Genomic DNA, 68,681 nt, shown 5'->3' with positions numbered 1-68,681 from the left:
AAAGGCCTTGGAGGCACACAAGAACAACAATATTGCCAACGCAGCTATCCCTGAATGCGTTTCCTAAAATCAAATAAGGTAAACCTCAACCTGACTTGTAGAATTTGTAAGGTTTATATATTCATGTCCTTTGCATGCTGCCTTTCTCCCTGCAGGGACCCAAGGCGGCTCACAGACTAAAACGTTTAAAATCTCAGTCAAATTCAAAGCAATTAAAATCATCTACTACACACAACATAAAATCACATATAAATACACAAACGTTAAAAGCATCGCTAAAGCCCACCTTAAAAGGTTTGAACTGTCAGTTAACTTCTTCGGAAGACGATGAGGCTTCAAATTTACTCTTGACTCCATTCTTTTTTTCCTGTCCTTTTTTGTGTTAACTTGATGGGAGTGTTGCCATGCTGCAGAAAAAAAGCCGTTTGACATGAGAGACCAGGCTGAATACTTCACCAAACTACAAATCCCACTATTCCACAGTTAAAGTGGTGTCAAACAGCTTTATTTCTTCAGTATGGCTACATACAAGGGCTTATTCAAGAAAGCTTGAGTCAGTAGATGTTCACTGTTCACAACAGTAGCAGGGTTGTTGTTCTTGTTGTGTGCCCTCCAGGTTGCCATAATTGTCCACTAAAACCCGGGACAAAATGTAGGACAAAATCTAGACCAAACTGTAGGACAACTGCAGGACAGTTGTCCTACAGTTTGGTCTAGATTTTGTCCTACATTCTGTCCCGGGTTTTAGTGGACAATTATGGCAACCCTACCTCCAGTCATTTCTGACCATAAGGCGAACCTATCTTGGGATTTTCTTGCCAGGTTTCTCCAGGGGGGGCTTGCCATTGCCATGAGGCTGAGAGTATGTGACTTACCCAAGTGGGTTTACATCATGGCCGACTTTCATTGTAGGACATTTGGGACCAAATTCAGCCAGCACACTGCCAATTTCACATCTGCGTTTGTTTGTTGGGAGGTGTTCGCATGGACCACTACATCACGATGGCCCTGTTTTCATTCATTCCTCAGGGATTACATTAAACACTTTGAAATATGATGTGTTCCCAAGTAGGCAACTGTGACCCTTCGGGTGGTTTTGACACATAACAACTCCCATCAGCCCCAGCCAGCATAGCCAATAGCACTCATTGGAGTGGAGGTCCATCTGGGGGACTGCAGTTGCGCCGCATCCCCATGTAGTCATTCCACACCGTCAGGCACAAAAATATTATTTCTGAAATGATAAATATATCTATGCAAACTCATATATGCATATCAATCAATGATGAACACTGCAGAATTACCTTGAAAACAACCCCGCTTCCATCTCTTGCGGTGTTTCAGAAAGTCAGTATTGAAATGACCAAGAACTTCATTGCGATGTGCCATCAAGGCATTTCTGGCTTATGACAACCCTAAGGTGAACCAATCACAGGGTGAGGCCATATTCCTGTAACTAGAAAGGTTAACTAAAAGTTACAGTTGAGCTAAAATTGTGATGTAATGCAATGCAATGTAATTGCAATACATTGCTGTTAGGGAAAGGGATTACCAGTACTTACAAGTTACACTTTTAAGAAATTAGTTACCTCCACTGTTTGTGCTTTTTGCAAGGCGTTTAGGACTGCTAAACTAAGGTTGCCATCTATGCTTATATGAATTCAGTGGACTTGTGGTAGTTTGTGGACGTCCTGTTTTGCTATATTATCAACTGGGATTGCACATTGCACACAGATGCACTTGCCTTTCAACTGAGGTTGTTTAAATTTGCTACCTTACACACAATTATATTCGTTACTTTTGGAAACATAAAAATGGTTTCTCTCATTTTTGTTGCAACTAGATTTCTTGAATGAAGACTCATTCCTCTCCTCATTCCTGCCCTACTTTATACAAAGTTCTTAGATCACTTGCAGTGTATTATATAAACGTTGAATATTTATTACTTCCTGATCACCATTATATCAAAGCACACTCTTGGAAGTTGAAGTATGTCCGATGTTTTTAATTTCCTGTTTCATTGTTTTCTAAAGTGAAGTGAAGAAGAGAGAAGAGAGCCTTTCCTAATAAACCATAATCTAGGGAACCCTGAGGTTATTCTGAAGTTTGTCAATGGTTCCTCAGCTAAATAGTCAGCTTGATAATCTTCCCTTTGTTAATCTTCCCTTGCACTGTTTAGTGATGGGTGTTTGGTGGGTTTTCTAGGTTGCACCATGGGTATTACTACGGCATTTATGGGTTAAGTCCCATTGATTTCAATGGGAATTGAACACAATGCAATTTGGATCCCGTTCAGTGTAAGTAAGACTCTCCTGAATAAAACTGTTTCAAAGCTGGCCCAAAAGTGCAAAATGAGGAGGAAACAACTTTTAATACACCCTGCATAAAGGTAAAGGAAGTCACTTGACATGAATGTCTAGTCGTAACCAACTCTAGGGGCAGTGCTAATCTCCATTTCTAAGCCGAAGAGCCAGCATTGTTTGAGGACTGCTCTGCTGACCATGTGGCCAGTATGACTGCACCGAACGCTGCTACCTTCCTATTGAGAAGTGGTACCTATTTATCTACTTGCATTTGCATTCTTTTGAACTGCTAGGTTGGCAGAAGCTAGGACTACTGACAGGAGCTCACCCCATCCGATCTTCCAATCATCAGAACTGGCATCTTAACCACTAAGCCACTGCATCCCCTGCATCCCTCTTGTCATATTTGGGGTCTCCATATTTTAATATCTGGGGCCAGACATGTTCTTAAGAAGTCCTGATAACCTTTGGAACATCAAGTGAATTTCCCATGAGAAGGACATGAAGACCAAAGACATGAAATGACACAGGTAACACCAAGACAAAAGCTGAATGAGTGTGCTCTCTGTATATCTTCTTGCACCAAGAGTCAAAGGAGGTCTCATTACCAATGCTTCCTACCAACTCAATGCTGTGTGCTCAGCCAAGTTCCCTATCCATCTTCCGTGGGCTTGTCCTAAATCCATTTGCTATTTTTGTAATTCCAAAGTTAAAGACATCTACCGGTCCAGAATCCATTGTCAATTGTGTGAGAAAGCCATCGAGTCTTTGTTACATTGCAAGTTAATGACACCTACAGGTCCAGAATCTATTGCTGATTCTGTGAGAAAGTCATCAGGTCTTTGTAATTTAAAATATTTAAAATTATAAAATGGGGGCCTCTCCTTTCTCCTCCCACAAAGTCTCACTCCACTCATAGCATCTCTTCAGCACTTTAAAGGGACACAGGTGAATGCCATGGACCGGTTCTGTCCAAAGGCAAATGTTTGAGGAGCAGTGATGTCACCCCCTCTCAAGGTGTTACCTTGTGCGGCCTGTATCCCCTGCACATCTAATGACACCACTGGTAATACCAAGGGCATCAATATCTGTAAAGAGTGGAGTAATCTTCTGCCCACTTTTTTTCCTTAAAGGACTTGCTTCAGTTGCACAGAAAAAAACATGGTAGAACTAGGAGGAATGTTCGCCAGAGAAATACCATATATACTCGACTGTAAGTCACATAGGACCTTATCGCACACACAAATTTAAACGTTCTAGGGACTGGAGGAGGACACTCGTATGCGTGCGCGGCCGCCCAAAAACGGATTTTATCGCACACAATTCAGTCCTCCAAGAGGCCCCGTTCCGTCCCCCGTTGCGCACCCGTTCGCGTCCAGTCCTGATGGGCGTGATTTTTGCCTGACGGATTACCTTCCGTCGGCAAAAAATGGCACCCGTCAGGACTGGACGCGAACGGGTGCGCGCCGAGGGACGGAACGGGGCCTCTTGGAGGACGTCTTCGTGTGCGATAAAATCCGTTTTTGGGCGGCCGCGCGCGCACACGAGTGTCCTCCTCCAGTCCCCATAACGTTTAAATTTGTGTGTGCGATAAGGTCCATATAAAAGTTGAGGACAACTTTTGAGGCCCAAATTATGGATTTTGATATGACCCATGGATAAGTCGAGGGTAAAACTTAGGGGCACGTAATAAAGGATGTAAAGGACAAAGTAAAGGAAAACAAAACAAAGAACCTACAAGATTCTAGCAAGCATAATATTTCTACACATACTAAAGGCTGGATGGATGAGAGAGTAGAAAGTGGTCAGTGCTTCCAGGCCAGATTAAACTCTTGCCTTTCACTATATATATATACACACACACACACACACACATATGCGTTAAAATACAGTAGTTACATTGACCCATGGATAAGTTGACTCAGGTTTTTGGGGTCCATTTTTTAACCTAAAGTTCTACACTTATATATGTTCTAGTTCTAGACTGTATAAGAGTATGTACAGTACATAAAAATAGCCCCAAAAGTACTGAGTGTTGATGGACACAGAAGACCATGGGACATATACAAAATTCACACTATGTTTGGGAAAACAGTTACAGTTCCGCTTGTGGGTTACCACAGAAGATCCGTGATTTATTAGTGTCAGACTAGAAGCTATCTCTGTCGAAGCACTTTATGTCTAATTGTTCATTTAACAAGCAGCATTCAAATGGGAATTCTATTGAGATCGTGAAGCAGCAGCCCTCCTCACCTTTAAAAAGAGGAAAAAGAAAAAAAGAGAGAGCCTGTCTCCCAGCCAAGGGAAATTAGCCAATGCCAAGAGCATATTGAAAAGCTGTCTTCAGCCAGGGCTGGCCAGTTTTAACAACTCTATTCCCTGTTCTGATTTGCACACTGGGCTCTTTGACGCAACAGAAAACTGCTCCCCTCTCCCACTTCCTCTTAAACCTGCCTGGACAATTTGAAGCTTGTGGATCAGCTTCTGCCCCCTCCGCCCCCACATCAGAGGCAAGTTTATATGAGGATATTCTTGACCGGTTTATTCCGTGAAACCATCCCCGTCCCCCCCACCTTCCTTTCCTGTTTTCTGTCAGGAAACTGCAAGCGAACACAAGGTTTTCATTGCAGATTTGTGTGGCTGGACTCCTGACCATTCGACAGTCAAGTGCTGCTTAGAAAGTAACCTGGTTTGGCAGCCAGGGCAAGTTAGCAAAGATAAGGCAATAGAGGCACTGAGAAGTTGACCTGAGTTGTGTGGATTAAAAAACGACACGACACAAAACAACAGTGATCTCCAGAGTGTCATATATGAAACCATAAATTATCCTCATTTTGAAATAGTCTGGAACGAATCTACGACACGTGCCCCATGGAGAACAGCATTGCCGAACACTGGTGAGTGCATGCGTGATACTTTGCTTACAACTGTGTAACAAAAAGAATGATAGGACTGCTAATTTGTACTTTGGGATCCCTTATGTGTGTATATGTCTTTTTGTAGAGACTTACCTCATAAGAAATAGAGCAGAAATAGAATTGATGTGGCTTGCTTTCTGGGGTTTTGAAGTTGATCAAAACAGCAACATTAGTAATGGAACACTATATTACACCTTACTTTCGAGAAACTGAGAAAATTCCTTATTTGCTTCTACTGTATTAGATGCTGAAAAGAGAGGAGATATATATATATATTTGCAATTGGCCTGCATTTATCTTGTTAGTTATCCTTTCTATAGTACAGTGTGCTCGCATCATATGCGGGTGCCTTTTATGTGGCTTTCAGCTTATGCGTGATGGAAGTTGCAATGACACATGCACCCATGACACGTGAACTCACGGCATGCACAAGCCTCATTATTTTCAGTGGGGCTTGAGCATACGCTCTATTTGCCTTATGCGGAGGGGTCCAGAACGGATACCCGCATAAGGCAAGGGCGCACTGTATTAACTGCCAATGGCAAAACACCTACATTGCAATACAATGCTTGTTGCTGCTGTTACTTGCCCTCGAGTCAACCTTGACTCATGAGGATCCTGTGGATGAAACATCCCCAAAACTCCTACTGCTCTGCTTAAGTTTTATAGAAAGATGCCTCTCATTGAGTCTAACCATCTGGTGTGCAGCCTTCCTCTCTTTCTACTACCGTCCACCTTTCCCAGCATTATTGTCTTTTCTAATTAATCATTAGATGATATGACCAAAGTATGACAGCTTCAATCTGATCTTCTTGGCTTCTATGGGTATTTCAGCCTTGATCTGTTCAAGGACCCATTTGTATGCCTTTTTGGCTGTCCATGGTATCCTCAGCACACTTCTCCAGCGCCACATTTCAAATGAGTTGATTTTCTTTTTATCCACTTTCTTCACCGTACAGCTTTCACATCTGTACACGGTGATGGGGAATATAATGGCTTGGATGATTCCAACTTTAATGTTCAGTTGTATATCTTTACCCTTTATTCCTGACGCTTCACCATAGAGGATGCCAGCCACAGATGCTGGCGAAACGTCAGGAATGAACTCTTCTAGAACACGGCCTCATAGTCCCCAAAACCCACAAAAAAATTATGGATACCGGCCATGAAAGCCTTCAGTTTTACTGTAGATTGCACTCAGTTAACTCAGCTGTGGGGAGAAGGGAGGAAGGGGCAAGATCTTCCCTTGCCCATAGAGTTAGGCAAAAGCAAACTGCTGCAGTTTCTCCTAGCTTGCCCATTCTGCTTTATAAGTAACTTTTGCTATCTTGACCATCTCTTGGGAGTGCTTGGATTTTGAATCCGGGTCTCTAGAGTCGCAAAAGTTACTCATAAGGAAGAATGGACAAGCTAGGAGAGACTGCAGCAGTTGGCTTTTGCCTAACCCTCTGGGCAAGGGAAGATCTTGCCCCTTCCTCCCTTCTCCCCACAGCTGAGTTAACTGGCTCTCAAAATAAATCATACTGAAGGTTCTAGACTTATAAATAAGATGCCTATGCCAACATAGCAGCACGCTCAAACTGGAACAGTATAGCAGCTTTCACCAAGGGACTGTATAAATATACAACTTAAGTAGTGAGATAACCACCTGTCGCAGGAGTGGAAAGGAATACTCTCAAGAAAAACCCATTGGGTGATCTTGACCAAGTCACAGGATCTCAGCCTCAGCGGAAGGCAATGGCAAACCTCATCTGAACAAATCTTGCCAAAAAAAACCCAGGATAGGTTTGTCTTAGGGATACCAAAAGTCGGAAACAACTTGAAGGCACAGAAGAAGAAGAAGAAGATGTTGGACTGCATGGTCTTAGTAGTCTTTTACAACTCTATGATCCTATGAAAGTTATTACCTACCTGAGTTGCAAATAAGTCAGAAGTCAGAAATAACTTGAAGGCACACAACAATTTCCTTCTGTCTTATTCATGTTCTTTGTGGCAAAAAAAAGCGCCTTTTCATAGCATTAGGCTTGTAATTTTCACTTCAAGGTAGTTGAGGATGTCACAAAGATACAAAGGAGACTATAAATTCCTAGAACGGTCCATCCTATGATTCTATGGACTACGACTATGACTTTTGACTTGGTGGTTTACGTTTTTTGACTCTATGGGTCCCTTCTGGGAGAAAGGCGGCATTCAAATGAAATAAATACATATATGAATAAATATAACATCTCTAATGCCACATCAGCAGATTTGTTGCTTGCCAAAAGAGGACCTATTTCCTTTTAATAGTCTGTCCCTGTGTTTGTACAAAGCGGAAATATGACAAGGGTGCTATTGCCAGAACTCTCTAATTCAAAGAAAATGAAAGTCTCCAACACTGCCCCTAAATTTTTGCAAATCACAGGAATGCAGGGGAGAAAGCACAACAGCCATTGCAGAACTGAAAACATTGCTATGCTCTTGTCTGTGAGCCATTATATTTTGTGGGATTCATTTGGTCTGATTTCCGCGTTGACGCTCACTTCATTCCAGCACAATGACACTCACTTCCACAGCACTCTGTTAGTAGATTGCATCAGTGTTACTCTGCCACTTTCTGTTCTCAGTCATCTATCAGCTCTGGTCCAATCTAACTCAAATGTGTTCTTTGACTGACATTGTTATAGGCCATAAATTGCTATATCAATAATATGGATTTAAGAACGCTATTGTGTCTGTCCACTTGAGACAGAGCAACTGCTCTGTTTAGTCTAGAAAAGTTAGAAGAAGGGGGGAAATTTCATGGCACTGCAGTTTGGGAGAAATCCATTGTTTACGATGAAGAAGAAGTAGCAGACCTCTTACAACTGCTCTTGGACAACTGGCTGAATTCACCAGTTTGCTCTTGTTGTGTGCCTTCAAGTCATTTCTGACTTAAAGCAACCCTAAGGCAAAGCTAGGATGCGGTTTTCTTGGCAAGTTTCATCAGAAAGGTTTTTCATTGCCATCCTCTGAGGCTGAGAGAGTGTAACTTGTCCAAGGTCACCCAGTGGGTTTACAAGGTTGGGCCAGGATCTGAACCTTGGTCCCCCAGTGTCCTAGTCCAACACTCAAATCACTTTGCTATGCTTGATTCCTGGCTGGATTCCTGTTTTTACATGCATCTAAACACAGAAACTCACTGGGTGACCTTGGGCAGGTCACACTCTCTCAGCTTCAGATTAAGGCAAAACCAAACCTGCTCTGAAAAAAAAATCTACCAAGAAAACCCCGTGAAAGAGTCTCTTTAAGGTCACCATAATTTGGACATTTTTGTAAAGGGTGCTCAACAATGGCTCTTTTTCATCCTGGAGAGAAGTGACCAGTGGGGTCCCACAGGGCTCTGTCCTGGGCCCAGGGCTATTCAACATCTTCATCAATGACTTGGATGACAGAATTGGGGGCATACTTATCAAATTTGCAGATGAAACCAAATTAGGAGGAGTAGCTAACAGCTATTGTTACTGTATGATGTTGTATATTTTATTGTTTTTAGCTGCTTTTAATTGAATTTTTATGTAAACACATTGTGCTTTTTTAGTCTGTAACCCCGCTTCAGTCCACCAGGAGAGGCGGGGAAACATAAACAATTATTATTATTATTATTATTATTATTATTATTACCCCAGAGGACAGGATCAAAATTCAAAATGATCTGAATAGACTAGAAAGTTGGGCCAAAGCTAACAAATTGAACTTCAACACAGAGAAATGTAAGGTACTGCACTTAGAGCGAAAAAAAGATAAAAATGAAATGCATAGATATAGGATGGGCGACATCTGGCTGAATGAGACATTGAACCTTATCACACACATTATGTTCCCCATTATGGGAATAGGAAGGGGACTCCCAACACGACTGGGAAAAAGTGGATTTTATTGCACAGCAAATCATCCTCAAAATGGCCCCATTCTATTCCACAGCACCAAGCTGTCCCCATTCAGTGCTGAGGAGTGTTAAATGTTCAGGTTGGAAGTCTTCTGACTGAGCAAAATGGCACCCTCAGAGAGTGATGGAGTCTTCTTCTTCAAGGTCTTTAAACAGAGGCTGGATGGCCATCTGTCGAGGATGTTTTGATTGAGAGTTTCTGCATGGCAGGGGGTTGGACTGGTTGACCCTTGTGGTCCCTTCCAGCTCTATGATTCTATGGAAAGGACAACAGCAACAATAAGAAGCAGGAATAGGGGGACTGCCAAGTAATGTATTTCAGAGGAAGGCAATGGCAAACCCCTCTCCATTGATGCCCCCTTGTCGTGGGGGAGAAGCTTGCGTACCCTAATGAAGCTGTGAGCTATGCTGGCGGTGGTATAATAGCCACTGGCAGGGCCCCCCATGCCAGACAGGTCACAAGCGAAGGGTCTGACCAAGAGTGCCAAAGGGTAGTATGGGCTCTCTAGCCTATGGCAACCATCCTAGGAGAAGGAAAACTCTAACCCCAAACCCGGGCAGATGGTGCTCGTCTAACCCTGCAAGGTCAACCATCTCAGAGAAGGAAACTCTAATCAAACCTATGACCTGAGGACCTCGCTGCCACTGCCCATGCTTGTCAAGGCCTCAGCAGACGAACCTCTGGTTTAAAGGGTGAGGCCAGTTCTGTGCATGCTGCGCTCCACCAGAAAAATCAATTGCACAGGCTCCAAGGACACATCCAATCTCCGAAAAAGCCCTGTAGCGATAGGTGAGGGACGAAACGGCAGGTGTAAAGATGCACTGGAAGCCGCAGACCCAACCCTGTATGCAGGCGGTTCAGGACTTTGGTCGCTCGAGACTGACCGCGGATGATAGTCTTGTTCGGCAGCATCCTGAATGACCAAGCAGCCTTTTTTAAGGAGAGCACTGCTTGCTCCATATGGAGAGGGGCCTAGAAAAGGTGGCCTAAAGAAAGCTCATCCCCAACAACCCGTTTGGCTAGCCGCGGCCAACAGGCATCTTCTGATGCGGTCAAACAAAGACAAAGAGACAAAGGCACACACCAGCCTCCAAAGGTGCAAATAGACTAACGCTTGCATGCTGGAACATCAGAACCATGCAAGATTCTGCAGACAGTGGATGTCCTGAGCGTCGTTCTGCTCTAATAGCCCATGAATTGTCACGACTTAACATCGACATTGCTGCTCTTAGTGAAGTTTGTCTCCACGAGGAAGGCAGCCTTAAAGAACACGGTGCCGGCTACACACTCTATTGGTCTGGCAAACCCAAAACTGAAAAACATCTTTTTTAAAATCTTTATTAAAGTTTACCATACATATATATAAAAAACATATATGACTACATAAAACATTCATAACAATACCAATATAATACAATACATACATTCACCATTAACCCCCCTCTAAACAAACCCACCACTACAAATACAATAACAACATTAGTACAAGAACACAGTAGGAGGGGTTGAGACAAGATTTAGCCCAGCAATTTTCCTTAATACAAAAAGAAAAAGATCAAATTCACCGCACTTGCGTAATCTATGATTATATTTAAATTAAAACTTTTACACATATTTTATAGCCAAAGACATCTATAATCCTTCAATCCTCAATTTAACAAAGAAAAAAAAACTTTACCCCTTATGAATTTGTCTTGTGTTTATATCTCTCCGCATTTTGCTATATTTCTTCCAACAGTCTTTATAGCATAATATGAAATTATTCAATGAAATTATGGACCAAATTCTCTGATTTTATAAACATGATCAAAGGATGCCAAATTAATTTCTCCTTGTTCCAATTCAAGTTCATAACATAACAAGTAACTTTGTCCAATTCTATAAAATCTATAAGTTTCAAGATCCATTCATTCCAAGTAGGCTCTGCATCTCCTTTCCAATGGGATGCAAGTACAGTGGGTCCTTGGTATTGGAAATTGTAGTATGTTAAAACAACAACAACAAGGGTTCATATTTCCATATGTGGTGGGGATGTAGTAAAATTAAGAAATGTTGGGAAAAATTCATTGTATGATACAGAGGATACTTAACATAAAATTCCTCATGACCCCACAATTGTATTTATTAAATATGGCCAGATTTTTGGGAAAAGCAATAGAAAGGCTTTATTGGAAAATTATCTTGTATTTTATAATGGCAGCTAGAATAATTTTGGCAAGATGTTGGAAAAATGAAAAAATACCTGACACAGAAGAATGGATACAAAAAATAATGGACTTAAAAGAAATGGACAGACTTACTACAATATTAAATGACAAAAAAGAAGATGAAAACTGGAAGCGGTTAGAGGTTTTCCTAAAAGAATATTGGAAATTGAATGATTAGGTACAAAATTGAGATGAGTCATATGAACAGTTAAAATATAAACACAGATATTAAAAATTTGAGTTGAAATATACATTATATGTAAATATATAGCAAGGAAGAGAAATTATAATATTTGAGAAAATGGTAATCTGCGGGGAGCAACATGTAACAATATGTGATGTAATTGAAATTGTAACAATGAATTATTGTCACTGTTATTTTAATCAATAAAAAAATAAAACAACAACAACAACAACAAAAAACCCAAGCCCTGCAATAAGCCTTTCTGATGCAAAATGTTTTAGAAATGGGCTCTTAGCTGCCAAGTTCCCATACCAAATGTATTTACTTTCACCTTGGCAGGTCGCCACATCGCAGAGGCCTCAAGCGCATAGGAATATTTATAAGGACAAGGCATATATTTTGGAGATGGTTAATTGCACCTGAGAAAGCGCCTTAGAAGTTGTAATGGAAACAGAAAGTAAAGGAGTTTTTACTTAGGAAAAAAAATGATAAAAACAGAGTAGTAGATTTTTATTTTTTAAAGACCGTTGGAGTTTAAACAATGAAGCAGATTCTCGTTACAAAAATTCATTTAGCCCAAACCCCATGTAACAATAAATATATATATTTAAAGCAATGCATGTATTAAGCTTCATGATGCTGTAGGAGACCTTTTTTTGTAATTTCTAATAGTCTTTTCAGACATTTACATGCAGCAAGATAAATACAGATAGCGTTCATCCAGCAGCAAGGCTCAGTTTTTGAGTAAAGATAATGAGGTATAAATTTGTATTTTCTTCTATAAATGGAGGCCAAACGCATACAAATATAGTGATGCTGCAGTCTGTAATTCATATTTTGGTCTATCTATGAATACAAGTTCCTAGATACCATATCTTAGTTACAGTGAAATGTGGATCCCAAGGTAGGAGTAAGAGTAGGAGAGATCTCTCTCTGGCTTTGCTTCGCGAACGAAGATTCAGGAAGGACTCATCCCGCGCTTTGTACAAGCGCGTTGGTGACTAAAAAGGCCAATTCGGGATAAAAAGGTCCGGTTGCAGAAAGCACAGCAGAAAGTCTCCTTGGGTGATGTTTCCAGGTTGCGGTTCTTTCTGCGTTGCCGTTTCGAGTAGGAGAGATAAGACTGGAATAAATAAGCTACAGTATGGTATGGATGTATTTAGGACCAAACCTTCCATGTGACACATCACTGTTAGTACGGCAATTTACTTCCAGTATACAAGCATTCTTCCTCTCTAATAAATGAGATAGAAAGATGTCCAAGTTACAATGTTATTCTGTATTGTGCTACATTTCTTGATTTTTACTAGAAGCCAAAACAACTAAACTGTACTCTGGACATATTGAGAAACAACACAATTCACTAGAAAAGATGATACTAAGTAGAGCAGAAAGCCTGATTAGTGCAGTGGTTTGAGCATTGGACTATGATTCTGGAGACTGAGAGAAATGGTTGACGTTTCAACACACAAAAAGACCAGGGTTCAAATCCCTTCTCAGCCATGGAAACCCTCTGGGTGACCTTGGGCAAGTCACACATTCTCAGCCTTAGAGGAAGGTAAAGCTGAAACTCCTCTGAGCAAATCTTTCCAGGAAAACCCCGTGATAGTTTCACCTTGAGGTTGCCATAAATCAGAAATGATTTGAAGGCACATAACAACAGATTTTAAAGCAGTAGAAAAAGAGGAAAATTACATTGTAAATTGATTGATTGATTGATTGATTGATTGATTGATTGAATCAAGGAAGGCCCAGCCTTCAATCTGCAAGAGTTGAGATGTTGATGTCTGGGGCTCAGGAGGTCTCCCTTTCATAGGGATGTCATAAGTCAAAAAAGTTGACTTGATGGCAACTAAGAACAAACATTTCTTGGGCCAGTTGCTAGTAAAGTGGAGTGGACAGTTATGTTTTACTTTCTTTAATGTTCACAATTGTTCAAATACAGCCCTATTTAATCCAGTTTCTAAATAGGTTTGCAAATGGCCTTTTAATAAGACCCACAAAAATGGATACTCATGCAGTTCCCACCCACCCATCATATCATTTTTGAGCATTTCCCCAGTGCATGCCTTTGGGTCTACTCTTGTCCCCAATGTAAACTTTTTTTACATTACATGGCAACAGAGGACTAGCTTTCAAAATGTGGAGAAGCATGAAAAACCAAACAATGTTATGGCGCGCACATTACTTGAGGAAATATGAAGTGTTAATTAAAATGCAACCCAAATTTCTACCTCATCCCAAGGAAGTAGGCCTTTAAGGTTTGAATGGGGGAAATTATATACAACTTTGCTTCTTTCTTTGCTTCAGTGAATAGAATAAAGTGAAAACCACTGTTTTCATAAAGCTATCAGTATGGGTGTGTGTGTGTGTGTGTGTGTGTGTGTGTGTGTGTGTGCATGTGCGCACGCGCACGCACACACACTCAGAACACATTACACTTTTCCTTGGTTTTCTTTAAACACCTGCAATGAACAGTGGAGCAGAATGACACCATCCCATGCTTCCAGTTTTAGAACAATTTTGTCTTATCCAAGAGACAAGGAAGCCTTGATAAAGTTACAGCCCAATCTCCTTAATGGAAACCGAATTAAATTAGCAGCACAAAATACGAAAGAGTGCTGGAAAAAGTCTTCAGTTGTGATCTCATGTCTGGGAAAAGAAACCTGATACATTATGCTGAATGTAAATCTAGCATGCTGGGTTCATGCAGGCTGAAGGGAAAAAAAAGTCCATTTCATTCAGAAGGCACAATATGAAATGCTGTAAGAAGAAGGAGTGTAAGAGGGGAGAAGGGAGGGGAGACGTTGGTGGTGGGTGGCAATTCTGGATGTCACCTAAAAAACCAGAATGATGTAATGGCCAGTGGGAGGAGGCAAAAAGTCATTTGACACACATAGAGTTCCCCCTGTCTTTGGACCCTGGAAGAAAGGGCAAAGCTGCTGGAAATTTCCTTTTGCAGAAGAATTCTACAAAGAAAGAGTAAGGCAAACACAAGTTTCCAGTAAGTTTTGAACTTTTCTGCTTGATTATTAACATGCATTAGTTGGACAATGCTATTATTTGCACATTTATGTTTGCTCCCATTTATATTTGCATCTCCTCTTCCTTTTCTTGTCTATCTCCCTGTTGGTCTTCACATTGTAAAGTCCTCAGGGCAGAGATCTACATTTCTATGTCTCCCTCTATAGATGATGGAATAAAAATAAAATAATAATATAGAGCACTGTATTCTTTTATTTAACTAAGATGGGGGCAGATCTAAACTTTCATATAAACCATGTTATTGGATACTGCAAAACAAGCATCCCAGCTTTTTGTGGGTTTTTTGGGCTATGTGGCCATGTTCTAGAAGAGTTTATTCCTGACGTTTCGCCGGCATCTGTGGCTGGCATCTTCCCACTATTCACCTACATATTTTGAAGTAAGCCTATTGATTTCCACATACCTTCCTTTCAAATACATGATTATAGTATTGCGGCATAGGTTTGTAACTTTATATATATACAGTGGGACGGAGTGTTTGGAATCATTTTTCCATACTACTTTGCAATTGGGGGAAAATCTTAATGATTTGATAGCAGAAGATTGCATTTTAGACTTTTGTAAGTAAAAAATGACTGACGCACCATGTTGGGAGTTTTAGTCCAAAAAAAGAACATTTCTAAGCTCTAACCTTTAGTCCAGTGGGCTACTAAGAATACAAGTGTGCACTATCAGTATAAAGGCAAAATAAAACCATAGTCCTGAGTCTTCAAGACCTGGGTAGGGCTGCATTCGCATTGCAGAAATAATCCAGTTTGACACGACTTTATCTACTATGGCTCAGTGCTATGGGATTCTGGGAACTATAGTTTGTTGTGGCACCAGAGCTCTGCAAAGTACACTTCTCAGAATTCCATAGCACTGAGCCAGGGCAGTTAAAGTGGTGTCAAACTGGATTATTTCTGCAGTGCAGATGCAGACCAAGTCGGTTGATGATCTTGGAAGTCTCTTATACATGGGGTTGCCATAGGTTAAAGTTGACTTAGTGGCAAATGACAATAAAAATGTGTCACAGGCAAAGAGGACAACCAAGAGACTATCAAAGGACAATGCTAAAGGATGCCTTTATAAAAAGGAACATAGAGGAACATGTGAGTTTAACAAACCCATTTCTTCTTTTGTAAGGTACAACCTCAGCCATTCCTGGTCTAACCAGATTCATACAGATCTAAGCAACTTTACTGCCCAGTTCTTCAAACATTTGCACTGAGTGGATAGAATTTCAAGCATTTGCCTCTCCAGTGTCCTTTGCCTCAGATTCCCACCTTCAAAACAAACAGGAAAGACAGGATTCCCCTAGATAAGAATGAGGAGCCCACCCTATACTTTCCTCTACATAAATATTCTCTGAACAGTCTTTTGACAATAGCACTGGAACTAACAGGGACTGTGAAGGAGAAAGGTGCAATTCGAGAGCAAGTATGTGGCAGTAGGCTCCAGGACTGTCCACAGTCACTGAAATGTGTAGGATAAATAGTTCATACCAACTCGCAAAGACATGAAGCATTTTCAGACAGAAATCTCTTCAAGCTGGCACTAAAAGACATTGAGCAGCTGTTCCATCTTTTCCTCATTAATGAATTTTCTATGGTTAAAGAAGACAGAAGAAGCAGTGGAAATACAAAGGAAGTTTACTAGTAATGTACAAAGGCAATGTACAAAGAAAAACCAATTGAAACAATACAGAGATGGCAACACGTTAAAAACACATAAACTCCTCAAAGTACATTGAGCCCTTGTTCTCCGCTGGGGTTTGGTTTCAGGTATCCCCAGTGGATACTCAAGTCCAATTAAAAACAATGGACAGTAAAATAATGTCCCTTCTATAAAATGGCAAAATCAAGGGTTCTTTATCATTTTAAAAAAGTATTTACAAGCCATGAATGCTTGAATCCATGGATAAAGAATCCATGGATACAGAGGGCTTACTATAGTCTAAAAACAATCATAGAATCCGGTTTTAAAACAGTTAAAACAGAAATTTAAACCACCGAATGCCATGTGGAACAGCCCCCTGGAAGCCTAAAAAAGATGAGGCCAGGCAGCCTAACTTTCTTAGGCAGGGAGTTGCACGGTCAGGGTGCTACCACAGAGGAAGAAGCCATGTTACATGTACCCACAAATCCAACCTCACAAGATAATAGAGGACACTCATGTGTGAAATCCCCTAAAATTCCAAGAATGTGGCAAGGCAATAATTTGATTAAAATCTCACCCCAAACTCCTCATGCATGTCTGAAAGCAGAGTAGAAGGCATTAGCTCAACATCTGACAGATGACGGTCTGATTTCTGTTGGAACTAGAATAGACCTCACTGAATCAATTACTGGATCATCACTGAATGTAAAGTTATGTTCACCATCTTGACCACACTTCGATGGTCAAGGAGATGGGTATGTTTAGCCTGAAGAAGAGAAGGGATGTCATTTTGAGGATGGAGCAAGCTTGTTTTCTTCAGCTCCAGAGAACAGGACCTAGAACACTGGATTCAAACTACAGTTGGCCCTCCATATCCATGGACTTGCCATCCAAGGATTCAACTATCTGCAGATGGCAAGCCTGTGTTGTCCTTAATGATTGTATGTGCATGCAGCTCCAGCGCCATTAGGGACAGCCCTCACTGTTCCCAGTGGTGGCACGTGCATATGGAAGCCACCCATTAGGGACGAGTCCCATTGTCTCTAATGGTGGTGCGGCCACATGCACATGTCATCTCTGGAGACAGCGGAACTTGAACATCCGTGGAGTTTGACATCTCCAGGGGTAGGGGTCCAGAACAGATCCCCTGCAGATACCAAGGGCCAACTGTACAGGAAAAGAGATTCCACATCAACATTAGGAAGAACCTCAAAAGTGGAATACATTCCCTTGGAGAATTGTGGAATCTCCTTCTTTGGAGGTTTTTAAACAGAGGCTGGATGGCCACCTGTCGGGGGTGCTTTGATTCTGTCTTCCTGCATGGCAGGGGGTTGGACTGTATGGCCCTTGGAGTCTCTTCCAACTTTATGATTCTATGATGTTGCTGGACCATGCATGCCTTGGTTTCATCTGTACAGTGGTGGAGGGAATGAGAGCCTCTTCACATACATCTATAAAGAGCCAAGACAGGTAGAAAGTAGCTGAATGGGCCACATATGTGAAGTGGGCCAGTCATGTCTAGAATCCTTGTTGGTGAACTATGCCAGCATCAGTGTAGGACTTGGCATCAAGAGACAAAAGGCCATGAGTGTTGTAAGTGGGAAGGAAAGTAGACAATGGATAAATAAACCAGTCAGAACAGACAGATTGTCTGCTCTTCCTTCCCAAGGCTGTGTGACCCAGGAAAAAGGGCAAGCACTCATGCAGTGCATCAACAGCATGATGGCCAATGTACGCACACAAGTTTTTTCAGATCTTGGAACCCTAATCTTCAACAATATTTCCTCCTTCATGTAAGTAATGCATGAAAGAAGTTCTGTTCCATATCCTTCACTCCTCCACCCAACATAAGTCGTAATGGAATAAGGAGTTAAAGTAGCTACAGTCTTGAGTCTTGACCATAACTCCTATTGCAAATCCTCCTTTAAATTCTTTCATGTAACATAATAAAGCAAGACTACTCAATGTATTGTTGTGTGCCTTCAAGCAGTTTCTCACTTATGGCGACACTTAAGGCCTGGGTGGGAACTGCATGAGGATCCATTTTTGTGGGTCTTTTTAAAAGGCCATTTGCAAACTGATTTTGAAACTGGATGAAATGTGGTTGCACTTCAATAAATGTGAACATTGTAGAATAAATAAATAATAAATAATAAATAAAAAAATTTATTTGTATACCGCCCTTCCAACGATCAGGGCGGTGAACAACATGTTAATAACACAGTACAATTACATCATAAAACACAATAGAAATACAACACAGCATATTAAAATCAAATTAAAACCCTGTCAGCCAGCTACCACTGCCGTCGAAGGGGGAAGACTAGTTGGAGCTTGCTTCGGGGAATGCTGATCGAAATAAGAAGGTTTTTAACTCCCTTCTAAACTGAGTCAGGGAGGTAGCCGAGCGGAGCTCTATGGGCAGCGTATTCCAGAGGGCCGGGGCGACGATGGAATACGACCTCCTCATAGTGGAGAAGCATCACTGTCAACTTTACTAGCAATTGACCCAAGAAATGTTTCTGTTGTTTGGACCTATAGCAGTGGTTCCCAACCTTCCTAATGCCGTGACCCCTTAATACAGTTCCTCATGTTGTGGTGACCCAAACCCATGAAATTATTTTCATTGCTACTTCATAACTGTAATTAAATAGGTGTTTTCCAATGGTCTTAGGCGACCCCCATGAAAGGGTCATTCGATCCCCAAAAGGGTCCCGACCCACAGGTTGGGAACCACTGACCTATAGCAACTGTATGACTAGGAGGTCTCCACGGGTCCCAGTCATCAACACCTCAACTCAGGTCTTGCAAACTGAGGGCTGGGTCAGGACATCCTTGGATCAATCAATTCATCTTTAAAGTGGTTTTCTTATCTTCCTACTGGTTTCCACTGTTGTTGTGTGCCTTAAAGTGATTGCCAACTTATGGCAACCCCAAGGTGAATCTACCATGGGGTTTTCTTGCAAGATTTGCTCAGAGGCAGTTTGCCTTTGCCTTCCTCTGGGGAGGAGAGTGTGTGACTTGTGCAAGCTCACTCAGTGGATTTCCTTGGCTGAGTGGGGATTTAAACCCTGGTCTCCAGAGTCATACTCAAGCCACTACACTATGCTGGCTCAGTAGTCATCAGTAATGAAATGGATGCTGCTGATTTACATGGATGGATATGGACTGGACAGTCAACTTGCACTGCTAAACCTGTTTAAATATTTAGCATTCTCTGTGTTATAGATACAATGAGTCTGTCTTATCCCCCTCTCTAACCCCTGGTAACTTTCCATATATCACTGTGACCACTGAGAACCTGGTTTGTTTTAACAGATGTCATCAACTTCTGGTGAGAAAGTATACTTTTGTAATAGACAAATGTTTGTTTCTTTTTACTATTACTATCCACCACCTCAATGAAAGCTGGTGTCATGTCATGGCTAATATTAGATGTCTTAGCTGTGAAACCTTGGATTCCAAAATTAGTTCAGCCTCTCACAAGGTGGCCTCATGCAATTCACTGACCACAATACAATACTGTATGCAGTTCTAGTTTAGGACCTATCTTACCCGGTTGCTATGAGGATTACAACAAGGTAGTATAGCACCATATTAATGTGAAAAGAGATCTCATGAGGAACCCTTTTCTCTTTCCCACAACTCTCACAGATAACATCTAGTGGGAACACAGGAGAAGGCCTTTAGGGTGGCTACCCCCAGACTCTGGAGTGACCTTACTAAAGAGTTTAGACTGGCACACCCTCCCTGTTATCTTTCTATTGTTGCATGCCTTCAAGTCGTTTCCAACTCATGGTGACCCTAAGGCAGTGAACCTATCATGGTTTTTTTTTGTGGCACGTTTCTTCAGAGGGGTTTGCTATTGTCATCCTCTGAGGCTGAAAGAGTGTGACTTGTCCAAGTTCACCTAGTGGTTTGCATGGCCAAGCAGGGATTCAAACCCTCGTCCCCAGTCAGAGTTCAACACTTAAACCACTATGCCACACTGGCTCTGTAGATAGATACAAAACTTTTTTTTGTTTTAGCCTTTGATGGCTGATTGCTCAGAGGGGAAAAGCCTTTCAGAATTTGCATTGTTCCCCTCCTTTTTTAAAATTGTAACTGCTTTTAATTCTATTGATGGTTTAGTTATATTTTGAACTTCTGTATGAAGTGATTTTTCTAGATGTTTTACCATTTTCTGTTTTACCTTTTGTATGCTGCCTTGAATCCCATACTGGGAAAAAGTTGGGATGATGATGAGTTAAAAACACTGTAAATAAAGGTAAAATAATTCCACCACTGAGTTCAACGAACATGTCCATTTCACTGTTCAATCCATTCATTTAAATATGACTGTTCTTCCTTTTTCTCACAATGCTAGCTAGTTCTGCAGTTCAAAGGTATGTGATGCTGACTCTCCATCTTTCCTGGCAAAATGAGAGCTCCCACAGGGGTTTGGTTATTCTACAAAATAACTGAAGGGTATTAACAGTACAGTAATTCTGTCTACCATTATCTCTACTCTTTCTCTGGGGCCCTCTCATATGACACATTTATAGGACCATGATTCTAGTTTAACTGCAATGATAACATGTTATGGAATTTTTGGGCTTTGTGTCTGGTGACGCACCTAAACTCTTTGGCTCAAAATTCTAAATATCCACCCTAAAATACAAATCCCAGAATTCCATAGGATGATGGATGATGGCAGTTACAGTGAAATCACAGCATTATAGTTGTGTCTCATGAAAGAGCCCTCAGTTGGTGCTTTGTATTCCTCAATCTCTTTCCTCTCACATCTTCCAGTCTCCCTCAGAATTTCTCCCCACCACACAATCCTTCTCAGAATTTCCTCTTGTTAGGGGCAACATTATTTCTGCACCATGCAAGCCTTAGAGGGGTTACACTTTACACAGACACGTGAAGGGAACATATTTGCATCAAGTCACACAATTGTACTTCTGTTCAGACTAGTTTAGTACAGGTGTGCACATGGTCTCTGCTCTGGAGTTAAGAGGATTTTTACATGTGGGTACACTACAGGAAAGAAAGCAGGTATGGAGATTCTCACAGGCATTTAAACAGTGTGGACACATTACAGCATGCAAAGGGATCTTGTGTAAAAGCTTTGAGACTAAGGGGTTATTCAGATTTTTTTTAGCATGAATATTTGAATAATCTCACTCATGCATTCCAATTTTATTGTTCACACTATTCTTTTGTATTGGAACTGTACCTCTGCACATCTCTGTGAGTTCTGCTGCTCACACATGCCAGCATACAAACAGAGATGGAGTCGATGATGCGGGTATATTCCAAACACATTCAAGGCATGCAGAGCTTTATCCCGGTTTATCCTGGTTCTGTTCACACCAGTTAGTCACACAGCCCACAATGCAAATCATTTAGAAAAACTCAGGGGAAACCCCAAAATTGATTGTTTAAGTTTAAGTGTTTTTTAGCAGCTCTTTCCCCAAAAAACTTAATTGGATGCATTCAAAATGGATGTGAACATTCATTCAATCCACATTCTACTGGGATGATTTTTGTAAGCATGTGAACTGGTGCCCAGGAAGGATCTTTATAATCAGACTGTATGAATAGCCATAGAAATGCAAAACCTGTGCATATAGTCATGAGTTTTGCATTTCTAAGGCTATTCATACAGTCTGATTATAAAGGTCCTTGCTGGATATGGTCATGAGGAGAGCCAGGGTGGCGTAGTGGTTTGGACCAGGGTTTGAATCCCAGCTCGGCCATGAAACCCGCTGGGTGACCCTGGGCAAGTCACACACTCTCAGCCTCAGGGGAAGGTAATGGCATACCTTCTCTGAACACATCTTGCCGAGAAAAACCCATGATAGGGTCAAAAATGACTTGGAACACACACAAGAGCAACAACGGTCATGAGGTGACAAGTTCTTTTTTAACTGTGGTCCTTGAGGGACAAAGGCAGGAGGAAAGATGTTGCCTAAGGCCTTATGACTATATGGATGGTGGAGGGTTTTTTGGAATGCAGACTGGGAACCAGAAAGAGGATATGATAAACTGGGTAAGAGCTGGGATGTTAACCAATGTTATAATATGTGTACTGTGCCAGGAAGCCATTGTCTCTGTTCAATCCACTGTTGATGGATTGCAGTTTGTGGATATACTCTAATTCATCTGTTTCTCTTTCCAATCTTCCTTTGTATTCCTTTTGTTCAAGGACCACTGTTCATGTACACCAAAAGGTATGAATGCCTCTGTTGTAACTCATGCATCTAAAACAGGGCACACCATGATTATAAAAGGTGTCCTTTAATCTCTCTTCCCTCCTCCCATGATGCGATCTAAACCAGAGAATATCTGGAGCTGAGTCTGAATAAGGTCTTGTAAGAAATGATAGCTCCGTACCTGTTTGACAGTTGCTGTTTGAACCTCTCTGGCCAAAGCGTTTGAATGCTGTGACTGCTTTCAGTAACACATGGAAGTATTCATCAAAATCACTGAGATGTCATTTCTGTTAGCACAATCAATCCTTTCACAGGCGTTGGGCTTGTATCATAGCAGTCAAAGGCGTAACTGTGCAAAATGGAAGTGTATAGACATAGCTGTATTTCATGCTCCATGCTGACCTTGTTCTTAATGAATAGGTATCTGTCAGAAGCCATTTTGCACTGAGGAGAAGGCACAGGCATTTGGCAAATGTGTAAGAATGAAAAGGCACTAAACTGTTGGCATTCCTACCAGATGAACGAAGCGGTGGGCCTCAGGATGGTGCTAGAATGCCATGGTTTAAATTATGGTCAAAATGCCCAATGCATTTCAATCACAGACCTTTCTTAGTGGGTAACATATCACATATGCATAGAAACTGGACATTAAAATGAGCATCAATGATTAAAATCCATTGTAAACATTTGATCTTCCAATGAGAAGTATTTACTATGATGTGATGTTGCTATAACAACTGATTGATGGACTGTACTGATCAATACCCATGGAACATGTAGTGATGTATTGATCGATAACCATGGAATACACGATAACCATGGAACACACTACACACTAAATAACTATAACTATTATTCAGCTCTGGGAAACCTAGAAAGGTGAAGACACAAATCCAATTGCTAGTCCCAGCCAGAGTGAATCCATTGAATCAATTGGTTTTAGGGTTGCCAGACCTCAAGGCTTGGCCCTGATTCTTCAGTTTTCATTCATTATCTCAAGGCAGAAAGGGTGCAGATTCTCCAGTTTGGGGGGTTCAGCTCTGGGCAATAGGACAACATGCTTTTATCTTTTTTAATTGTATTCTATTTTTAAATAAACTATCTGTTTTAATATTGTAGTAGTTTAATTCCTTTTTAACTCATTTTTGTAAGTGTTTAATTGTACTGTGTTTTTTAGACCATAAACCATTTTGAATCCTAGTTTTGAGGGGAAAGAAGAGTACAAAGAAATATAATAATAATAATCTCCAATTCAAGTTAAGAGAGCAACAGCTTGATACAATTTGCAAGGCTTAATGATTTGTTTCTGCAACTTACAAAAACTCTTGGGGCAGAGTAGGGGGATGCCTATGTATTTAATTAGTTAACTTCTTCCTTCCCTCCCAATCATTGTGGTGCCAGGGCTCATATTTCAATGTCATTGGTGCTTAATGCATAATGCTTAATGACATCACCAGGGGCCATCCCTAGATCTCAGGTTTTGGTCCAGAAATCATAGCTGTCCACCGCTATGATCTTTGGAATAGCGGTATATAAATAAAACAAATTATTATTATTATTATTATTATTATTATTAATCCTGAACTGAGTAATCCTAATGGGGTTCATGCTGATTTACCATTCAGCAATGGATTCAATGGGTCTACTATAGTAAGGGCTAAAAGTTAGATTTAGCTCAAAAATTACTAATTGAGAACACTCCTAAGTCCATTTAGCCTTTTATTGACCACTGACTAAATGAGAGCATTGCTGTCTAGCCTTGTATTAACCAGTAAGGGCTATTGGGGATCTGAGCCAGAGACAGGTCTTTCCTACTATCCACTATCTGATCTTATCACTCTTCTATAATGCTTTTCTCTGTTCCATTTTCAAACACTGTTCAAAAAGCACTGTTCCAGAAAAGCAGTAATCAAGCAGACGCTGAGCTCTCTGGCTAAGAATTCTAAATGCATCATGAAACTACCAATTCCAGCTTTCCATAGGATGTTGACATGGCAGTTAAACTGGAATAATAGTGCTATAATTGTGTAGTGTAAAAAGGGCCCTGGTCTCAAGAGTACATGTGTCTGCTTCCAAAGGGTGCCCTTTAAGGCAGTTGGTAGGAGTGTGGGACAACCTCTAACTTGTATTTCATATGGAGAGCTAACAAAATGTGAGCCAAGGAGCAGCAAGTGAGAAGCATCTTTGGGAGCCCACAGAAATTGCATACGTTAGACCTCTTAAGTACAAAGGTTCCATTCAGTCACTCTACATTTTTCTGAATCTGCCAGTAAAAGCAATGGCTCGTGGCTTCTATGGCAATAGGCCCCTGAATTTGTCCCAGGTTTTAGTCCAAACTTTGAAAGAGCTATCTGATATATTGAAACTCATTTGGGATGAGCTCAGTGCCTTAGATGGATCCTTTAAAGTTCTGACTGAAACTGGAATGGATTCACCATCCGACTGACATGGAAGCTACTAGCCACCGCTGCCTGACGAAAGCTGTGCAACAGCATACATTGCTATGCAATACATCCACACACAACAGACAATTTAGCCTACAGATTTACATATGGAACATTCACATATTGTTGTGGTTCAGAAATGTGGGGTAATGGCTTTTAAAAAATGAATTTATTTGCATAGGATGTAAATGATATATTTCTTTGTTTTTCAGTGTCTCCTCCATCAGTGTCAGGCGGCAAAACTGAATGGGACCAATAGATTCTATTTGGTTAACAACAGTGGTTCGTCGGCTTGCTTTTGGCTCCTTCCAAGTGGGCATGTAATGCTGTCCAGTTTCCATTGACTACATGCAATGTAGCATTGACAAAATCAGATGAGCTGGGCATTGACAAAGATTGACAAATCCACAGGAATGTGGGTGCTACCAACTGCTTAATAGACCATGGTTCGGCGAGGGTTAGTGGCATGGCTCCCTCGGATGGTGGTTTTGCTGGTGGTTCTCTGCTGTGTGGTATCTGTGCTTTATATGTTGGCCTGCACACCGAAAGGTGACAGCCAGCAGCTTGCCTTCCCCAGGGTCAACATTCCTACAGGAAAGGAGGAGTATCAGGCAATCCTACAAGAAAGAGAAGAGCATCATTGGGACTATATCAACAGTCTGAAGAGGCAAATTGCTGAGCTGAAGGATGAGCTCCAGGAGAGGAGTAAGCAGCTGAAGAACATACAAGGGCACAGCACTGACTCTCTGGGAGTGGGAATAGACCAAGGGAATGCAGAGAAGCCCCAGAATACTCTCTTGCAATTCCTGCATTCCCAAATGGACAAAGCAGAGATACACACTGGTGTCAAGCTGCCGACTGAATATGCGGCACTGCCCTTTGAGAGCTTCACCTTGCAGAAAGTATATCAGCTGGAAATGGGCCTTACACGTCACCCTGAGGAGAAGCCAGTGCGGAAGGACAAGCGGGATGAGTTGGTGGAAGCTATTGAGCTGGGTCTGGAGACTTTAAACAGTCTAGCAAGCAGCAGTGATACAAACCGTAGGACATACTCCCCCTCTGATTTCATAGAAGGTATGTATTTTTTGGAGTCACTTTGGAGTGGGTTGTGCATTGGTGTGCCTTGGAATGGCTCATGCTTGAACCAAATGACTGAACTCTTTTCTATATCAGAGCACTAGTACTGTGTACCTACAGTCCACTCTTTGTATTCATGGGGGAAAGCTCTTGCTGTTAACTGCCCTTGAGTTGACTTTGACTCATGGCAACCCTGTGGATGAGACCTCGCCAAGATGCCCTGTCCTCAAGATCTCTTCTCAGGTCCTGCAGGCCCAGGGCCTTGGTCTCCCTGATCAAGTCTAGCCATCTAGCACTTTCTATTACCTTTCGCCTTTCCTAGCATCATTGCTTTTTCAAACAATTAATTTTTCCTCATGATGTGGCCAAAGTACGACAGCCTCAATTTAGTCATCCTTATTTCCAGGGAGAGTGTGGGCTTGATCTATTCTAGAACTCATTTGATTGTCTTATGGGTCATCCATGGTCATCCAAGGGGGGGGGAAAGGATTAAAAAAACCCACATCTCAAATGAGTTGATATTTTTTCTATCAGCCTTTTTCACTGTCCAGTTCTTGCATCTGTACATTGTGATGGGGAATGCAATGGCTTGGGCTATCCTTTCTTTAGTGTTCAGTTATATCTTTACACTTTATCATCCTGTCCATTTCCTTCATAGCTGCCCTTCCCAGTCCTAGTCTTCTTCTGATTTCTTGAGCGCAGTTTCCATTCTGGCCAATATTTGAACCCAGATATGGGATCTCTGTAACTATTTCAATTGTCTAGGGTGAATTCTTGTAGATCTTCGATGGTCATTATTTTAATTTTTTTAATGTTCAGCATTAATCCAACCTTGGCATCTTCCTCCTTGACCTTCTTTAGTTATTGTTCCAGGTCTTTGTTGGTTTCAACTATTAGTTTTGTGGCATCTGCATGTCTTAGGTTGTTAATATTCCCTTCTTCTATCTTCACCCCTCCTTACTTTTGAGTCCCCAACACCACTGGACTTGTTCCCCTTGTAGCTAAAAAGCCACCTGTACTCTATTTAGGCACTTCTTGCTAATTGTTGATTTTTCTCTGTTTTTCTAACAGGCATTCACCGAACAGAGAGAGATAAAGGCACTCTGTATGAATTGACATTCAAAGGAGACAAAGGATATGAATTCAAGCGAATTGTTCTCTTCAGACCATTTGGCCCCATCATGAAAGTTAAGAATGAAAACCTCAATATGGCCCACACCCTCATTAATATCATAGTTCCACTGGCAAAAAGAGCTAACAAGTTTCGGCAGTTTATGGAAAACTTTAGGTTGGTACAGCTGCACGCGTTTTATTCCCCTAAGCAGTGAGTAGTCTGGGGGCAAAGCAAACTGGATTTGTGAATTTTGAAAAAGAGATTGCTGTAGCTTTATTTTGTAATATTTGCTTTACTTACAAATATACAAACAGGACACAAACAGAGGCATGCAGGATTTGCTCCATCAAGGCAGTGGATCTTTTTTCCTTCTTTGTTTTATTTATTTATACTTCTGTTAGTGTTTTTTCCTTCCAGGTTTTAGAGGACCTATTCCATAACTAAGTAATAGAGGGTCAACAAGATCTTGGCAGTAATACATGCCAACCAACTGGGTTAACTATGATTCCTTATTTTGAGAGAGAATGAGGGTGTGAAAAAGTTAAATTTCAAGTGCAAAATGGGAATAATGTTACGTACTTTATTGGTGCAATGAATAAGGTCTACTATTTACTCCCAACAGTTGTTTTTAGCCAGAATCCTGGCAACATATACATATACTGGCACTGGTTTAGTTTCCCTTATCTGAAATGCTTGGGACCAGAAATGTTTTGGATTTTGGGGTGGGTTTTTTTTTAATACTTGTATTCCAATAATGATATATCTTGGAGATGAGATGCAAGTTTACACAAAATTCATTTATGTTTCTTATACAACTTGTAAAGGGATCTTGCAGCACCTTTAAGACTGTGTGAAAGAAGTTGTAGTATGAGCTATTGTGGTTGAGTCTACAAAAGATCATGTTAAAACTTCTTCTTTCACACAGTGTGAAAGGTGCAGCAAGATCCCTTTGCATACTGATATTCCAGATGGTTAAGATGCTCTATATACTACTTCTAATGTTTTTTAAAATAATAATAATAATAATAATAATTTAATATTTTTCTATATCAATTTTATGTTTAAGCAGATGTATATTTTATTCTTATGCCTTAATCGAATGTACCCCACTCCCTTGTGCTGGTGGATAATAAAGATTTATTCTATTCTGTTCTATTTATATTCCAGACTAACATGGGTATCTGTCTGAATTCAAATACACTTTGTACACATAGCATGGAGATAATTTGATTCAATATTTTAAAAATAATTTTGTGCATGAAACTAAGTTTGTGTACAGTGAACCAAAGAAAGCAAAAGTATCACTATCTCAGCCACTCGTGAAAAACCTTTTGATTTTTGGAGTATTTTGTATTTTGGGATTGTAGATAAGAGAGACTCAACCTGTATAACCCTTGATTATACTGGTGTACATTCCTACATCTACTAAGGAAGATCAAATAAGAAAGTGCAAAAGCAGGTTTAATGTTGAACATAAAGAACACAAAAATAATTACCACCAAGGAACTTCACAAGTTCAAACTAGACAATGAAGAAATAGAAATAGTAAAGGAATTCCCATACCTGGGTCAAACATTGATAGAAATGGGGACTGCAGTCAGAAAATCAGAAGAAGATTAAGAATGGGGAATGTTGCTATGAAAGAACTAGAAAAGATTCTAAAATGCAAAGATATATAACTGAGCACAAAAGTTAGAATCATACAAGCCATTATATTCCCTATTACCATGTATGGATGTGAGAGCTGGACAGTTAAGAAAGAAGATAGGAAGAAAATCCATGCATTTGAGAAGTGATGCTGGAGAAGAGTGCTGAGGATTCCATGGACAGCCAAAAGGACAAACAGATGGGTCATCAAGCCGGAAACCTCCCTCGAAGCCAAGATGACCAAAGTGAGGCTGTTGTACTTCGGACACATCACGGAAAGGAAAGACTCATTGGAAAAGACAAAAGTGCTGGGAAAGGTGGAGGAAAGTAGGATGAGATGAAGGCCACATACCAGATGGATGGACTCCATTAAGGAGGTTGCAGGAATGAAGCAGGGCAGTGGAGGACAGAGGGTCTTGGAGATGTCTCATCCATAGGGTCTCCATGAGTTGAGATTGACTCGAGGGCAGTTAACAACAACAAATATTCCTTAACAGATGTTGTATAGGAAGATGCAGTGGCACCATTTTTCAATTTTTCTCAATCCAAGGGCCTTTTTTTAACTAATAGAAATAATGAGCAGCAAACAATTTATCAAGCAACTTCTTTAACTGTGTGACAAGTAAAATCAATGGGTAGATTTCAAACACTACGAGTAATGGAAGGGAATAACTTCTGAAAATACTTCCAAAGTCAGAGTTCAGCCCAGGTGGAACAAGCTGGGAAAGATTCCTTTCTAGAGCCCTGGAAAACTACTTCCAATTAACACAGAAAATAATGAACCAAATGGATCTGTCCTCTGGCTCACTATGAGGCAATGGCCACCATAGACATACCTCCACCTCAGAAGAAGCCACCCCTGGACATGCTGAAACCAGATGCCATTGAGATGTAGCTCATGTCCAGACACATGGGTAGCACCAGAGAAGAGAGAAGGAGGCAAATGCCCTTCTTCTTCTTCTTCTGCCCTTTGCTGGAAGTTACTTGAAGGAAAACAACTTGCCCAATTAAATTAGACATTAAAAATTAACCTGTAAATTGATCCATTAGAAACAATTACTAATTGTGTGGAAATACGTTAGAAAAGCAACATGAATTTGAAACACACATTTTTTTTTCTGTGAGAACTCTCATTTGTGAGAGAAAGCTGGCACCTCTAGAAATGAATGTTGCTTTATCTATTCCATCCTGACTCATTTTTTCCCCTGGTGCTGTGACTTGTCCACAATACCAGTGGCTAACTGAGTTAAAGGGTGTTTTTTTTCTAGCAAAATCATTTATAGAGCTGGATTATTTCTGAACACCCAAGTTCTTCTGGATTCAGTGCAGTTTTCGAACAAGGAAAAATGCACAGATACAAGAGCAGCAGGTTATTGCCCCTTGCATTTGTGTACACTCTATTGCTGTTTGTGTTTGGTCTTTTCCTGTTCTCTGTTCCACTGCTCAGGAAGATCTGGTTGTTATAGTCCTTCTTGTTCAGGAGGATTCCATAGCCAGCCTAAATGGCATCAGTCCAGCATCTGAGGATACTAAATTGCTTGTCTTCACAGAAGCTGATAACTTCCACATCAATAGTTCATCATAAGACAGCCACTAACAAACTCAAATGTTTCTAGTCTGAGTCACAAACTAGTTCCTAGTTGTAAAAATCAAACTAAATGTTGAGAGAAATGCATATTCCTTGCTGTTAGCATGTAGGAAAGGACCTTTCATAGAGCTGCATGCTTTAGCAATCAAAACTGCAAATTAAGTCAAATACAAGAAGCCAGTTACAAGACAATAGACTTTTCTCTACAAAATGTGAGTTGAGAGAAAGCATATACTAGAACAAACAGATGTTTAAACTGTGCTGAAAAAAGCAGTTTCAAAGTGCAGGCTAAGATATTGTTTAGTTTGAACATATGTAATACCTACAACTTAATGGGTTGAGTCTCCCATATGCAAAATGCTTGGGAGCAGAAGTGTTTCGGATTTTGGATTTTGGGGGGATTTTGGATACCTGTGTTTGCCTATGAGATATCTTGGAAATGGGATCCAAGTTTAAACAACAACAATAACAAACCATTGATGTTACAGATACACCTTATACACATAGCCTTAAGGTAATTTTATACAATATTTTTACTACTTTTGTGCATGAAACAAAGTTTGTGTACACTGAACCATCAGAAAGTAAAGGTATCATTATCTCAGCCACCCATGAAAAGTTTTGGGTTTTTGGAGTATTTTGAATTTTGGTATTCCAGATAAGGGCAACTCAACCTGTGTATTATATTAGTTTCATACCATTTTAATTGCCATAGTTCCATCATAAAAATTCTGGGATTTGTAGTTAGAAAGTGCCCAGGTACCATGAAAAGAGAGAGAATGAAGATTAAATCAATAATTATGTAGTGTAAAAAGGCACTTTAGGGACCTTTGGGATTAAAATATCAGACCACTGGAAGTTCAGGAGCATAGATTCTTGGTGAGAGTACACTAGAGCTACAGACACACAAAAGTATTAATATTTCTGTGAATTTTTTGTGAGAAGCAGGCTAATCTGTTAATATCTGTTCCAGGGAAATGGGAATACAACAAGACAGAAGAATTCACCTAACTGTAGTTTATTTCGGGAAAGACCAAATGACAGAGGTCAAAGAACTGCTGGAAAATACGTCTAGGTAAGTTTAACATATGTTTTTATGCTTTTGCTTTTCAGAAATCAAAGGAAAAATATTTGTTAGCTGCCTATGTTTTCCCAGTAGTAGGTTGTGGAATTGGGTAGTTTTTAATCTATTTAGAAAAATCACTAATGAATATAATTGAATTGTGTCACTTATAATAGACATATCAATGGATCTTGATTTTTCCTTAATAATAACTTTTAAAACAGTTTACTCATGCATCAAAAGAGTGATCAAATGTTCAATGCACATGAATGTTCATGTTATATTTTGTGTTAGAACTTATCCTCTTAATTTCCATAAGGAATCCAAAAAACACATCAAACCCCATTTAGGGGCCATATTCGTACATAATGACAACCTGGGAATTCTGGCTTAATAAACCATAATGTGAATTAGCTTTTTGCTAATAATTCCTGCTTCAGGCTTTCTGTTACATGAATAAAAGGACCAGAAAGGGGACAATTACTTGTGATGTCTGAACGCAGAATTGTAGTTAAGCATGCTCAAACAAGCTAGGATTAGTAAGCCAACAACAAACCCTATTTTAACACTATTATGGAATCACAGGCCTGTTACAGACTGCCAAAATAAAGCTGCTTCGGGTCTCTTTGGAGGTATGCTGTTTAAATGATGCATGGGTCCTATGAGTCCGGAGGTCGTGCCAAAGCCAGACTCCATTCCTAAGCACTGGAGGGCAGCTTTGGTGCAGCTTCCGGATTCTTAGGATGCATGCATCATTTAAATAGCATACCTCCAAAGAGACCCGAAGCAGCTTTATTCTGGCAGTCTGTAACAGGCCATAGAGTCATAGAGTTGGATCATTCTAATTACTTTGTTGTGTGCCTTCAAGTCATTTCTGACTTATAGGGACCCTACAGTGAACCTATCATGTGGTTTTCTTGGCAAGATTTTTTCAGAGAGGGTTTGCTGTTGCCTTCTTCTGAGGCTGAGCGAGAGTGACTTGCTGAAGCTCACGCAGTAGGTTTCCTTGGCTGACTGGGGATTCAAAGCTAGTCCAGCACTCAAACCACTACACCACACTGTGTCTCTCTATTTACTTAGTGATCAATAATTTTATGATGATGGCTAAGGATGTCAATGTCCTCACCAAACGTTTATTTATTTAGCACCACCAGTGTAATTTACACTACGTAACTGCCTTTACATAAGCAGTTTAGATTTGTTAATTTAACAGTTCCCCATTTACAAACTAAAAAGACATACATACAAGGAAAAGAGGATGGCAGTTGGTGGGAGGATTAATTTCAGCAGATGTTGGCTGCTGTTCTCTCCTTTGGAGGTCACTGCAATGGCCTTTCATCAGTTGCTGGTCCTAGGCACAATGGATCTCTGCCTACCTGGTCTTCTCTCCCTCTGAGGGCAGAGCAATGGCAATTGGTATTTTGACTTCTACAGTTCTTGTAAGAAGTCATGACAACTGTAATGAATGCCAAACTAGGTAAAATAATCCAGCAAAGTTTGCATAAGAGTACATACTCAAGAATACATCCTTGCATAAGAGTAAATACTCAAGTCAGTTGACATAGATTATATTCAAAAGACCCTGAATATAATTCTTGCTTCATAAATTTAGAACACATCAGTAGCCTAGCCTAAGTAAACCAAGTGTACAAAAGCTCATGCTACCAATTTTTTGCACTGTTAGTCTCAAAGGTGCTGCAAGATGCCTTTGCATATAGTGATTACAGTACAGCACAAAAGGCAGCAGTTTACCTATTCCTATTTTAGTGATATTAAGACTGCAATCCTATATGCAATTATCTGGGAGTAAGGACTAATGAACTCAGTGGTGATTATTTCTTTAAGTCTTTATGGTTCTCAAAGACCTTAATTTAATCATAGTGAATTAACTTGATGCATATCTAATTACTCTTCTTTTTTTAAGACAAAGCAGCTGAATAAAACTGAAGTGTTATTCCTCCTTGCAGATCAGCCAACTTCAGGAATTACACTTTTATCCAGCTGGATGAAGAATTCTCAAGAGGCAAAGGTCTGGATGTGGGGGCCCGATTTTGGAAAGGAAGCAATGTTGTTCTCTTTTTCTGTGATGTGGATATATACTTCACAGCAGAGTTCCTCAACACATGCAGACTAAACACACAACCAGGTATAGTTGTCCTTAGATTTAGAGCTTTGTAGTGACATATGGGAAGAACAATTTGCATTTTTCTAGCTGCACAAGTGACCACTAATATCTGAGCAATGTCAGCCTAGTATAGTTGGGCTTGTATGTACCCTCAGGCACAGGACACAACACACCAGATATAAAGGCACCACTAGATGCAGAGACACAACAGATCTTTCTATAGAATCAAATACGATGGGGTAAGCAGCAAGAGCCAAGTATCTGAGGTGCACTACGGACTTCTGTAGACAAGGGTATGGAACACATCTTTTAAATTACTACAAAACTGCTACTACTGTTAAACTACTGCCTGCAGATAACTGTCCTTTTGAATGACTAAGTACACTGGAAATAAAAGCAACAAAGAACATCAAGGTTGCTGTCATACTGCTAATGTAATGCAATTTGACACCACTTTAACTGTCATGGTCCATCCCAGTCCATCCTATGGAATCCTGGGAATTGTGGTTTGTTGTCACACCAAAGCTCTCTGACACAGAAGGCAAAGTATCTCACAAAACTACACATTCCAGAATTCCATAGCATTGAGCCATAGCAGTTAAAAAGTGCTGTCAAACTGCATCAGTTCTTCAGTGCATATGCAGCCTAAGACAGTTCATTCGAGAATGGGCATGGATCATAATCACATAGGCTTTTCCAGCACCAGAATTCAAAGCTCCCTGGAAGTCCAAGACCCCAAAAAGAAGGAAAATTCCCATGCAAGAACTTGAGTTAACAATAAAGGAAGGCACAATAACACTTAGGGGAGCATTATAGAACACTGAGATGTTGTATGAGAATTTCAGCCCTGAAAAAGGATATAGGAAAGTTGGAGCCGGTCTCACCCTTTGTATGCAGCATCCATGTCAAAGGCAAAAGATGGAAAGTAGGCAAAAATAGAATTTAGATTCTAGTCAACAGACTACATAACTTACCATTCTCTTCATCATCTTTGGCAGTTTGCCTCCTTGTTTCTATGGTTTGCATGTGGTGTTATCCTTTTCTGTTTTTCCTGTGTTATAATAAACACTCCTCTGACTTCATCTTTGAAACTGCTCAGTGATTCAGTAGCACTAACATCATTGCCTTTGAATACTGGGCTTGGGAATTTTCAGTGATGTAATTGGCTATAACCTTATTTTAAAACAATACTTTAAAAAATTATTCACTTGGAGATTCATGGATCCATCTGTCTGATGTGGAGAGCCTAGGTAAGTGATAGAGAGCCCTGTTAGGACAGCTGCTGTAGGATACAACGTACTAAGACTAAGCCTGCTAAAAAGCCCTGGTTATCAGGTATCTTAAAATGCAGATCAAGCTCATTATGGATCAAGGTGGAAGGTGCACACTTCCTCCGAACTTTCTCCTTATGATGATGTTAATTAAAAGCAAGGATGGTAGCAACAATTAGTCTATTTCACATTCTTTCTCTGCTTTCAGTTACTCCTGCTAAAAGCTCACTATGCTGAAAACTAAGTTCAAAACATTCAAGAGCAGGACACTTGTCTGTAAACTAAACAACCAAGTATGTTCAATCCTCTTCCCTCCTCTCCATAGGAAAGAAAGTATTCTATCCAGTTCTTTTCAGTCAGTATAACCCAGGTCTAATTTATGGACATCATAATTCCATCCCACCATTAGAACAGCAACTGGTAAGTAAATGGCTTTATTTTGTAGTTTTGAAACTGAATAGAAAGACATATATATCCAGTCAGCTTCACAAGTGCACTTCCAGATATGGCATGATCTGTAAAACTACAAATGGTCACAGTGGTCAAGATGGATTTTACTACCATCAGCATTTGTCAGTGATCCTGGATTCAGAAGGTGGTTCTAGCTAGACTACTGTATTGGACACTATGCAAGGCTGCCTTCAAAGACAAAATGAAAGCTTCAGTTGGTGCAGAATGTAGCCTTGTAGGTACCAGATTGTCAGAATTGATTACATCAATTTTGCTATCTGGGTTATTGAAAACTATGGGGCTCGACAGACTGCCCAAAAAGGGCGGACTGGAGGTGCTCGTTTTTGCTCCCGAGGGAGGCTGGAGCAGCCAAATGGCGCAGCCTCTGTCCACCCCAAAAAGAATCCGAAAAAACCAGGTTCTTCTTGGGACACCGTGCGGATGTCACAAGTACGCCATTGGCGCACTGTGAAGCATCAGTGATGCAAGTGCGACGGCACGATGTGCGGACGCGACACCACGCTTGTGTCATGGACATGCCCCCCGTGTGGTGCCACCGGCACGTACTAGGCTGGAGAGCATGCAGTTGCTGCATGCTCCCAAGCCCTAGAATTGGCTCCATGATGGCACTTCCCACCCATCTGTCTCAGACCTATATAACCCTATTACTACTGCGCTCAAGGAGTGTTCATTTGGAATCCCCAACTGCAAAATAAAATTTTAAAAAAACTGTTCCAAATAGATTTAATTCACATGTTTTATTAGCAGAGGTCCATTAGGCATTGCTCTGATCTCCTTTGTTTTTTTTCTCTTAGTGAATTGAATTGGGAACCAGAGGCAATCCCCACTTCTCAGTTGCCTCCCTCCCTCCCTGCATCCCCTCCACAGTAGCAGCAGAGGGTGGTAGGAGATTTTGAACATGTTTTGCCATTGGCTGGAAAACAGTCCCTTTTATGCCATTCAAAACAGGAACACATAAAGCAAATGTATATCACAAGCAGGATCCGGCCCTGTATCTTTAATTTTCATAATGTTGTTGGCCACCTTGGATTGCTTGCTCCTGAAGGGTCATGCACATACATGGATGTGAGTGTGGGTCAGTGTATAAAGGTGTGAGTGGGTGTATTATCCTATTCAAAACAGAGATGCATGGAATAATGAAGGTTAACAAATGTTTTGTCCATGCTAGAATAGATTACAAGAGTTTTGCACACTTTTCAGTGAGTTTTCTTATTTAACTATGTATTTCCCCAAATGATTTTTAAAACAAATATTTTGCTCAGAAAATAACACATTTTTGTGCAAATTGCTCATTTTTCAATAATGTCTTGAGACATGAACAATCTTGCATGAGCTAGCCATTATTTCAGTGAAGCGTCCAATGTGTTGAGATACCTGTGCTTATTGTAGGCAGGAAAATCTGCAAGTATTCTTAACATGCTTAAGGCAAAGTTTGTGTTGATCATTCCATCTCCACCCACAATGCAATAATTTAGAGTGCAAAGGATCCAGGAAATTTCATTTGGAAATAAATAGAGAACTGATGTGACTTGTGTGAGACAAACCCTAAGCGTCAAACCTACCTCTAATTTGCAATACTAATAGTGGGCTTTTGTTGTGGTTGTTATCCACCCTCGAGTCGCTCTTGACCCATGGGGACCGTGTAGATGAGACATCTCCAAGACTTCCCGTCTTCCACTGCTATTCTCAGCTCCTGCAAATTCATACCCATGACCTGTTTTATAGAGTCTAGTATCCATCTAGTATGCTCCCTTCCTCTCTTTCTTCTTTCCTCTGCCTTTCCTAGCATTATTTTCCCCCCCCAATGAGTCGTGCAATCTCATGATGTGGCCAAAGTACAACCAAGTACTATTACAAAGTGACTTGGACCCGGAACAGATGGGCCAAAAGGATGTTGTTAATTTTGTATGTTTAATGTTAACTTTATATTGTCTTAAATAGAGGATTTTAATTGTTTTAAAATTTTATTGTGATGTTTTGTTTTTTAGCTGCCTTGGGTCCCTTTCTGGGAGAAAGGCAGCATAGATATTAAGTAAATAAATAAGTAACCCATGGCCCTTAGTTAGCAAGACCTGAGCGGGGCTGTTTGATGCTCAAGGAGGTTTCCAATTCATATGGTTGTCATAAGTGGAAATGATTTAATGTAAAATTACAACAGCAACAACTCATACATAAAGGGAGCCACATCAACATTATCATTGCTGCATTATTGCCAACTAATTTCTTCCAAATACCTGTAACATGAGCTGCATAGACTTAATGGAAAAAGAATCAAACGTCAGGGGACTCAAATAAATATGTTGCCCTGGCCTCAGTGTCCAAAAAGGTCTTGGAGAAATTATGCATATATGTAAATTTAACTAGTTTTAACTAGTTAATAGTTAATTCCAGACTTTGATATTGAGTATTGTTAATTAGCAAATTTACAAACTAGGCCTCAAAGGAGAAATTGTGCAATTAGCACTTATATCGTTAAATGTCATTGTTTATTTCTGAGCTATGAAAATATGTAGACACTTTATACTTTACCTGAGCAAATTCTCTTTATATTCACAGATAAAGATACCTTTGTTTCTTCCAGGTTATAAGAAAGGAGACAGGATTTTGGAGAGATTTTGGTTTTGGAATGACATGCCAATACCGCTCTGATTATATCAATATTGGTAAGAAATTCTGCTTCTATTAAATTTTTCCAAAAGTTGGTCCCATTGTGCCAGATCTCTCGTCTTTTTTTGGCATACTTGAGGCTTCTCCCTAGACCTTTTAATCCCTCCAAAGCCCAATTTAGTTGTGAAATTATATTCAAAGCTATGATATCTTTGTACTAATATTTCCAATATATATAATCTTTTTATTTGTTCTGGCGTGCTTTCAAGCCATTTCAGACTTATGGCAACCTTATCATGGGATATTCTTGGCAAGATTTGTTCAGAGGAGGTATGCTCTTCTTTTTAGGAGGATTTGATCTCGATATAAAAGGATGGGGAGGAGAGGATGTACATCTGTATCGTAAATACCTTCACAGCAACCTCATTGTGATCAGGACACCTGTCCGTGGCCTTTTCCACCTCTGGCATGAAAAGCATTGCTTAGATGAGCTGACCCCTGAACAGTACAAGATGTGCATTCAGTCCAAAGCCATGAATGAAGCTTCGCATGGCCAGTTAGGGATGCTGGTGTTCAGACGGGAGATTGAGGCTCATCGACGCAAACAGAAAGCAAGCAGTAAGAAAACATGAAACCAAAAAGTGTCTTAACTCAGAGATGAAAACTGTAAACCTCAAAGCCACACTTCTGATTCTGATTCTTGCCATTGATTGCATGGCTCAATTTTAGCCTTTTCTCAGACTTTCCTTCATGCCACACCACAGCATCAGGGCTAGAGGACACCCTTTTGTTTTTGTCAATTTATGATTCTGGAAATACAGACAAGACAGGTTTTCAGCTTGGGATGACATATTACAGTATTCTGTAAAGCTTTATATTTTATCAAGTGGATATCATTCTGCTCATAATCAGGGGATGATCTTTGGAGAATGCTTATGTTAAGTTATTCATGACAATCCTGATTCATCTGGGGCCTTGGATCTGCATCTGGCTTGCAGTCACCCATCCAGTTCAATTGTGGGTTAGATGAGCACTATAATGCACATGATCTGTATCAAGTGTACAAATTTGTCTTGCACATCAGCTGATAGTAGATGTCTCTTGTTAGAGCTGAGCATTTAAGATAACTGGGATGCACTTCAAAGATGTTGAAATCTTACTTTCTGTAGGTATAGTCTTAAGGATGTCTGGTGAAGTTTCAAAATTTCTTATCCTATGCAAGTTTAACCAGGTAAAGGGGGAGACAATCAGAGTTCACTGTATGTAAGAGAACATCAGAAAAATTAGGATTTGGAGTTATAATTACGTAACCAAAAAGCCATATTGTCAGAATGTCTGTGAATTAAGTAAATGCAATGTGGTTGCTTATTTTTGAATGCTATCTGGCATCATGTTCATTTGGTCTCAGCAATGCACTTTGAGTTTTATGTTATGTGTACATTTAATTATAAAGACTTGTTGAGAAGTAGCACAGAATTTTAGTAACAAATTTTATAAGTGATTTCACATTGATTTGTAAGTGAACCCCAGTGTGCCTTTGAACTGATCCAGCATTTATCTACTGAAATGTAATTGAAATAACCTGTGCAGATTTAAGTAAATATGGAATTAGCAGAAATAGAGTATTTTGTGGAGAAAAACCTATAAGCACTGGGAACTGCCAAAGCCTTTTCATCAAGACCATGAGCCTTATCACATTACAAACAAACCAGGCAGGCAGGCGAAAGGAAGCATGTTTCTCTTTCTGTCTCCACATGATGTTGAAGTACTTTTGTTATCTTCTGGTGTAACAGGAATTTAACATTCTCTCAATTAGGGGTTGGCTACTTTAAGAGGTCCACAGCTCCCATTAAATGCACACACATGAAAAATATATCTTCAGGCTTGGAATGAGCATGGAAGAAATCTCAGTGGGGTGTGGGAGAGATGGTTTTTAGATAGGAGGGTCTATTTTCAAAATCTAAAATCAGTTCTGGTCTTAAAAAGGGCATCCCACAGGCCTACAACACACCACCACTGCTCCCAAAACACAGGGGATGCTAATGAGGGGATGCACTATTCCTTCTTTCTCTGCATACAAGGTTGTGTGGAAGGGAATTCTAGATACTCTTCTCTAAATGGCAAATTGTAGGATTCCATGGGATATTGGCATGGCAGTTAAAGGGGAATATAGTGATATAAATGTGTTGTGGAAATGGGACCAGAGAGAGAGGGGGAGGGATGAGCGGTCATCACCAGCACAACCCACTCAATATCCCTTTGATGATGTTACCATCAACACTAAGCACCCATTCACACTACAGAAATAACCCGGTGTGAAACCAGGTTATTTCCACAATGTTCCCACTATCCCTGAATTCACCCAGTGTCATTTGCGGGGGGGGGGGGGGGGGGAGGCATGGAAGAAGCCACTTAACTCAGTGTATTCGACACTGGGTCCGTAAGTGCATCTTTTTTTAAGTGCTGCAATGATCCGGATCTTTGGTAGTGTGAGTACGCTACTGAATCGATCCAGATCGCACTGCCTCATTCCTGGAAATGGAGGCACCTCCATTTTAAATTGATATGAATGGCAACAGGGTTAAGTGTGAATGGCAACAGGATTAAAATGGCACTGAAAGATTCGGGAGTGGGGAAACATAGTAGGAACATTGATCTGGTACTGCATCACTGCAGAGATCCGGATCTCCTTGGGACAAAAAAGTAAGCATGAATGCCCCCTGAGCATATAGTTGCTATTTTCTGTGCTATTTCGAAATTTTCTGAATGTTGTATTTTCCCCCCCTCTTGGACTGGCCACTTATAGAAGACCATAACTTTTCTGTTATATTGCCCTCCCTTTCTATATATTCATCTTGCTTCTCTACTGGAGTACTGGATTGCTCTGTCTATCAAGTTCACAGTCTCTGATTGTGACCTTATTATTTGCTGATCAAAGATTTTCTTACCCTTCAGTGTGCATATCAGTTTGCAGCCTCAAAATGTTGCCGTCAGTTAAATAAAGAGAAAGATTAAAATACAAATATATATATTCTGGCATATCCTGATTTACAAACAATTAGATAACACTGTTACTAAAAAACATGGAAGTCCACTGGGATACTTGGGTACCAGCCTGTGAAGAGTAGAAGGCAAATGGTCTCCGACAATATTTCAGCCACTGTGCCTTTATTTTGGCAAACTAATGTTTTCTTTCCTCTTGATCTGGCCAAGATGATCCTTAAACTCAGTAGTGAAATGAAGAGCTAAAATACAACTACCATTGGGTTCAAGCAATGCCCTTATAGGGAGGGCATTTGATCCTGAGCATACAGTATACCTCCCAATTTTTTCCAGACAAAAAAATGCAAATTGCAACCCCCTCCTTTTTTATATATCTCTATTTTCATACCAAGGAACAGTGCTTCAAGATCGCTAACTCATTCTACAAGAACACATGTAGCTAAAGATTTTTCACTGTTTATTAATCTATTTGACTTTACTGTCTTGAATTAGCTTCAGAAGCATGGAATGTTTATCTGGTCCAGATAGGCAGCTTGGAGTGGTAAATGGGAAGACCAGCACTGTGGCATATTATTCTCCATGTGCACAAATTTATAGGTGTCCACACCAGATGCATCCTTTACCATCCCACAAAAATGTAACTTACAGAGACCTGGACCAAAAGCTTAAAGGTAAAAAAAAAAGACTATAATGCAACACTAACCTTTTAAAAAATGCAATTGTGGCAATTCTTGTAAGGGCAAGAATCTAATGTCTTGCTTCCGCTTACTTACAAAAAGGGCTCAAAGGAGAAGAGAGATCTCCCTCTCTCACAGGACTTGATCTAATGGAGACAGTCATGGCTGTTTGTATGTGCAGGGCTTTCCCCCCCCCCCCCCCCCCCCAATAAAAGAAGCCTTTCAAGTATTTATGGCAGCCTTTCATAACCTGGCACCAGGAAATGTTGGGAACTCATTCCCCAACGTTCCCTGGCTGGGGATGATGGGGCCTATAGTCTAATACACTGGTTTCCAAACTTTGGTCTCCCAGGTTTTTGGCCTTCAGGTCCCAGAAGCTGCAGCCAACCTCACCATCAGTCAGGGATTGTGGGAGCTAAAGTCCAAAACATCTGGAGGACCAAAGTGCAAACCATTGGGCTAACAGACCTGGAAAGAGTCATGATGGAAAAGGTTGATTTACAGGAAATGTGAACTGTGGCTTTGGAAATTTTCCATATCACTTCCTTTAACAACAGAATACAGAAGGGCAGGAACCAGCTTAAGCAAAGCTTAATACTATCAGTGTCTTTCACAGTAGTTTTATTCTTTTCCTGTTTTCTTCAACATTTTGCTTCCTCTTCCTTTGCATCTTGAAGGTGCTTCTAGACCTGCAGCTGCTAACATCAATCCACACTTTACCTCTTCGTTAATAAACTGGCACCTCAAGTTCACAATTAAAGAGGTGACTGTAGCAACTGAAGGGTGTTGGCTGTGTACTTTGTATTCTCCATTCAAGAAAAGTACCTCCTTGTGGTCTCATTCAAAAAGATCAAGGTAATCTGGCTCCAAGCCTCGCTGGCCACAGGGATAACGCAGAAGTTCCTTCCCCAAAGATGTGATGGGTTCATCCTAATAGAAAGTAAACCACTACAGGTAAGAATTCATTTGTCTCAATTTGTTTTCCAGAGAACTAAAATATATTCACAGTGAGCAGTTGGTTTCCTACAGAAGACTAATTAATTTAATTGTAGCTGGTATCTTTAAGATAAAAGATGAAAGCATGTAATGAAGCTGAGCATGCAGATGTTCATGGAAGTACAGTACCGATTAGGGTAAGATTTTAAAAAGCACTCATGGTAGGTTCTTCAGTCACTGAATGGAGTCTAAGGCCTGTTACAGACTGCCAAAATAAAGCTGCTTCGGGTCTGTTTGGAGGTATGCAGTTTAAATGATGCATGGGTCCTAAGAGTCTGGAGGTCGTGCCAAAGCCACACTCCATTCCTAAGCACTGGAGTGCAGCTTTGGTGCAGCTTCCGGACTCTTAGGACCCATGCATCATTTAAATAGCATACCTCCAAAGAGACCCAAAGCAGCTTTATTTTGGCAGTCTGTAACAGGCCTAACTCAGCAACATGAGCTACATGAACATTACAACAAATCAGGACCCCCACATTTGGTTGCTTGGGGTAGATTTTATGAAGGCTTGGAAGTTCAAATGGCCTGGTGGACCCACCTTAGGTTGCAGTTCCCATTACTATGAGACAAAGCTAAACATAAATGGTAGACCTTGCCTGAAGATATCCATAGAAATTCCCTCTCTTGAATGTATGTAATTTATTGTCCAGCGCATTAGAAGCAGTGTTAGAGAAATCTCAGATTCTATAACAACAGTCTGAACTTTGGGGCTTTCTGTCCAGCTCCAACTTAAGGTCCTTCTCTACAACACTTATACAGTTAAACCAGTGAGACTGAAACACAGGCTGCATCCGCCCTGGAGAGATATAATCCAGTTTGACTCCACTTTAACTGTCGTGGCTCAATGCTATGGCATTCTGAGAATTTTAGTTTTGTGAGACTTGAGCTTTCTCTGTCAGAGAGCTCTGGTGCCAAAACAAGCTACATTTTTAGAATTCCACAGCATTGAGCCATAGCAGCTAAAGTGGTGTCAAACTGAATTATTGCTACTGTGTGGATGCAGCTGCAATTAAAGTAGTGTCAAATTAGATTGTTCCTGTGGTGTGGATGCAGCCACAGAGAGATGTATTTTCTTCTCTTTGATATGACCTATCATATATCGTAAGAACAGCAAATTCCAGAGCTCCGTGTATATGGGCAGGAAGGACAGATGAGTGGCGGAAAGGGCAAAGCAAAACACCCTAAGGCGGTGGGAACAAATGCTGCTGTTGCCTGCTGCTGGTAGGATTTACAGACCCATAGTTTACAAATAGTCTTAATTCACCCATAGGAGCCAGCATGGTGTAGTGGTTTGAGAGCTTGACTACTCTGGGGAACAGAGATCGATTCCCTGCTCTGCTATAGAAACTGCATGACCTTACGTGAGTCATGCACTGTCAGCCGCAGCAAACCCTATGATAGGTTCATCTTAGGGTTGCAATAAGTTGGAAATAACTTGAAGGCACAACAATAACAACAACACAATCTCAGTGCAATGTCACCTGTACTTCAGAGGACAGATTCAAAGCACCCAGAGCATTTGAACTACATTCCCCTCAGTCCTAAAGTATTTCAGTATAGCCTGAGGAACGGGAAGAAGCTTCTTAAATGTCTCCTTCCCACAGATCTTTCTGAGAATTTTCCTTCTGAAACGTTGCACCTGAAAAAATACTTTCAAGTCTAGTTTTGGAAAAGAATGCAAATGTCTTCCATTTATACTATTAAATAAGATTAAATAAAAACTACAGCTAATTTTCAGTGAAGTATGCCTAGCCCTGCAGATTTTTAGCACTCGCAGTCTGTGACCGTGGTAGAAGATGAAAGACATTTCAATAAGCCAGCACTTATCCAAAATTATAGCCTTTTTACAATGGGGAAGCTGTTAAGCTTGAGTATAAACTTGCATGTGAGATTGCTTTTGAGGGGCTAATTCATGACTTTGCAATATAACAGGCTGGGTATGTGGGAAGCTTTGAAGTTAATTGGTCTAGTGTTTGAAGGGATGTTGGTCTAGTACAGTTTTAAAAAATAAAGACATTGACAGAGTAATCCTTTTATTAATGATCTAAACATTAAAAAATATTTAAGAGATCTGTAGAATGTGCAGGCTGGTTGTTATTATTAAACAAAAGTAGAAAACATGGGCATTTTTTATAAATGTAGAATAATTTCAGTATTTTAACAAATTTTCTTCATGGTTCATATATTGCATGTATGGAATGAGAGATTGTTGCTGGTGTGGGAGGGTCTCCCACCACCACAAATAATGATGGCGCAGTGGTTAAATGTCAGTACTTCACACACTCCCTCACAAACCACAAGGTTGTGAGTTCAATCCCAGCCAGGGGCTCAGGTTCGACTCAGCATAGCATCCTTCCGAGGTTGGTAAAATGAACACCCAGCTTGTTGGGGGCAATTAACTTACGCATTGTAAACTGCTTATGGAGTGTTTAAGTGCACTGATAAGTGGTATAGAAATGTACTTACTATTGCTATATTGGTATGATTGAGCCCTGTAGCAAACCAATTGTTAGATTCATTATCCACCTTGCCTTTCTATACTGTGTGTGTGTCCCCCACTCTCCTTCTAACTGACTAGTTTTCATACCTTTTCATCTTTTACCTCATATTATTATTAACAACAACAACACTGTTCTGTGTCTTCAAGTTGTTCCTGATTTATGGCAACCCTATCATGGGATTTTCTTGGCAAGATCTGCTGAGGGGAGGTTTGCCTTTGCATTCCTCTGAGGCTCAGAGAGTGTGACTTGCCCAAGATCGCTCCATGGTTTTCCAGGGATTCAAATCCTGTTCTCCAGAGTCTTACTCCGATGCTCAAACCACTACACTATGGTGGCTCTAATAACAACAACAACAACAAATACATATTTTTAAAAACATTTTTAAAAAGCACTGCAAAGTTTCTTTGGTAAATAGGTGGTTCATGTCCTCATCATCCCACACATTGGCTGTGTCCATCTTTTCTCCAATTAAATCTGATCACCTAGAATGGCAAAATTGGTTTACAGAGCTTAGCTTGTTGTGGAAGTTTCATTACCTGGCATCCCCATGGCCAATTTCTTGGTCACTCAGTTGCAGACTTATTGGCAGTGATTGACAAGTCAACAACCATTGTGAAATGCCTCTGGTACCCGTGGATCACTGACTACAGTGTAATTCCAGAACAAAATGGCAGACAGCTTTTCAGCTGCTGCTAACAGCAAAACCATGGACAGGAGAATGAATGAATGGTTCACTTACAAGAAGTAATTTTGCCTATGTAGTTTGGAGCACACCTTGTAACCATGGGACAGTGAAGGACATGTTTGTTCTGAAATCAGTGAGGATATCTTCAAACTCTCCCTGCTGCTTTAAAATGTAACACCAGTCTTCAGCCTTATATTCCTATAGAACACCCAACTTTAAGTCCTGCAGAAATAACATTTTACTACCAGAAGACTTCTTTAGCATAATCATATTATAAGCTGAAACAAGGTCAACAATGGGACCCACCTTGTGGTAGTCAACCAGGTCAGCCAACGTTGAATGCTGTAGCTGATCCACACCAAGGAAGCTATAGGAGTCCCCAGAAGCATCTATCAAGAAGTGTTTGCATCCTTCTGTTGACAAATGTGAAAGAACATAACCTTTGATCTTTTGACTGACCCGGATCAGAAAACTTCCTGGTGCCAAACCACTTAGAAGTTCTTCTGCTTCCTTGGTGGTTAAAATACCTGTTCCAAAAACAAAGGCAGGCACTCAACATGCTTGCATCTCCTACAGTAGTGATGTCAAATAGATCTCGTTGGTCCGGTGCGGCGGCCTGGGGCTGAAAGTAAGTCTCGGAAGAGCAGAGTGTCCGCACACTCCTGAGCCCTACCTCACACTGCTGGCGCCATCATGGCTTGCCCCCATTCACAATGGAGCCACCATGATGATGTACATGTGGCGCAGTATCTATATGGCACCGTGCCACACATACGTCATCACTGCATGTGAGGGTGCCAATGGTGCCTCGGCAGCAGTGCACAAAGGCAGCTCCTTTTCGTTTCATGGCTCCTTTTTGGAGTGGTTTGTTGCTGCGCCCGTGCGGTTACTGCCTCTGGCAGCCCCTTTCTTCTCATCTGTACAGCCACGTTGTTAGTAGTTATGTGCCTTCAAGTCAATAATTATCATTGCTGTTGTTTGCTTCATTGATGCCTCACATTTCTTACACATTAATACATTCATGTTAATGTTTCTTTTCTTTATTTTTTTTAAAGAAAACATTGGAAAACAGTCCCATCATCTTCCATCCCAAGAGGGGGCTGTTTACTCACCATGGAACCAAGGTGCTATGCTATCCATTGATTTCTCAAAGCCAGCTCGGATGGGGAGCTGCTCTTCTTTGAACCACTGAACAATAGCTTCCTGAGTAGAACTGGAGACCGTTCTCCGTATTCCCTGTTTTCTGTGAAGGCAAAGGAATTGGTGGTTTACCAATTTTACAATTTGCCCTGGATTTACAAGTAAATACACAGTTTAAAACAGAGACATTTTTATTGAACATGATAGATAAGAATACGGAGAAAAACTATGGGGAGAATAATCTTCTATATGATATCAGCAGCCGGAATGGTATATACAAGACTGTGGAAATCGGAACTGACACCTAAGATAGAAGATTGGAGTATGAAGCTGCTAGACATGTTGGAAATGGCCAAACTAACCAGAAGATTAAACAAAGAACCAAAGGAATTTATAAAAGACTGGAATAAAGTAATAAAGGCCTGTTACAGACTGCCAAAATAAAGCTGCTTCGGGTCTCTTTGGAGGTATGCTATTTAAATGATGCATGCATCCTAAGAATCTGGAAGCTGCACCAAAGCTGCCCTCCAGTGCATAGGAAAGGAGTGTGGCTTTGGCGCGATCTCCGGACTCTTAGAACCCATGCATCATTTAAATAGCATACCTCCAAAGAGACCCAAAGCAGCTTTATTTTGGCAGTCTGTAACAGGCCAAAGTTTCTATCTCAAAAATGGGAGAAAAAAGTGTTGAAAGATTCTGAATGAATGAATTTTATTATGGCATACAGCCAGCATAAAGCAATAAAATGTTTAGAAAAATTACCTTACATCCAGTTAGAAACATTTATAAAGATTCTGAATTAACATTAATTTGGGTAATAGAGACAGTTATACTTTAAAATTATCATTAATATTATTGAAGACAGGTATCGTGAACAGATACATTTACAGAGAAGTAAAGAAATGTATGTAAGGAGGAAAGATTAAGCAATTTCTTAGGAAAGAGAGATTGTATAAATGTGGAAAAAAGCATCAAAACAAAACAACAAAAAAGATACACAATAGTAAAAAAATAAGTATACCAATAGGTCAAGAAATAAGGAAGTAAATAAAAAAGAGAGAATGGACAATTTGCCCTGGATTTGCATACTATATGAATGCAAGGACAAGCAAGTTAACTCAGATTGGACTGCTTGCACAAAAGACACACTACTTTTTCATAATAAATTATATTAATCCATAGCAGTGCAGGCTGTGGGTTTTGGAGGGTCCTTGGACAAGATGCCCACTTTTTGACAATCTCATTCTTCATCCTGTAGCAGCCAAGGAGCCTTTGCTTGCTTACTTCATTGGGATCCAAACAAGTATGTGAGGCACGTCAATGCCAATATGCCTTTGCCGTGCTGGCCAATTGGCCATAATAAAGTTATTATTATTATATGCCTTTGCTATTTGTTTGTTCGCCCAGATAAGTCTACTAAGCAGCAACAGGGAGCAGCCATATGCCCAAGGGGCTTCAGAGTTTGCTATTGGATCCCCCCTCAGAGGCATGGGTCCAACCAAGCCCATCTCTGATTCATATGAATGTTCATTTCTGGTCCTACAAATTCCCTAAACAGTCTTGAGCTTGCAAAAGAGGAAAAGGGTGCCAGAAATGTAACCAGTAAATACAAATTGCTGGATCTATCTTTTACAAATATATATCTTAATTCTTTTTAAAGCCTTCTCAGCTAGTGAGCACCTTGTATTAAAATGTGATTTTAAAATGCACAAACTCCTTCTAAAATGCCTGGAATTGAACCAGGGGCACCTGGTGGCTTCTGTGTTTGTGGAGGAGATGAGTCTATTCTGGGTCTTAGTCCGGATATTAAACTGCTATATAAAGTGCTAAACCTCTTCAGAGGTTTTCAGATTCAACACCTTAGATAGCTCCTTTAAAATGTGGATTGAAGCCTGGAGTGGATTCACTGCCCCACTGACATGGAAGCCACCAACTGTTGTTGAAATCAATAAGCGGCCATTTCTTACTAAGTCTCAGCTGTTCAACTCTGGCTTCTGTGAGGCTACACGCTAGGTTCACAGTCTTGCTTCTAACCTTGAAGATTCATTACAGAGAGGGGAAACCATGGCTTCATGACCACAGTGAGAAACAGCCATCTGAGACCTTGCAAAACCCTTCCCTTACTGAACCCTGACCTTTCTTTACTCAGCCAAGCCTTCAGAGACTGACCTCTCTGGTCTTCCATTGACTATTCTAGGAGCAGGAAGGTTTTTAGGCTTTGGTGGCAAAGGAGGAGGAACCATCTGTTTTTGCTCTCCTGCCTTTAAGATCTTGGAAATTTCAGCTGCTTTTCCTTTGTGGATGCCTTGCAGCGAAAGCCTCTTGTAGTCATCCCGGGCATGTTTGGCAACAGTGCGTCGCCTCTCATCTTCTGCTTTTGACCGTTGTACTGAAATGATTAGAGAATATTGCTGTTACTCAGTTTTTTCAAGACTGAAGCATCTGTGCTCGTACTGAAATCTTAAGATACACAAGACGTAGAGGAACCCAGCAAGAACAAAAGAGATGCAACGTTATTTAGTAATAAATATGATATGAAGTCAAAGGCTTTCATGGCCAACATCCATAGTTTTGGGTGGGTTTTCAGGCTATGATGCCATATTCTAGAGGCGTTTATTCCTGATGTTTTGCCAGCATCTGTGGCTGGCATCTTCAGAGAATTCTCTTCATTCTCTGAAGATGCCAGTCACAGATGCTGGCAAAACATCAGGAATAAACTCTTCTAGAATATGGCATCATAGCCTGAAAACCCACCAATACATATGATACCTCTAGACTGAGCTCATTCAATGCTGCATTGTGGCTTTGGTGTTCTTACCTGCTCTGGCCAGCAGCAACATTGCAAGGTAGTGCAAATATGTATTGCACAGAAAATCTTCAATTTCTTATTTCTAGATAAGTTGTATACAGGTAGAGGAAGTTTAAACTTCCCTCCTGTTTTGCCTCCACCATGCTGGTTGTCAGATGGTTTCTGAACTCATGCAATATATATCATGTAAATACATAAATGCCTTTGTAACATTCTTAAAAACTGTTGTTTGTCTCCTGTCAGCCCAAGGTAATCCTGCTGTGGAATTTCCCAGAACTCAGGAAACGCATGGGGTTGGGTGCGCGGGGACAGGATTTAAGAACACAACAGATGCAGAGGAAAGCAAGAAAACAAAACAAGTCTGGAGCTGTAGAGCACAGCAGTAGTTTCTGGTCAGATTCTCAATTTGAAATTTAGGCCATCCACTTAGCATTCGTAATCTGTAAATTTGTAGTCTATAAATTTGCAGTCTATACAAACCATACAGTATAATTCAATGTACGTTTCTATTCTTTGGGTGTCTAACTTTCAAATAAAACAAACGAAGTCTAGTGACCTTACCTCCATCCCTTCCATGAACTGCTCTGTATCTTTTAAATTAAACAAGTCAGAGGAGTTACCAGGGGGTGCGTACCATGTAAGATGACACCACAAACTACTTTCAATCCAGCGGTGGAATAGACACCAGTATTTCACTGGCATCAAATCTCTCGACTCTTAGGCAATGGCTTTTTCCAGGCTTGCTATCCAAGATGTTTTATCATCAAGGATGGGAGCTGCCCTAAACCATGAGTTATATTTGGTTTATCTAGCTTACTGTCTACCCTGATTGGCAGCAATCCCTCATGCAAAGTCCCTGATGCTAGGACTGAGCCTGTGAGTTTCTGTATGCAAAGAAGACATGGATCTTCTTAGGATAAGAAGATAAGAGTACAAACATATAATCTTCCCTCATGCATACACCCAAAGATTTTTACAGGCCTAATTCTATACTGAAAACCCCACACAAGGGACACTTGAGAATAGCTTGGCCATAAGTGAATTAAGAATGATAATCAGCTCATAGCAACATTTTCCCATCCATTGCAAAGTGACTTACAAGATTCCAGCCAATCAGGATCTTCTTTGTCCGGTTTCTGAGCAGACTCACTGATGTGATCTCCTTGTGCTCCAGTCTCATTCATGGTTGTCCTCATTAGATTATCTTTGTTCTGTCATAAACACACAAAGTGAGACCTTTCATTTAAGATACCAACCGTTACTCTCCTTCCTAACCGGCTATAGTTGGGAATTAATGGACAGTTTTAGCATCTTCTCTTATCTTCCCAAAAATGTTAAACAGAAGAAGACTAGTGCTAGTTGATTCAGTACAACTCATTACTACTAGACTATTAATCTCAGGCTTTTAATCACAGATTAAAATTTGTCTTCTGACTACTGTTGAAGAGCATATTACCATAACAGCCATTTCCTTTGTCCACTGTAATGATACAGAAAAGAAAGGAGGGCTAGAAGATCTTTTCTGAATTGTGTTTTCAGAGGTTCAGCAAACAAGAAATAATTTTCCAATTATATAGATATGCATATATCTTCAAAAGCTGTTTATTCTGTTGTATTTACTACAGTCACTGATGCATATTATTATTTCCTGGAATCCTATATGCCCATTTCATATTATGTAGCGCCACAACGACATTGCTAAGTAGTGAATTCCAGTGTCATTTCTACCACCACCACCACACTCCACTGCCAAAAACACAATTTACTGGTAAACTGGGATCAACAGGGGTCTGTTTTCTGGTCAGTCAAGGAAAAGCTGCCTCCCCCTCCTGTGTGTGATCTCTGGTGCAACAGGCAGAAAAAAGACTCCTGTAATAAATCCACCTTGCACCACAGATTGCTTTTGCAGGTAGCGGGTGGGAATATCAGGCAACTACTTCATGACTGACAGGGGGAACAGACCTCTGTCAATCATAGTGGCTGCTTGCTGGTAAGTGGGGTTTAGGGGACTTTCATGATCCCTACATAGCTGCTAAACTGTGCGGTTAAATGCTGCTACTGCAGCCAAAATATGAGTTTGATCCTGCAGGGCTCCAGGTTGACTCAGCCTTCTATCCTTTCATAGGTCAGTAAAATGAGAACCCAGATTGTAGGGGGCAATTGGCTAACACATTGTAAACAACTTAGAGAGTGCTTAGCAGTGTAAAGCAGTGTAGAAATGTAAGTGCTATTGCAGGTTAGAAAAGCTGCAATTGCCCAACAGGGTTCTTCATTATTATTGCTGCTACTGTTGTTGATATCACCACCATTGGTAGGGTCACGATTTTCATTATTGTTGGTACATGAGGCTAGCAATGACTTTATTAGGCCAACCAGAAGGTGCAAAAGTCATTAGACTAAATTTCAAAATACACTATCTTCTTCATAGGGCAAAGATGATTTTAAAAATGCAAGGACAACAAGGTAAAATTGATAGAGCCACAGATCTGCATCTTGCTTGTCTGAGGTGCTGCAGAGTCTGTACAGAAAGAAGATCAGGCCCTTCCCCCAACGCTGAAAATAGGCTGCAAAGTTCCCACAAAGGCAATACAATTTCTTTTCTTCCTTTTGCAACTATTTCTTCCCACCTCTGAATGAGTTTTTACAGTAATTCCAATACAGAAAAATCTACATTGTTTTCTTACCTGCTGAATGCCATACTTCCTTGAATGCCTGACAGAGTCTGCCAACATCTGCTCTATGCCTCTTGATTTATTTGTAGGAGGCTAAAATTCAACCAAAATAAATATGAGATTATGAGCTTTGCACACTTTGGTCCCAAGATTTGAATCAATCAGCATCCATTCCAGGATATGTAGGTTGGAGAGCACTCATACTCACACCCAAAATTTTCAGATTCAGGATCCTGAAGAGAATGCATATATTTTATTTCAGCATGGCACAACTGATATGAAATAAAAGTTGAACTAGGGAGACCTGAATTGAAATCCCCACTCAGCTGGAAAGTACCTTGAGAGCTCTTGGGCTAGTCAATATCTGTCAGCCTATCCCATCTCACCAAATGGTTGTTAAATGAAAGGAAACGTCTATGTATGGCAGCCTGAGCAGTCTGGAGGAAGGGCAGGATAAAGGAAGAGAGGACAAGGTGAAGGATTCTGGCATTCCAAAATCCACATACTACAAGTTCATCGAGAGCAGGATAAATGACTTCACTCTACTGAACATACACAAAATAGCAGAGGAGACAATGCAAAAGAGGCTGTCAGGAATGTTTCAGACATCTTGAACTGTTGACTTTCAAGAAGGAAGGAAGGAAGGAAGGAACTCCAAAGTATGTTAAAAGATGCATCCAACTAGTTTAATAAAGGCCAGCTTTGTGAGATAGTTTCATATACAAATTCAACTGTTTCTCTGCCAGATGTGAAAATGCATTTTATGCATTTCAATCTCCCTTGCTGATGTACATAATAACAACTACACTCTGTGCTCTTTAGTATTTTCTGCTTAGATACTCTACAAGATGTATTCTGACACTGAAGCTCACTGGGGGAAAGATGGGATAGAAAGGTTAATAATAATAGTTGTAAATAATAACAACTATTGTTACTAACTTTGCTATCCTAACTTTCCTTCCGTGAGGTCCAGTGGCCTCCCTACCACCAATGCTTTATCCTTACAATAACTCTGTGAGCTAGGCCAGGTTAAGAAAGAATGACTAACTGGACTGAAGGCAACCTGGAAGTTTCATGGCTTACTGGGACTGGAACCTGGGCATCCCAAGTTCAGTGGTGGTTTCCATATTGTTGGGGTAGTGAATCTGCTTTGGGGTATAGCATCTATTCTAAAGGATCTATCCAATGTGCTGAACTGTATCCCCAAAAATTTGATTTAAAGCTCAGAGCAAATTCATGGCCTAAATAACACAGGAGACTCCCAATTGCCATTGTCCAAGACCTAGTCTAATGTCCTAGCTTCCAAAACTTTCTAGCACTGCTAATCTTTTGATTTAAAAGGAAAATGTGTAGATTTCTTCTTCTCTAGTGGCACTGTAAGATGTAATACTGCACCATCTGGCCACTAAAAGGTAAAAATATGCCAAAGACTGAAAAACACCTAGCATATTTTAAATTAATGTGTTAAATTAATATGAGCAGATTATTCATATTTACACAGTTACTAATTTGCACTGACTTACGACGATTTTTTTAGGCCTTTAGGGAAGCACAGCTTCCCTTTATATAGCAGTTTAATATCCGGACTAAGACCCAGAATAGACTCATCTCCTCCACAAACACAGAAGCCACCAGGTGCCCCTGGTTCAATTCCAGGCATTTTAGAAGGAATTTGTGCATTTTAAAATCACATTTTAATACAAGGTGCTCACTTGTATTTTTTGGGGGGGGGTGTTTGGTTGTTGTGCAGTTGGTAGAGGATTTTGACTTCTTCAATTATCAGAAAAGTGAGTTGCACAGATGTAAACTGGACTTAGGTGTGCATACTTTACTAACAGAATGCCAGACATTATAAGCTGGCAGATATGGGAATGGGAAGTATTATTCATTGAACCAAGTGCCATTAAAACCCATAGGAGTGAAGACAAACAACCACCCAAAGGGAAGGTATTTTTACCATACATCAAAGGAGTCACAGACAGAATAGGGAAACTAGCAAGGAAACACAACCTCCAAATGGTTTACAAACCAGGCAAGAAAATCCAGCAAATGCTTTGCTCAGCGAAGGACAGGACAGACCGTCTCACAGCCGCAGGAGTTTACCTCACACCATGCAGCTGCGGACAAGTTGACATAGGGACCTCCAAACACAGTGTTCAAACACAAATCAAGGAACACGAGAGATACTGCAGACTAGGTCAGCCAGAAAAGTCAGCAGTAGCAGAACGTGTTATAAGCCATCCTGGGCATAAAATGCTGTTTGAAAACACTGAAATTCTGGACCATGCCAACAACCATTAGGACAGAATGCACAGGGAAGCCATTGAAATCCATAAACACCTGGACAACTTCAACAGGAAAGAAGAAATTCTTAAAGTAAATAAAGGCCTGTTACAGACTGCGAAAATAAAGCTGCTTCGGGTCTCTTTGGAGGTATGCTCTTTAAATGATGCATGGGTCCTAAGAGTCCAGAGGTTGCGCCAAAGCCACACTCCATTCCTAAGCACTGGAGGGCAGCTATGGTGCAGCTTCTGGATTCTTAGGATGCATGCATCATTTAAACAGCATACCTCCAAAGAGACCTGAAGCAGCTTTATTTTCGCAGTCTGTAACAGGCCAAAGTTTGGCTACCAGTCCTGAAAAACACCAAAATCAAGACCCAGCAAATGCAAATGAAAACCACCCAGGGTGAGGGGGATTCCCAGCAGACAATGGATCATTAAGTAAATGGACACTCTGTAGGCCTTGCCATTCAACAACAGAACAATAAACAGATTAACATGAAAATCACTTCCTCACAACCAATAGTATATATACCTCTCTCTCTTCCATGCCAGCTTTCTATGAAGATGCCAGTAACAGCTGCTGGCAAAACGTCAGGAATAAACTCTTCTAGAACATGGCCTCAGAGCTGGAAAAGCCCACAAAAAACTATGGGTGCCGGCCATGAAAGCTTTCGACTTCACACTTAACTCTCTGATTTGCACATGAGATTTTGTGAACTAGAATGTGCTTTGTCTAAACTTGAAATGGAATCCTTCCCACAACCAAGTTACTATGGCCTGTTACAGACAGCCAAAATAAAGCTGCTTCGAGTCACAGTGGAGGTAGTGTGTTTCAATGATGCATGCGTCCTAAGAGTCCAGAAGCCACACCAAAGCCACACTCCAGTCCTTAGGGCTGGAGCGTGGCTTTGGTGCAACTTCTGGACTCTTAGGACACATGCATCATTGAAACACCATACCTCCACTGTGACTCGAAGCAGCTTTATTTTGGCTGTCTGTAACAGGCCTAAATGTTCACTAGTTTCTACACATCTTGCACTCAAACACATTCAGTTCAGGGTGTATTCTAATTTATATATTCACCACCCAGCTTTGATATAAGTACCTCTATCTCAGAGATCATAGCTTCTATTTTCCTGCTTCCCAGTACTTGTGATTTTGTGACCAACCTCCTTAACAAACATTCCTTTGCATTAAATATTAACACAGAGACAGAAACAGTCTGCTCAGACACTTAAAGGAAACCTAGATAGGGAGAAATTTCTTGTCCTTGTTCTAAAGTAGCAGAAAAGGGAAGCTTTCTAAGGTCCATGGATATTTTTCTGTAAATGAGATGCCAAACTGATCCCCCTCCCCTTTGCTTTCCTTCTAGTAGCTTCAGTTTTAATCTTTTCTTGTCACAGTGAATTTCAAGATAATATTTTCAAGTTTTTAGCGTAACGTTTTGCTCCTGACACATGTGTGAAGGAAATAAATTTCCAAAGCAATAAAATAAAAGTATTGCAAAATTGTATGTGTCCCAAAGTCCTGAAGTTCACCTAACCACTTCTGTATATTAGATCTCTGTTTAAACCACAGGAAGAGGCCACATTAGTTTAACAATCAAAGCAGAAAATCCCCAAAGTCCCTTCTCCATCTAGCAGAAATACAATCAATAACAGTTAAGCAACTCACAGTTCACTGCCCTTTTCACAATACTCCAAGTCTGCTGCCTGAGACCTCTGCTTCACTCTGACCTGACCTTGAGTATATGAACTGGGTCTCTTGGCTGTGTACCATTCTTCTGCTCTGCTCAAATTCTCTCTCTTCCTTCATGTCCAGGGGCTCTTTTTGCTCTAAACAATGACAGCACTATGATTCTACTCTCACTGCCACAACAAAGTCCTATGGAATCCTTGGAGTTTGCAGTTTAGGGAGAGGTATTTAGAATTCTCATCCAGAGAGTGATACAGTTAGGCCTCCACATTTATTGCTTTGGAGATTATCAGGATAGGGTCAGGAGTGAAGCAGATCACTCTCCAGTCCCTCTCCTGTCATTGTCCTGATTGCATGAAAACGTTTCAGAGATGTCGAGCTTATCCTGTCATTGAAGTGGAATTGTATTAACGCAAACTCCCATTAACACAAAATGCCAGGAGAATTTCACTTCAACAACAGGACAATGATAGGATAAGCACGACGCCATCTGAAAGCCTTTTGCACAATCGTGGTCAGTTGTGCTTTCTGGATAAGAGGGACGCCATGTGCAAGTCTTTCTCATGATCAAGCAGGAAGGATGGGACAGGGGCAGGAAAAGGCTGGGATATCCCCTTTCTGGTAATCTCCTTTGACCTTTGTGGCTTTGATTAATATGTTCTCTCTAGGAATCTCGAGGTCCTGCAGTGCAACTCTGCCAGAAATTGACCACAGAGTTGTGCTGGAGAACACAGACCATGAGAAAACATTTCTCCAGGTATTTGTAGGTCCTCCAGCATGATTCTATTATCAATCTCTGGCAGATGTTGACCACAGAGTTGAACTGGAGGACCTGGAGATTCCTAGAGAGGTATTCTCTCAGGTAAAACAATAATGTTTATTTATTTATTTTTAATTTTTTTATTATAAACACATATACATACAAAATACAGAAAAAACAGAGCAAACTCATAACAATACATTTATACATATTTCATTTGTGTATGGCTTATTTAGTTAGGATAAACCTCCTAGTATATCACAACTATGTTTTTATTTGCCTTTTTTCCACATTCACGGGGCTCCTTCACCCCTAACCCCAGTGAATGTGGAGGGACCACTGTACTCACAAAATTACCAGCGCAAGGGTTCCATGTCATGACAAGTGTTATCACTGTTTAGTGTGAAAGGGCCTCAGGAGGCTGTTGGGAGAGGGACTGAGCTTTCTTATCAAATGGTTTTTGAAATTAGGTTCAGCCGTTCAGGGGCCACAGGCTGCTCTTCCCCATATAGAGGGAAAGAGGTGCTGAAGCAGTTGTTAAAATTGTTAAAAGACGTGGAGGCTGGAGAGGTTAAAAGGGGGACTAGACGTAGTGAAAGGGAGGAGGAGGAGGAGGAGGAGGAGGAGGAGGAGGAGGAAGAGCTGGAGTAGACTAAAGATAAAGGCAGAATGGTGAGAAGGTCACAGGGAGGAAATGGCTGGATCCCCCAGAGCCCAAGTCAGGGATGAGAAATTGTTGTTAATTATTTTAAATCACATCACTTATGGTAACCTACACCTGAAGCACTACAACCCAGATCCACTTCAGTGTTCACCATGGTGGCTTTTCAGTCTTAAAAATGTCAGAAGATCTGAGCACCATCCAAGTGTACCCTGGGCTTGAACTGTGGTTCCAGGAACCACCATCAAATTCATGAAAGAGCTCTCTCAATATCAGCTGAGATTTCCTCTTAATGTCTGAGTAAGAACATAAGACTAGACAATTACCTGTTCTTGATTTGGGTCATTTGCAGTAGCTGAGGGGTTTCCCATATCTTTCTGCCCAATCATGGGATTTTTACTGTCTCTTGGTATTTCTGATCCAAGGCCAATGTCAGTGAGCCCTTCGACTGGACCTTGTCTAAAGAAAGGAACAAAAGGGGAATTTCGCTATAACAAAATATTGCGCTTTTGAAACAATACAGTACATTCGTCATCTGCACAAATTTGCCTTGTGGTGCAAACAGAAGTTGCAAAAGGAGATACTTTACGAATGTGCATGATTAGGTTTTATAGGGGTGTGGTACGAGATAAACACACACAGGACGCAAATCGCCATATACAGTGAATGTGACCTCATAGCATGAGGCCTGTGCCACTTTCAAAGAGGATATATCGACTGATTCTTCAACAAAATATACACCCACAGTTGAAGCAATTTTATTGCATTTAGCCACAGGCCTTTGACAAAACACAAAGGTGTTTCTGTTAGGAAAAGCACAGACATAAGGCCCAAAAAAGAAAAAAGAGAAAAACACTTTCTATTAAGATCCAGGTTTTAAAACACGGCTTAAAATTTAACCATAGTACAATTACTCACAAACGTGGCCCTTTCTGTATCCATTAACACCATAAAACACAAATAGTAATTACATGTTACATAATCTATTTTAAAACATTCCAGATTCAAACATTGTTAACATTGTTTGGGAGATTGATTATTTCATAACTGAATCTCCCTTTTAATTGCTATCTCCTCCAAGGGTCTTGCTTTGATTTTCTTAGCTGCGATGCATACAGTGCAGTTGAATATCCTATTGGTATGCTATTCTATTCATTCGGCAGAAGGCGGATTACTATACCACTTCACCACTCCCACAGTTTATAAGGAAAGCAAGTATAATTCTGGTGAATTCTTCTGGTATTCTGTTGATTTTTTCCTCTACTGAAATGCAACTGCAGCAGGCTGCCAATTTGCCTGGATGGGTGCTTGAGAAAATGGCCCAATCATTTCCCCCATCTAAACTGGCCTCTGAAAATTTCTGTTAGCTTTGTAGAAGAAAAGAAGTCCTTCATATCTGTTCCCTCTTCTGACCCACCCATCCCTGTCTTACCCTCCTGAACAGAACTGGCAGCAGGTTGAGAAAGAAAATTTAGACCAAGAAACTGGCACAAAGAAAAAGCTTGAACAGCACCACTGTTCTAGAAAAACTGATGGTCATTAGTTTTGGCATTTCGGGTTTTAAAAAGAAAGATTGGAGACCTCAATTAAAGACTTTCTGTGCCAAGGCACCAAGCAGTCCCTCCAAAGAAAATGGCAAACATGCACCCAAACCATTTCCCTACTTCTTAAGTGCCACCATCCTGGCCTTGGAGGGGCAGAAGAACTGGCAGCATTTGTTGGACTTGATCCCCTTCCCCACTGCCAGTCCCTTCTCCTTTTGTGTCAGGTCTTTTGAGACTGTAAGCCTGAGCTCAGGGAACTGTCAAATTAACAATCTGTAAACTGCTCTGAGAGCCTTTGTGGCTGAAGAGCAAGGTCTAAATGCTCTAAATACATAAATAAATAAATTCCTTTTACTTGGTCTTGAATGATATGTAAGCATTTTTGTTCATATAATTTCTTAAGGACACACAAAAAGCCCTGGTAGATCAGACAAAAGTCCTTATTAATATAGCATTCTGTTCCCACACTTCCTGACCAGGAAGGACTCAAAGGCAGGATATTAGTTCAACAAGACCTTGCTTTTGGTAGTTCCTGAGCACTTGGTATTCAGAGGAATATATTATTTGGTTGGGGTAGAACATGGAAAAGTGGCCAGTACCGACGCAGGCTTCAAGATTCTTGGAGCTGTAATCTACAAAGTGATTTCTTCAAGCTTTGGCTAAAGACAATATATAGCCCTCTGGTCTATGTGTTGGTCTTTTCAGCTACTATTTTTAGAGCATCTTGAGACACACCCCTGTTTCTTCGGTGGATTCCACTGGATAATCCCCAGTTTTTGGTGAGTTTATAGCCATCCTGATCCAAACATGTAGCAAGGGGAAAGAAAGGCAAATATAGCACTTCTGTTTGCATAAGGACCAGTGCTTCACCCATCCACCTACCTTCTTTACATTTCCTCTACTCAAACCTGCCCTCTCCCAGTTTAACACCAAAGAAGCATTCTTCTTGTAATACCAAAAAGAAAGAAACCCATCATTGATCAACATACTTAATTATGTTCTTTGTTCTCATCTAGTTGCAAAGCAAACACCTACAGCACGAGAAATGCAGGTTTTAAATGAAACTTGTAGTGTTGTGTTCATCTATATATGTACGAAAGCCAATGTTCAGCTGCCCCACCACTCATGCCCAACCTCCCCAGGCGTGACCTCGACAAGCAAGAAAAGTAAGGAGAAACCTATGCTGTAAACAGGCAACTGACAACTCATTTAAAATGTTTTAAAGGCTTCTCTCAGAATTGCTCCAAAGGTAATATGAAACTAGTAACCTACCAAAGATAGCAGCTGAATAGGGACCAGTGGATCAGTATGTTTGCCTTTAATGGACAAACCCAGAAGGCTTCACTACTAGCAGGTAGTCTTCCTAGATGCCCCTTTTTTGGTCCTGTATTTGGGGGTTTGAAACCCAATCCCATACTGGGACTGTATGGGATGCCCAATTTCTGTATTCTTTGCTTGTTGAAAATGGGGACCAGACACAGCCCAATGGCCTTATGTATCAAACTTTGCAAGTCTGGATGCTCATCGTCCTCCTCTCTGGCGAATAAGGTAGTGCCACCCAAAAACATGCCTCAAGTGCTACTTTCTCAGTTGACTGTGTAGCTGAGCAGGAAGAGCAAGTGTTGGCCATGTTTGCAACAGAGGGAGCACTGTCTGAGGCCATTTTGGTGCATACCAAATGCTCTGTTGAGAATGTGGCTGGTGCCTGCTCTTCACATAGAATCATAGAATTATAGAGTTGGAAGAGACCTCAAAGGCCATCCAGTCCAACCCCCTGCCATGCAGGAAATCTAAATCTAAATCAAACCATCCCCAACAGATGGCCATTCAGCCTCTGTTTGAAGACCTCTAGGGAAGAAGACTCCACTACACTCCGAGGGAGTGTGTTCCACTGTTGAACAGCCCTGACTGTCAGGAAGTTCTTCCTAATGTTGAGGTGAAATCTCTAAGGCACAGCAGCACTCACAACCAATTGGCTTCAGATGGAGGTATATCTGTTGAGAATGTGTCCCCAGCCCATTTTCTCAGTTCTCCAAGAGGCCCATATAAAATCTGCATCAAATAATGCAAGAGGAGAGCCTCTTGCAGGCGTTTTGAGCTCCTACAAAATCTCAGATCTCATAGAAGCTTGGAACTCTCACGAAACGTCCTTCTTCTTCCAAGACTGAGATGGCTTTATATAAGTCTGCCTCACATGTACTAGCCATCTGAGTACACATGGGGTCAGAAAAATGTGGCAACCCTATTAGCAGACCAGCTACCTCTCAGTTTGGGCACATGCCGGTAGGAGCACATGGGTCTACATAAACTTTTCAGAGACCATGGCAATCTTGGGTTTGTACCAGCAATCAAGTCAAAGTGCTTACGTTAAGTTGCTATGATATACTTCCTTCCAACTGTGACATGTGGCTCTGTGTTCCAGGAATTTGTTGTGCTGTTTCCTATATTCCAAGGTGTTTGCCAACCTAAAAAGCAGCAGCTATCTTAGAAAGGAGCAAGAAACAAGCGATGTACTTTCCATGTTTGCAGTAGAAAACACACAAGGAGGGCAGTCTGAGTTTTCACAGCAGAAATAAAGGCTTTGCAGCCAAAAGCGACACACACACACAGTGTAACACCACTGATCTTGTTTCTAAAAGTATTTCCCTTCTATTCCTATGAGTATTTTGAGCAGTCAGGGAACTTAATTTGGCACTGGAGACAATACACCCACCAACAAGTTATGTTTATGGAAAAACAAACAAAAACAAAAAGGGTTTGAATTATCTTTTTATCTGCACTGAGAAGTTCCTAATTTAGTCAGTACTAGTCAGTACCTGGCCCAAAGAGAGCCCTTTTGATTGCCAGGAAAAAAACAACAACCAACCAACCAGACTGGAAGAACCAGCTTTTTTGGTTATTATTTCAAAAGTTTTAAAAAACTATACCAACCTTATTGCTTCTGCTTCCTGAAGTGACTGCTGTCTCACTCTTTCAGCAAGAATTTCACTGCAGAGCAGGTCATATGGCTTATCCAGTGAGTGCTCACCCATTATCCACACCCAGACATCGCCATCTGCCCCAAGCTTCCACTGCACAGATTTCCCATGGGCTGCAAAAAAAAACAAAAGGGGGGGGGGTTAAGTTGGGAAGAGAATCATGGGAGATTATCAGATGGGGGACAACACATCCTTGTCCCGTTCTTTTTTCATTCTCATAGCATGATCGCGAGAAGATTTTCGTACAACGTCACGCTAATCAGGACATTATACCATCCGGAAAGCACGACTGACCGCAATTGCACAAAAGACTTTCAAATGATGTTGCACAGATCCCATAACTGTCTCATTATTGAAGTGGCATTGCCTGGCATTTTGCATTAAAGGGAGGTCGTGTTAATGCAATGCCTCTTCAGTGACAGGACAATAGCACTGTGTTCTGAAAGCCTATCGTGGGATCGCAGTCAAAGACAGAATAAGGACGGGGGAGCAATCCCATCCTCATCCTGTTCCTGTGTGATAATCTCCACAGAGTTGGAAGAGACCACAAGGGTCATCCAATCCAGCCCCCTGCCATGCAGGAACACACAATCAAAGCAAACTCAACAGATGGCCATCAAGCTTCTGTTTAAAAATCTCCAATAAGGAGACCCCACCACACTCTGTGAGGAAGCATATTCCACTGTAGAGGAGCTCTTATCATCAGCAAGTTCTTCCTAATGTTTAGGTGGAATCTCTTGTCCTGTAGTTTGAATCCATTGCTCTATGCCCTAGACTCTGGAGCAGCAGAAAACAAGCTTGCTGCATCCTCAATATGACATCCTTTCAAATACGTAAACATGCCTATCATGCCACTTCTTAACCTTCTCTTCCCTAGGCTGAACATATCCAGCTACCTAAACCAGTTTGAAGTCAATGAGTAAGGAGCTTGCAAAAGTGAATAGACCATGTTGGCTGGAGGATTGTGGGAGTTATTATCTTAAAAGGTAACTTTTCAAACTCTGCTCAGATCTGGAGCTCATCCTAACTTCATGATGAGAACCATAGAATAACCTGAGGTACTCCAGATTATGAGCACAAACTGCAAAATCCTAATGAATTTAGTGCAGAATCACAAGTTACACATAATATCGGTGTGTCTCAAGAACACATAATGAGGTTGCCGTTCATAATTTCCTTCTTCAGTCAATCTTTTAGAAGCCTGCAGATATAGAAACCTATAGTCTTTTCATATCATATGTCTATTATAACATTTACACCAATCTTATATGTGGTGTTGTATACTAGTTGAAGCAAGTAAGGCATGGTTTTCAGGATTAACACCTAATTAAGCTGTTCCTGAGCATTCAGACAGCCTTTCAACATGCATCACCCCCAAACTCCAGTGGCATCAGTATCTCAAGTTTTACCTCCAAAGCTATGTGAATCATCACCATGATTAGGGCTGAAAACAGGCAACATGCAATGACAAAGAGTTCCATTAGATGTGTCCAAAATATAGCTGTGTCCAATGGGATTTAGCTTTTTTAAAAATCCACTGTTAGACCTCCTGTCATAACATGCTCTTTTGCAAGTGTCTTCAACTCCTTCCAAATAAGAAATAATGAAGTTTAATGCCCTCTTGGGTTTGCTGAACTACCAAGTTTCCAACCAGTAGCTACAATCAGAACCAGATCTTGAGAAATAATGTGTTATGAGCAATATTAACTATAACATATTGTTTGGGAGTGAGAATGAAGATGGGGGCAAAAATTATTTTGGGGAGGTATTGTGTGAGACATTAACCCCACATGTATGTGGACCATTTGTAAAATCTTTTAGATGCTGCTTTAAAAAGAAAAACAACTAATCAAAAAGGTAACGAATAATACTAATAGTAATTAATTACTTTGAAGGGCTCACAATGAGTTACATAATTTGTTACTTTTTTCAAAACTACTTCTGGGTTCTGAACATATTTGAATGACTCCATGGAACAAGCTGGTTGGAACTAGAAGTTGCAAGTACACAGGAGGCCTCAACCACATACGAGACTGACACCATTTTGTTAGTGCTTCCACACTATCTGTCTACTGTGAAAAGACCATCTCCACTCTGGGGCGACAACAAACTACAGTTTCCAAATTCTATAGCACTGAACCAGGGCAGTTAAAGCGACATTAAATAAGATTATTTCTGCAGTGTGGATGCAGCTCAGGAAGCAGGCATCAAGGCCCTTTGCACTTTGTTTACTACACTTCAACATGCTTTTACTTTTACCATTGCAGTCCGTGCTCTTTGGCTCTGCACGATTTTCAAAAGTCACTGTTTTAATTTGTGCTAAAATATTTTTGGGTTTCTTTTAAATTCTTGAAATAAGTGTACAATGGTGTGTAAATTTTAAAAAAAATTATAACACACATATACATCAATTAAAAACCCTAACATGTCTTTCCACTTAGAACTAGTTTAAATGAGTGTTTCCTTCCCACAGTCTTAAAAAGTGAAGTAAAAGGTGCTTTAAAAAGTGTTCTTTTACAAAACCCCTGAAATATTAATTTAAAAAATCCTGTGCTGCTCCCAAAGTATAGACAGTCAAGTGTAATTCTGTACATAGTTTACAGAACAAAATAGTTGGGTAGGAAGCTAACACTCTCCCGCGTAACTAGACCTGTATGTGGCAAGTACTACTCCTTGAAGTCTGCCCTATGGGTCATTGGAGTTTATCACATTGGATGAATCTCTTGCAGAAACTTGATTTAAAATGGAAAAAAACCCGCAAAGCAGGTTGTTTTTCACATGACATTCAGGGTTAACCCAAACAGAAATTAGAAATAATCCGCAAAAGCGGGTAGTTTTTCAGACAACATTTGCATCAGTGAGAAATAATGCAACATTAACCCAAACGCAAAGTTGACGAAACCTTTTCTTTTTTACTTTTAAAATCCCATTTCTGCATGGAATTTTCCCAGTTTGCCTCCATGTGATAAAGTCCATTGTTTGAACTGTGTCAGAAAAACATACAGAAGAAGGGACAGGGAGGTAGGCAAAATTTGGCTTTCATGCTACATGCAGCCCTCCAAGGATGTTTTTGTAGTCTTTGACACCTACAGAATTGCTACCCCACCCTTTTTTTTTTGGCCAGAAAAGAGATTGAATCTTGGAAACTCCCCGGAGAACCAATTCATATCTTTCACACAACACAATTATAGCACTATGATTCCACTTTAACTGCCATGGCTCCATCCTATGGCATCCTGGAGTTTGTAGTTTGGTGAGACATTAGAGCTCTTTGAGTGAGAATTCTAAATGCGCTTCCCGGAACTCAGTGGTGTCAGTAGGGTTAGCATCACCTGGAGCAGTAACTCATGGTGTCATGCACACACACCCCATGGCCTCTACCCGTGCCACACTATTCAGAATCCTTAGTAATGTTTTTTGTACTAATGTTACTCCTAAATCATATTTCCTGTATACCACTGAATGTAACGGTAATAGTTGTGACATAAACAACTAGCAAAATGAAAATGCTACCTTTAAATGACAATAGCATGCAAACAGCCCAAATATATTTATATGCACATAGTTTCATGTGGTTAAGGGGAACATTTGGCAAATGTGATGTTGTTTTTTTTTTTTAGTTTTTTTTTAAAGAGTAACAAAATCAATTATTTTTAATTTAAAGATTAAATTAATTTTTTTAAAAAACCTGGGGCCTCTCTTTTATCCTCCCACTGAGCCACACCTCACTAATACTATCTCTTAAGTGTTTTCAAGGGACACACTTAAATGCTACCGTTCATACTGCCAACTTCTTTTTTTCATTTAGCCTCAACGGTGCTACAAGATCCTTCTACATACTGATTCTACGGACTAACACATCTATATCTTTGAATTCTAGCTTCTTGGTAATTCAGAGTAAATTTTGTTTCAATGGAAAAGGAAACTGAGTTGTTTTTCTGGGGGGGGGGGGAGATCCTTTGGGAAGCAGTGACTGTTACCTGTTTCACTCCTTTCCCCCATGCCATTGGACTTATTGCTGGGCAGCACTTTGCAACAACACTTTATGATGGACAGGCTTATGACTGCATTATCATACCCTCCAACTGTCCCAATTTGGCAGGGAAGGTCCTGGTTTAATGTCACCCCACTTTCTAAACTGTTTTTAAAATGTCCCAGTTTCTCTTTCCTCTTCCCCCTTTCTGCATTCATCCTCGGCTTACTTGAACTGATGGAAATTGAGATCGAAATGCAAAGGTGGTTTGTGCTCAGTTGACTCAGAAAGATAGAGAGGAGAGGAGAGGAAGGAAGAGGAGAAGTCTTGCCTTTCCCAGTAGGTTCAGGCAAAAGCAAACAGCTGCAGGGTCTCCTAGCTTGTCAGTTCGTTTTCATTAATAACTTTTGCCATCGTGACCACACTCTGATGTTGCTTGACCACATATGTCCTGGATTTTCATCTGTGAAATGTTGGAGGGTATACATTATTTATCCTGAGCACAAACAAGTATGTATATTTTCTGTAATGGAAAAACAACAACACCCTGATAAAGTTGTGAAACGCAACAAAAGTAGAACTCTGTTTCTGTTGGATTTTCCAAAATTGTATAAGATGGTGTTTCATTTGTGAAATACGTCCCAAATGCCGAGAAGTTTTGCAGTAAAACAATTGCAAGAAGCAAGATTATGAGGAAGCTACTGGAATTAGATCAACATGGCTTCAACCATTATGGCTGAATAATCAGTTGTCCATAAACTTAATTAATTGGAGATCCATAGATGTTTTGTTTATCCCAAATATTTTCTGTTAGCTCCTAATACTATCAGAGACATTTTATACCAGCTCCCCAGGTTGCTTTATTTTAACCCAGTATACAATCAGAAAGAACAGGAACAAAATCTGAGACTTTCTATCAGCTTAGTCATCTTAGCTGAGGAATTTGCATCGCACACAGCTATGACTCTTAGCCACTAATCATTTAGTGGCTGAGAGACATACGGGATGCAAAGTGTTTGCCTCAGATCTGACCTGCAATAAACTGGCTCCAAATGAAGCAATCTCTCACAATCTATTTGTGCCCCCTCCCGTTTAGGCAATATAGCAGGAATGAATTGTCCGTCTAGCCATATGTTTGGATTAGTGCTATAAAAGATATACTGTATATCAAGAGTTAAGTATCATTTAAGTCAGCAAGAGGAAAATACCCAACGATATTGGATGATTGTGTTCCCAATAATAGCATCATCAGATGATACTGCACTGCACTGCTTTGTAAGTCACCTGATCATGTCATGTACAATATATATCAGAGCTCAAAAAAGTTACTTTTTGCACTGCAACTTCCAGAATCCCCCAGTCAGCATGGTCCATGGCCATGCTACCTGGACAGTGGGTGTTCTGAGAGCTATAGTCTGAAACAATGATCCCTCCAAGTTATATGAATAATAACATAAAAAGCACTTTTCCCTTCTGAAGCCTTTGGGCTAGATGATTTTGGTTTCCTCCTGGGCTCATACACTGACCTTTCTTCCGTGCTGGTTTTGGCGCCATGGCCACAGCTTCTCTTTCCTTCCATCTCTTGATCTGCTCCTGCCTCATCTTGAAGAACAAGATTTGCTTCTGCTCTTCGCTGAGCTCTGCCAGCAGCTCTGGATCCACGTACATGTCCGACAAGATCTGCTTCAGCATGGCTGCGGATGAGGCTTCTCACACTAGTCAAGAAGGAAAAGCCTTGTGCCAGGAGGACGAGGAAGAAGAAGAAGAAGCAGAAGAAGAAGAAAGATGAACTGGGGAGAGAAGAGGAGGGCAAGAGCAAGTCACTTTCTCTGTGCCGCCTCTCCAGCAAGAAGCACATCAGTGTCCAAAGAGGAGACAAAAATCTATCTCCACCCAAGAGACACAGCAGGAATGCAGGCACTCCACATGGCAATTACACTCCCAGTGACTGCACCTACTTTTAGCTCTTAGACTTCCTGCAAGGACTGACAAAGTAAACAAAGAGCTCAGAGAAAACAAAGCAAAGGAGGACTTGGCTGCACTTATACCAAAGCTGAGTTGTCGTATCTTTTGTATTAAACAAAATTCATGTTTTGGAAAATAAAACATTAACACTGAGGACAGGAGAAGAGTGTTCAGATCAGATACAGTCCGGCAGCCGTCTCGGCTTACAAGCCCTTTCTGCTCAAAGTCACAGGTGTGGCTTACCTCTCTGACTCAGCCAACGGTGCTGTTATGAGACCAGGAAGTGAAGGGATCATTTCTAAAGAGGTGAACCCTAACCCTTTCCCTTCTCTCAGATCTTAAGAAAGTAAAGATCTGGCCAGTGGCAAACACCCATGGGAAAAAAGTGATAGGGCCAATGTCAGTAAACACCAATGGGGAGAAGTGAGATATTCTTTATTTTCTCCATGAACACAAACACACATGGCAGGTCCCAGCATTCTGTGACTAATGGGATAATGAAGAAAATACCAGAAGCAGGAGGAAAG

At 40.7% G+C, this 68,681-nt stretch overlaps 2 protein-coding genes and 1 long non-coding RNA gene across 5 annotated transcripts; 1 reads left to right on the top strand and 2 right to left on the bottom strand.

Annotated features, from left to right (window-relative positions):
- Nucleotides 1-24,997: 24,997 nt before the first annotated feature.
- LOC149309369 (uncharacterized) lies at nucleotides 24,998-38,903 on the bottom strand. The gene is made up of 3 exons (XR_016281835.1): nucleotides 38,462-38,903; nucleotides 34,436-34,707; nucleotides 24,998-25,464 (listed from the first exon to the last, which is right to left on the bottom strand). It is a non-coding gene; the product is annotated as an uncharacterized LOC149309369 (long non-coding RNA).
- Nucleotides 25,291-38,494, top strand: LOC149309370 (chondroitin sulfate N-acetylgalactosaminyltransferase 1-like). Its single transcript, XM_089531246.1, has 7 exons — nucleotides 25,291-25,921; nucleotides 26,996-27,212; nucleotides 31,247-31,348; nucleotides 33,304-33,482; nucleotides 35,058-35,152; nucleotides 37,785-37,866; nucleotides 38,159-38,494. The coding sequence occupies exons 1-7, from the start codon at nucleotides 25,291-25,293 to the stop codon at nucleotides 38,440-38,442; spliced, it is 1,590 nt and encodes a 529-aa protein (XP_089387372.1). The 3' UTR covers nucleotides 38,443-38,494.
- A 2,784-nt stretch (nucleotides 38,904-41,687) lies between the features above and the next one.
- On the bottom strand, nucleotides 41,688-67,881 carry SH2D4A (SH2 domain containing 4A). Of its 3 annotated transcripts, XR_016281898.1 has the most exons (10): nucleotides 67,716-67,881; nucleotides 62,170-62,329; nucleotides 58,021-58,153; nucleotides 52,306-52,386; nucleotides 50,721-50,832; nucleotides 48,982-49,201; nucleotides 46,785-46,915; nucleotides 45,979-46,199; nucleotides 45,727-45,894; nucleotides 42,348-42,420 (listed from the first exon to the last, which is right to left on the bottom strand). XR_016281898.1 is itself a non-coding variant. In XM_089532293.1 (9 exons), exons 1-9 carry the CDS (start codon nucleotides 67,879-67,881, stop codon nucleotides 42,328-42,330), a joined length of 1,317 nt encoding a protein of 438 aa, XP_089388419.1. In that variant the 3' UTR covers nucleotides 41,688-42,327. The 3 variants fall into 3 exon arrangements, 2 of the variants coding, with proteins under 2 accessions (XP_089388419.1, XP_089388420.1); XM_089532293.1 differs by lacking the exon at nucleotides 45,727-45,894 and having other exon boundaries at nucleotides 41,688-42,420; XM_089532294.1 differs by lacking the exon at nucleotides 45,727-45,894 and having other exon boundaries at nucleotides 41,688-42,420; nucleotides 45,979-46,085.
- Between the last annotated feature and the right edge of the window lie 800 nt (nucleotides 67,882-68,681).

The sequence above is a fragment of the Sceloporus occidentalis genome, unplaced genomic scaffold (genome assembly GCF_023333645.1).
Source record: "Sceloporus occidentalis isolate IW3139 unplaced genomic scaffold, rSceOcc1.0.p SCAF_7, whole genome shotgun sequence".
Taxonomy (NCBI): Eukaryota; Metazoa; Chordata; class Lepidosauria; order Squamata; family Phrynosomatidae; genus Sceloporus; species Sceloporus occidentalis.
Note: the sequence above shows the minus strand (reverse complement) of the source record. Positions and strands in the feature narration are given on the sequence as shown.

Excerpts from the sequence above, each read along its gene's own strand:
- LOC149309370 (XM_089531246.1), top strand. The coding sequence starts at position 25,291 with ATGGTTCGGCGAGGGTTAGTGGCATGGCTCCCTCGGATGGTGGTTTTG. Across the intron at positions 25,922-26,995 it reads CCCCTCTGATTTCATAGAAG|GCATTCACCGAACAGAGAGA; the intron begins GTATGTATTTTT and ends TTTTTCTAACAG. Across the intron at positions 35,153-37,784 it reads CACCATTAGAACAGCAACTG|GTTATAAGAAAGGAGACAGG; the intron begins GTAAGTAAATGG and ends TGTTTCTTCCAG.
- SH2D4A (XM_089532293.1), bottom strand. The coding sequence starts at position 67,881 with ATGCTGAAGCAGATCTTGTCGGACATGTACGTGGATCCAGAGCTGCTG. Across the intron at positions 58,154-62,169 it reads CAGGAAGCAGAAGCAATAAG|ACAAGGTCCAGTCGAAGGGC; the intron begins GTTGGTATAGTT and ends TCCTTTCTTTAG. Across the intron at positions 52,387-58,020 it reads ATGACCCAAATCAAGAACAG|CCTCCTACAAATAAATCAAG; the intron begins GTAATTGTCTAG and ends GTTGAATTTTAG.